Genomic DNA, 72,089 nt, shown 5'->3' with positions numbered 1-72,089 from the left:
GGGAACGTTCCGAGTTCAGCGGAGACCGAGGGAAGTCCCCTTAAAGCGTGCTTTGCCTCAATAGGGCTGTTATTGAGGGAAAGCATCCCGGCTCATTTTTGTGTTAATTTCAGTGTTATGGCCACCGGCAGGATTACAATGACAGGGAAGTCATTCAGTTTCTCCGCCTCCAGCGCGAGCTTCATATCTTCGATGATGCTTCGGCGTCTCGTTAGCATCGAGCGTGCACGCACGGAGGAAGCACGGTGGAGGGCAACAAGCACGTGCAGGAGGCCGAGCATCTGAAGGAGACGCCCTGCCGTTCTAATCCTGTCGGTGACTACGGTCGACTGCGCTATATCTTCTGGACTCTACATTGATAATATAAGTACGAGCGACGCCTAATCTATAAGCGCGAGCGCGCAGCGTTCCATCTTATGTGTACTGCACAATGCCGGGCAAGTGGCTGGAACGCTCTCAGCGGCGATCACTTATTTCTATCTCTAAAGTTGAAACAAGATGCAGACAGTCATTTCTTTTATTTTAAGATCGTCAACATACTTACCGGTGAGTGTTTATTGATTTCAATTTTTTTTTTTTTTTTGTTCGAAGACGCAGCGTTTTAGATATACTTCACAAATGTCGATACTTTCCTGTGTTTTACTTAAACCGTCGTACGTTTGTTCTACAGCATTGCGTGCTCGTTAATATTTCAAAAAAGGCGCTATGACTGTGGACCTCAAGCAGAAACAGAATCCTCTTGTTTATGTGCTTACTGAGCACACAACAACCCACGTTCATGTTTGGTTCGAAGCGTCGTGGTTGACAAAAAACGCACGGCAGGAACGAATCATGGTGTTAGATGTTTTGACGTGCTCGCAGTGACAATGTTGTGTTCAGCGCAATGTTACCAGGGAAACCAGGGCGAAGGGGGGACTTTCCCAAACTGCTACGGGTATATGAGCATTCGGGTAAAGAAAAAATACTACTTTCTGATGCCATACCTTCGCGCCCGTTCCCTTCAAAACGCTAAACTGAACTTCTAAAATTGAGCGGTGATGCTAATCAGTGGTCTGAGTCTCACGCTACGCTTTATTGATGATATGGTAATAAATATGCTAATTTAAGCTTTACTCGATATGTATTCGTTCCTAAGCGCAGCGTTTATTATAAGCGTTGTAAATAAAAGGGATACGGAATCCACCGAAGCATTGCCCTTGCTAAAACGCAACCAAACTCGCAAGACTTTGTTTGGTCATGCCAACTAGCAGCGACACCCCAACTTGTATGGCTTGCGTTGGCAGCCGATAGCCATTCATTTGCGCGGAACAGTTGAGTGCATTTCTTCTCTTTATTTTACTGTCTAAAAACAACTTTAACCGGTCGAAAACTATTTGGTTAGACTCAATTGCCGTCTTTCGAATACTGACTCCGACAAAAAGATGCTTGCACTTTTTTTTCTTTTTTTTTTTTTTTGCTAGCAAAACTTGGCCGTGAAAGCTGCCGTTTCTGTCCAGCTTCCCAACGTTGCTTTTTTAAAGCAATTTGGTTTTACAAAAAACTTACTTCCATGAGTTGCTTAAATAATTAATTGTGTTCAATATTTGGCAGCGTATATGAAACAATATATTCTTTTACTAATATTTAGAAGGGAAAACAAATTTTGAATAAACAAACTATCTTAGTTTTAGGATCTCAGTCAAACTAACCAAAAAGCAAAAAGTTCGAAACAAAAAACGCACCAAGAAATTTAGTAACCAACCTGAAAACACACACTTTTACGCGTTCATGCATTCTTCGTGGTCTCGACTGATGTTCATGTTGCAAGAAATCCGGACTAAATAAATTGTTCAGGTTCTCACTATTTCTTTTTCTGATGTGAATGGGGTGACGTTTCACTTTTCCGTTAATTCGTCCTGATATTAACTCTGTTTTTAACGTCGCTTGTCATTGCATATTATTCGCAAGATGTCAAGATATAAACGCATATCAATATTTGAAGGCCATCATTCCCTGTTTTTAATATATATCGTTAATATTAGTTTTGCGGGACCGAAAGAAATGGCGAATTAATTAAACGACCATTTATTTTATGTGGCGGATAAACATATGAAGTACAATAAAAAAGTTAACAAAAACACTTAGTTCATTTCTAAAAATGAAAGTAACTAAGTAAATGCTGAAATCGCAAACAGAAAGCCGTCAAAAATGTCGATCTTTTATAACTTGAACAATTTGAGTTAAAATAATTTTCTTTTCGTTTTCTGGTGTCTGGCTGCACCAGACGTGAATAAAACTGAAGGTGCACGCCAAGTGTCTCAAACACGTGGCTTGCGGGCTTCATACGGCCTTCAACTCGCTGATACACGGCCCTCGAACGCCAAGCGTCTGCGAAGAACCGTTTCCATGACACGAGTGCTATATTTGTCAAACATAGTGGTCTCATGTTGACGGTTCATTTAAGCTCAAGACGTAGCTTCGCTCTGATAACATGCTAACTTTTTTTTTTTTCTTGTATTCTGTTTTTTTTTTTAACGAAGTTTTGTTTTCAGTTAATTTCTAACTGTCAGCCTTCTCGCGGAACTCGGCTGTACGACAATTCCAGTACTATGCTACAAGCGCGAGCTTTTTAGAACGCGCCTCGGTTTCACGAACCCTTGCTCAGCAGGAAAAACTTTCACAAATAAATCTATGAACTCGGTCTTCAAGTAGTCGAAAAACCCCATTCATACATTAAAACTGCTATAGAAATTGGATACATGGTTTTGAGCAAAAGAGAGGGACGCAAGAGAGAGAAACAAACACTAGCGCAAAATCATGTATCCAAACGTTCACCAACTCGCCCAACAACAAACTATTTTAAAGTGCTATAGAAATGTTTAGGAAAACAATAACTGCCGGATACAGTGTTTTTTTTTTTCCCCGAGAGAAATAAGAATAGCGGTGTCGACATTGTGCTTGTGCTCTTTTCATTAAAGCAAGCACTTCAGGGGCGCGGTGTCATTTTAAATACTGTTATCACATCAGGGATGTCCCAAGTGGTCACTGATATTTCAAAGCTAAGGATGTCTTCACTAAAAATGACGAGTTTACGAAAAGCAAAGAGCATGATGTCTTTCTCTAGGAAACCTCAAATGCGTTCTGGGAGATTTCTCTTCCTTGCAACGTAAAAAATACTCCTCTTTCCTTGTTCTATTTTTTTTTTTAAACGTATTTCCCCCTTACTGTCCCTGCTATGGCCCTCGATCTCTCGGCAGTGGGCTGCCTGACCCCCATACTCGATAGATATTATATTGAACCCCCTGGTATAGGCAGATAGATACGTAGTTTATTTGGTGCATGCCAACAGTACATTTTTCATCTCCATGGTGACTTGAATGGGAGGCCGTTCAGAAGATACTATATGACAGGGGCACAATAGAGTCAATATAACCATACAAAATAGAGTCCATGTAACATGTAACGCTGTCATTGGCACGGGCACACTAATAAACAAAAATCAATCGAAAATGTCAACTTGCAAAAACATCGAATTGTGCGTGTGTATTGTAATCGTGTCATTGGACTCCTTGAATGAATATCTGTATAAAATGTGGGAAGACATTTACAAGTTTTCCCAGATGGAACACGGAAGCACAGCAGGCCAACAGCACACAACAGTCAATGGTATCGTGCAAAACTTTGCGTAAAACTATCATATCACCTGCAAGCCTTCTGCCGTGAATAAACTGAAGGCTTAGGTCTACCAATATAAAACTATAGCTATAAAAACGGCGCCGACCAAGGTTTCTATCGTATGTGATAAGAATAAACTTCCGCAATACATTTTCAATTGCATTGCTATAGGTGAAAAAAACAGAGTTCCATATTACAGTTGCAAACTTTAAACGCAGCCGGACACAAGAGCAATAAAGAAAGCAAGCGCATTGGGGACTTTGAAAAAAAAAGTGTGTTGTTAGCCGTGTACCGCGCCACGACATCGCAATGCCTGATTAGCTACGTCCAGGGATGGGCAAAATACATGCAAATATGTATCGAAATACAAATACAAAATACTTCGTCAAAAATGTATTTAATTACAAATCTAATTGCATTTCCAAAAAAGTATTTAAATACAAGATACAAATACAACCAAATGTATTTGGTCTCCTCCAAATACTTTTCCAAATACATTCCTCAAAATTTACGTCAGCGACTTCAGGGCACCCGCAACAGGTTTCTGGGTATCTCATTTTAATTTCGCATTGCACACTCGGGAATTAGTGTCCGAGGCTCTAGTGACGTAACAGAAATATAATCACAAAAATATGCTATCAGCTTGGATGTAATAGGTGAAAAAAGCACAGAGCTTCAAGCAGCTTTTTTTGTCGATTACATCTTGGTATAGACTATAGACCAACAAAGAACCGAGACGACCAAGACGCGCAGCACTAGCCAGAGAATTTTTTATTGTTGCAACTCGCACCAGTTACAAAACTCTGGACGACCCGCGCATTTAGAATGTTCCAGGCAAAAATATGGAGGGAAATCAGGCTGGAAAGCATCACAAGTTGTCGCAGGCGCTTATTTAGCCAGTCTGCCTGTGAACGTCGATTTCGTCACTATTCTTGCCCTGGACTAGCACCGTAGTCACAAAGTCACTAAACGCTTGTGCTTGATTGAGAGACACTGCATTCTGTGCAGAACGTAGTTTTCTTCCTGCTCTGGACAGTGACAATAAATTTGAGGAATGCATTTTCGCCCCCAAAATTGTATTTAATTACAATTGTATTTGAAATATCCACGTTTTAGTATCTAAATACACACGTCAAATACATTACCCAATTTGTAATTAAATACAAATGCAAAATACACAAAGTATATAAAATACGTATTTCAAATACTTGTATTTGAAATACTGCCCATCCCTGGACGTCTAACATATGTTTGTGAAAATCTAGCTTCGAGTCCACTTGAACACCAAGATCCCGTCCAAAAAATACGCGCTGTATCTCCTCTTCGGAGAGGTTATAGTTGAACACTATGTTCTCGTGTTTTCTGGTGATTGACATGACCGCATTTTTCTTGTGTGTAATAAAAGGCAGTTCTGCACCTCATCAACCCTGCTTAACAAGTTCAAGTCATCGGCGTACCATAATGCTTTTGAGTTCTGCACCTGCGACGGGATGTCGTTAGTGAACGCCAAAAACAACAACTGCCCAAGTTCAGGGTCTTGGGGCACATCAGATAAGGATACGAACGGCCAAGACAAACAATCTGAAAACCGAGGTTGATTTTGGCGGTTTTTCAAGTGGCTTGCAAACCATGAACAGTAAGTACGGCGTAAGCCTTTTTTTTAAGTTAGAGGAAAGTATGTTGTGTGAGAAACTGTCAAAAGCCTTTCATATATCGAAAAACGATGGTGTAAACTTGTCTAAGGTTGCCTACCAAAAAAACGGTATATCCGAGGAAGACAATCATATTTGTCCGGATTGATCTACCTTTCAGAAAACCATTCTGCAATATATGTATGGCATAAAATAATGAATTTGAGAAACTACAACGTACAAAACATTGGGTTAAAAGAAATAACACACGAGAACACGCGAGCTCATCAGACCTTATAGCTAAAAAATTCGATATCCGCAGCTTTCTTACTGAAGTTAGGAAGGTTCTGTGACCTATTTTTGTGTACATTAATGACCACAGGCAAACTGAGCTAAATTTTTAAAAAAGCAGCGATGCAGAAACAATAGGTTCCCGCATTCATCCCAACATACGCCGGGTTTTATTTAAGGATTTGGTACACTTTAAAGAGTACCATAAAAATAAGTTTCTACGTAGCGATGCTTATGAAGGTAGCAGGGGTTTTTATGCAGCTCAAATTTAGGGGCATTAGAACGCTTCGAGTTCCGACCATGCAACTTTTTTCAACCCCTCCACCACAAATGCAAAGCACGCGGAGAATCAAACATTCATTTATTCAATAGACCGATTTCACCAGCCAGTTTGACTACGCCAACGTTGCCGCATTGCACTGAGGGGACTCTAGTCTTTCAGCAGGTGCGGCAACCTAGCTGGGGCTCTGCGCGTGTGGAGCACGAGACGTCACGAGCCCTCTCGTGCATCTCCACCCGCCTCATAGGAACTAAAGTCATGGCGGTGTCACGCATGCGTTGGACTTCGAGGTTGGAGTACATCTCAAAGGTCTCTGCACTCCGATGTACACCCGCCGGCCATATGAAGGTGAACACCTTACCTTGTTTCTTGCCTGTTTTACGGCTCCCTGAAGCCATATTAACTCTTAACGTCTCAAATGGTACGTGGCCAAGGGTCTAAACTTTGTGTTCTAGCCCTCTTCTGGAACAGAGCTTGTTCCAGAACTTTCAGGAGCGTCAAAAACAAGAAGGGGGCTGTTCACCATCATATTGCGCACGAATGTACATTGCTTGAACGAGAAATTAACTAGCTAAAACAATCAGATGAGTCTTAGAAATATAAAATTGGCAGTAACATTTATCTTCAAAGTCTTATTGGCGGCGATATATTTTGGTGGCGCCCTGCTATGGTTCCCTCTCGTGACCTCAGTACCTTCCGAACAACAAGTTCGATGGTGTTTGTAATTAGCATGGTGAAAACTTGAAATCATCGTGCTCTGATAGCAACGCTCCAAACACAGTCAAAATTAAAGTTCTTACATTACTCTTATTCCTGTCAATGAGGAATTCTTCGCTGACGTCACAGTCAGAATTCGGCCAATCGTGGCAACTGACCAAAGCGACGCTATCGAACGCTTACATTGCCAATACCGCATAAAATGCAATGTTTAACCATTTGCGTGCCGAGTTTTTCAGGGAGGGGGGAGGGGCGGAGGGGGGGATTCCCACATGAAAAGCGAAAAGTTTGGTCTCAGTAACACAGTTTCATGCTTTCTGAATAATAATTATTTAACCAAGACACACTGTTCGACGCGCAAATACATTAATTGATGTCTGCATTCTTCCGACCAGAGCTTTTTTTTTAGATTGTACTTCTCCAGACGCGGTATAGGGTATGCGGAAGCACCTCGATCTCGCATTTTGAGTTCACTCTTCTGAGTCGCCTTACTTGGCCTTTTATCATTCAGAACTGCCACTTCTTTGTGTCCACCTTTGGCGAAAATACAGAGTTTATGAAAAGTTCCTATATCTCAGCGTTCGCCGTAAAGCGCGAGGTTGAACGATCTAAACTGAAACCACACGGGAGCCCGCCCAAGTATATTTGGGCGTGGTACTCAAAGGATTAGGGACCGATACTTAAAATTGGTTCATTAAACAGTCGTTATTGGGAGTGAAAAACCCGTATTTTATTCATTTTTCCGCGACATCTAGTGGGGAAACTGGTTTGGTAGTAGGTCACAGGACGTCAATTTCCCCGCTAAATTTATCGGAGAAACTAAGGTGTTTTATAGGTCACGTGACCTCCGATTACATGACATTTTTTTCCCTGCTAAATGTAGCGGGGAAACTGAATTAGTGTATAGGTCAGGAGAGAACAATTTTGCGGCTATATTTAGTAAGTAAATTGATTTAGTACATAAGTATCGTTCTAAAAAGGGGGACGGGGAAAGGGGTGTCCTTGTAGTGTACAAAGGTTGACGACGCCGCAGCTGGCGTGATGTGTAGTGTCGTGCCGGTACCACAGCGGGTTAACGTTGCAGTGACGAACTGCCCGACATCGCGAGCGGCACGGACTCGTGAGAGCAAAAGATGGCCGAAATGAAAGTGAGAAGACAAGAGTTCTCAGGCTGCATAACATAAGCCGTAGGCAGAAGCTGGAGCCTAACCCGAGTCAGACAAAAAAATTTTTTTTTTTTTTTAATATAAGCCTCAGTTTGGTTTTAGTTCGACAGATTATATACATGGGCCCGAAAAAGTTTGCAGGCCTTAACATAAAAACGGTTTAATCATAAAGGGAGCATATTTGATTTAATTTCTTTTAAGCTTGGAACGAGCTTTTTTGACAAGTTAAATATCAAACTTAGATGATGCAATTTCGAGTATATGGGCTAAATATGCAATTCACAGGTAATTTTAAAGAAAAAATTGACCAATATTTTATTTATGCATTTCTTGAAAAGATATTGGACTTTTTTTTTTTTTTTTTGTTCAATTCGTTTCGCGGATAGCTTTCCTCCCTACATGTTTTTGTGAAGAAATTATCACAATCACACTAGTGCATCTTCAAAGAACTGTATAAGCATAAAATTATCTACATTTAGCTCATTTTTGGCGGCATAGTAAGGCTCCCTACAGAAAGTGCAAAGTCAAGCTCACGTTTTTTCTTCTTTTTTTTTTTTTTTTGAAAAGCAGAGGAAAAAGAGACCCATGTTGTACCCTGCGACTGGAGTGCCCTCGTTTTAATGGCCGCACTTTCCCACTATGCTAGTGGAATCCATACGTTTCCTTTTATCCAGGTGAAGGCTTTCCAAATCCAAGACGTCTTTTGTTTTTTAGCGGCGCCGTAGTTATTTTGTATTTCACTTGTTCGCTTTCATTGAACGTAAAAGACCAATTAGCACACACTTTTTGTTATCAACAATTCTGAATTGGCGGCACACGACTGCCCCGCCGCGGTCCAAGCCGGCCCGAAAAACACTCTGTTCCAGCCCGAGCACGGCCCGGCTTCGAAAAATTGTGTGCTACCCGGCCCGAGCCCGGCCCGCAGGCCGGGCCGCGCTCGGGCCTTCGGGCTGTCCCGAGTCCGTGTAGTGTTCTAATAGGGACAAAGAGAGCCACTCCGAGTAAGTGTTCTTACTCGCGCATACGTTTACAATGCCGAGTGGCGCGCGACTGAGGCTGTGCGAAGGCCCCTGAACCGACAGTGCCCCCTGCCGGGAGATGGGTGATGCTCGAGCAAACGTTTGCCGCCTTGGCTAACCTTGTTCACACACTTGCTCTACAGCGGCCGTGACTCCACCGGGTGACCAAACGCGGAACAATCAAGTTACACTCGTTCTAACATCAAGGAAAAAAAATGACATTTCGCGCATTATTCTTGCGATTCACATCTTAAATGATTTGGTCGTAAAGGAGCAAACTATGCTTTTGGCGTCTGAAACGTTTACGTCTTGATAAAATAACGCCAAGCTAATCTATAATTGACCAGAATATGTCTTCATTCACTGTATAAATAAGTAAATCAGTAACGCTCCCCAAAAAGTTGGGGAGCGTTGGGGAGCGCTCCCACCTCAAAGTTGGGGAGCGCTCCCACCCCAAAAACTACTGTTTTTGGGGTGGGAGCGCGTACAGGTGGATCTCGCTTCTTAGTGGATCCTGTTTATTCGAGGATACACTAGAAGCAACGTCTCTCCGTTATTTTTTTCTACAGAACAAAAAGAGCCGATCATGACGAACAGCATATATTCGTATTTTAAGCATTGTCATTCGCTGAAATCGTTTCATTGATCGCCGTGATTGGCCGTCTTTGTGTTATCTCATTAAAATTGACTGAGAGACTTTTTTGTGTGTGGTCTCGTGGGAGTTTCGCGCGTGTACACGCTGTTTGGGCACTAATAAAATCACCCGTCAAGAGTTGTGCGCACAAAAGCAGGGACACATTCCTGTTGGTGTTCCGTCACTCGCTGCAGAAGAATTGTATTTTATGAACAGGTCGTCCATTACCATTTTAGGCACGAATAACGAACGACGGTCCTCACATATAAAATAATAAAAAAATATTTTCGAGGCAATTAATTTGACGAAGGTAAGGTAGGAAATTCGCCACAAATTCGCCTTCCCGCTCCAAACCTCGAACCAGGTTAACTCCCATCCCGGAAGTCTAGAAATAGTCAGCGAAATACCTTCGGAGGCCAGCAGGTCACGGATAGAAAGGAGATGGCGGCGAGCACTTTGGATTATTCCACGGTCTTCGGGGACACGACCAGAGTTTACAAAAAAAGGAAAACGTTTAGGGACGGATGCGGGAGACGAGCCCTAAGGAGAAAAAGCGGTGGGCAAAGCGCGTTGCTAAGGAAACGCGGAATTTACTTCTCGATCTGGGGCACGGCCCGAACACACGACTTCGACATCGCCTTTGTCTCGGCCTCGGAAACTATCGGTGCGCTCTCCGTACTGCCAACAGGTGGTTGAGAACAGCGCGGCGGAGTCCGCGCAAGGCGCCCTAATTGGAACGGCAGAAGCCAGATTGCAGGGGTATACGTAACAGACTGCCGTCGTAGGTCGATTTCACGCAAGGAATAAAGTTGGCACGCAGCGGCTAATTCGGGAAACGTTAAGACCGGCTGTTTTTGAATGGATGGGATGATGGACGCCGCAAGCAAGTTTGATATGAGACGCGATTGCGTAGTGACAGGCAGCCAGTTTTCTAACATCTAGAATGGAATAGAACTACCTCTGGTTTCTCACAGCTTCAGAAAGGCCGAGCACGGCGAGTCTGGAGAGTCTTAGTATCGCCCCTCATTCATTGTATCATTACGCGGTATGAACGCGCAAGATCAAATCCTGAGGTAAAAAGCGTAAAGATGCTAAGCCCTGTTTCTTAAGCTAGCAGTCACTATAAAATCCTGCGCACGTGTGCATGCGTGTGGGTGGATAGCGAAATAAGACATAGATTGAAAATGAAATTTTCTAATTTAAAATGTAAAATTTCGTGTTCTCAAAATGTCACCAAAAAGAGAGCACTAATGAAAAGAGTGGATCTAGATACTCAGCAACAGTAACATAGCCAGTAAAACAACAACAAAAACAAAGCGGATGAAAAGTATTAATGGACGAAGATCATGTTGGTTCGGGCCAAGGTTGAAGAAAGAATAATCATGTAACACGAAGACGAAGTGCACCTTAATTGTTTCTATATAACAGGGTTTTCAATCCAATGGAAAGATACCTAAAAAAGAAAAAGGAGTGTGAGTTACACGGGTGTCATCTTTAGCAATGAAAGATGTATTTGTGTCGTCTTCGTCTTACATGTTTAATCTTTCTTCAATCTTAAAAAAGTATATCCTTTTCTTTTAAGGTATGTAGCGTTTTTCTGAACTTTCCACCCGATGTCTTACAAAACCAAGGAATAAAATAGATTGCTTAAAATATGCGCTACAAAAACCTAACAGGTCCACTGTCATATTGATCAAATTTGTGATGTATCATATCAAAGGGCTGGTCAAATAAATCGTTGTTAAAAGTACGGTTTTAATATTACTGTTATTATATTTATTAAAGTTTTAGTAATTTTCAGGCCAGTGGGTTTCCTTAAAAGGCTAACCAAAAAAATGCAGTTGAAGTACATTAAATATACAGGCACTTGAAGCATCAGGCTCATGAAAAGCACCAATGTATTGCAATTCCTTTCGATAAAGACTTCATTCTGTTGCTCCAAAACAAAATCTTCTTGAAATGAAAATTAAGCCGCATTGTAAGTAACCATTTGGCACAACTCGCGCTAACAATTCCACAGTAGAGGAAGGCAAACTTTTTTTTTTTATTTTCGTTGGGGCAGAAAGAAATGCACTTTGATTGTTTTTATATACAGGGTTTTCAATCTAATTAAAATAGATTTTTAAAAAATGACTGACAGTTACACTGGTGCTGTCTTTAACAAGTATTTATCAGGCTTGGCGGTCCTTAAATAGAAAGGTAACCGTCATGATTATTACGGTAATTAACTACGATTCGGTAATTACCCTTTTTACCTATCGGTTTTATGGGTCATGTTGCAATTGTAGTATTGACCGCAATTGCTACTAGAGATCAGGTCAATTAAAAGCAATTTGAGATGAGGTAATGGTTACATAAGTATTCATTGATCACTTTTTGCATTTTTGTGGCTGTCTTAAAAAACTGTGTTTAAAGAGAGCACAAACCCTGCCCGCAATGACGCTTAAAAAATAGTGTAGTCGATTTAATCACGTTGTCAATTGTGTCGTTGGCACATCAACCAAGGACGAGCTTCGGATATACTGAAGATGTGATTGAAACAACTGTCTTTGAAGTATTCATTTTGATTAGGCCTAAGTAATACCCGTCTCTTGTAATATAGAGCTGATTTTGTAGTTTCTAAGTAGGAAAGTTATTCCACTCGACGGGATATCAAAATTGAATAATCTTAGTTTTGAGATATTTTCGCTCTGAAATACAATCAAAAATGTATTGATACATAAATTAAAACGAAAAGACGTCAAATATCAGCCTTGTGACCGCTAAAATTTTCACTACACTAGTAGCTTTAAAACCTTTCATCTGGAAATTAAAATGTTCGTTTGTGTTAGTTGGTTCATGAGAAAAGGTTTAAAGCGTAAAAAAGACGATTTTAGATTACCATTATGGACCAACTAACCCAAAACCAAAGTTTTAATTCAACGGCGCCTGTCCACGTCACTCGTGTTTTCTACTTCTCTTTTCTTTTGCACTTTTTTAGCCTTTTACCATCTAGGGTTACCCTTGAAGCTGATACTCCTTTGGTATAAAATATAATAGCCCCTGAATCCTATCCACAGTTTGGTACAAACCTTTTCGTGCCTTATGCTGTCAATGGCTTTTAAAACATCTAAGAACAACGCATAAGGGAAGAGAATAGTGCTGAATTCCGGACTATATAAGCAATTGTCAAAGTTTTTAAATGAATCATGCGCTCCTTGTTCGCCAAAACGAATCATCAAACAACATCAAACCTTCTGAAAAAAACTATTCATAGATTTCAACGTACTCCGGGCGTCGAAGCAGGTGAAACAGGATTAACGAGCATGCGGTATGGGGCCCAAAAAAAGCAATGTAATCCATCGACAAGCGTTCCTGTAAACTAATTAAACACTAAACTGTTTCGGAACTTTCTATGAATGCTTTAGAGGCAGCCATAATAGTCTGGTAACACCTAGTTGCCACGCTTTTAAATTAACAGTGTAAGTATTGGTGGACATATTGGAGGCTTGTATGAACCAATCAAGCCAACGTGCTGCCCAAACCTTAGCGCGTAAACAAACATCTCACGACGTGTGAGGGAGTGACTTGAACGAAAAATCAGGCCGATGAACTCGGAGAGTCAGTTTAAAATAGCAAAACTATTGAGTCACCATATTGTAAACCTTCGACAGCTTGTTTTCTTATTTTACTCTTTTGCTTTTCAGTTTATTGATATCTGGACAGAAACTAAAAGTGTAAAGATTGATGAGGTCAGCTGAGATTCGGTGCGTAACATTGAGCAAGAAAGAAGAGACCGACATGTATTACCACGTTAAATTTATTGGGTTGTTACAGTTATGCCTACTGATGCGTTCAACTTTATTTCAGCTAGAGCTTGCGACGTACAGAATGTGACACTCTTATGTCAATTGTTTTATGTACAGTATGTGACAATAAACCGGAACCTTGGCGTGATATTTTAATATTCCGAGTTATGAAACTCACGCATTCAAAGTACGAATTTCCGTGTGGCGGGTTCGAATCCCGGCCGAGGTGCCCGCAATCTGACGGAGGCTTTTTGCGGAGGAGGCACCGTGTAACCGAGCTTTTAGTTGGACGTCAAAAGATCCCCAGGTGGTCCAAATTAATCCTCAGTCCCTCGCTTGGGCGCGCCAGATGCCGGTCATTGGTTTGGCATATAAAACTCCCCAAATTTGATTTTACCACGCATTCAAAACTTTACTTTGATCCTCTAAACTACAATACGTGTTCAGTATTAAAATAAGTACATATTACCACCCAGTGGAAAACTTTAACGACTCATTCTATTCCCGTTTACCTTTGTGCCACCAAGTTTGGAGAGCTATAAATCCTTTAATTTACGCAAATTATCTCGCTGAAAAAAATGCAATTCGCATCGTAGACAATGCAACACAGTACTCGCGTACTTAGCCGCTTTTTATATAAAATAAGTCATTAAAATAAAACAAATATTACAGGTATACGCTTGCAGTAATGTATACAGCATCTCCTAAATGAGGTAATAATTTATTCCAAAACATTGCTAGACATAATTATACGGGAAAAAAAGCTCAGGGCGCCTTTTTCAGATCCCCAGCCTCTAACGCACACTTGTCGCTTTCCGTTGAGCTTGGGCTGAGCGCTCGAAGCTCGGGAGATGCCGAAATGTTATCGAAAAGGGGAAGGTCGCGCTAGAGGCAAGACCGCTGAACGATCATTCTACCGTTCTTATTGTCTCAGTGACTACGACTGGTGAAATATTTTATATGGGGAAGATAGCGCAGGATTTTAGAGAGTGTCACGTTTTGAACCACGAACCGAAGACACACTACCGCAGTGTTTTTTTTTTTTTTTTTTTTTTTACGCTTTAGGTGTTTGTATTGAAGTGGCAAACACAAAGAAGGTATTGTACGGCTTTCTTTCTTCTTACTAATTTTTTTGTTTATTGTTTGACTGTTCATAATTTTTTTCTGTTTACCTACCTGCCAAATGTAGGGGCTTTGTCAACCTCCATCAGTGCTGTTTGGCTAAACCGCTGGCGAATGCTGGGATTTTGTCACTGCTGTGCTTTTCATGCGGCACTGATGTAACTTTTTTTGTGTGCCGAACCCCTATTATTATCACGGGAGCAAATAATTCAAATTCAGTTGAACCTTGACTGCCTAAGTGGGCTCTGTAAACGAACATCTTATATCGGAATATAAAAAATTAAAAAAACACATAAATTCCGTAATTACAGTGAGAGCGCAGGCGAGCTGGTATCCTCTTAGCACCTATTTTCTTATGTACCTGTCTTTGGGCGTTTTACTTCAATAATGTACATCCAACTTGCACACCTTACCGTCTTAATATAGTACATTTAGCATTTTGTTGAGCCTTCAACCTCCTGCCACCTTTTTCTTTCTCTTCCACGGTTTGATATTGCCTAGGTTTTTCGCCCCAGTCTCGGGTAAGGCAACAATATGAGAAATCCCGTGCTGAACTGGCCCAACAACGTCGCTTTTTGCCCACAAGCAAGCTTGCCAATCGCTCAGACATTGCATAATGTAAATTTATACCGTGAAAAACCTCAAAATTTCTGATTAAATAAAACTAGAAGCATTTTTGTTAGTATAGAGCAATCTTAGCTTCACACTTTAAACATTGTTGTTCATTATTCGAACAAGAGGCGTGATCAACAAATACTATAGCAATCTATCAAGCTACAGGAACCGGTCGCTTGTCATTCACGTAACGTGGAGTCGCTGTCACGCGTGTTGACATTAGAGGTGTGGCAATAGAAGTTCATTCGGGCAACGCGGCATTCTCCATAGCCTCCACACCGCATCGTCTCGGCTACTGTCGCAATTTGAAAAAAAGGAGTAACGTAGCGGTATTATATTTGAACCCCAAGTGGCGCACCCCTCGTTGACATCATCCTAGAAACCTTTAAACGGGACAAAATTACATGTCTTACTACCAACAGCTTGCGAGAAAAATCGCGAAACTTGAGGGTATCAATGCAAAGAAGTCACCTTCTCAAAGGTGACCACGCACGCACACATTTCTTTTCATGTCTATCCCTCATCTTATACCTTCATTCCTCTTCTTTATTTCTTAAAGGATTTCTTTTTTCTAAACCGAATTCAAAGATATTGAAGCCATGTAAAGAGTTCTTTCGTCCAACGGTAACGACTAATCCAACCAGGTTTTGCGGGGTCATATTAGTGTTCTCCGAGGAAAAAAACACGTTTCCTATGGATCCGAAAAAAACGGAGAAATGAGTTCCGAAGAACCTGATAAGTTTATCTTGAGTAGCGAGCCGGCTTACCCGAGCAGTGTCGTGTTCACCGAGCGTCGTCCCACGCGGCTAGGCAGGGTTCGATACCGTCCTGAAGTTCTCGTGTGCCGTGTCTTCGCGACGTCGTAACGCTGGTGCGAGACTCGAACCGCGTTCCTTCCTTTATAGGCCCCCTGAAAGGGAGAGGGTAGCCTCAACCTCCCGAGTCGGGAGGCGCGGGCGCGAGGGCGTCTCCGGCGAATGCGATTGGTTCGTGCACCTCGCGCATGCGCGGTTGTAATCCACGTGGGGGGAGGGGAGGGGTGCAACGTTGTGGCGTCGGGTTCACGCGACGCGGCGACGCTTACGTTAACGCGAACCAAGTCGCTTCGACGCGACATTCGCGACGGTCTAGTCGATTCAGATCAGCGCGCCAAGAGCAAGTGAAGCAACCCACTGTCGTCGACGCCGCGCGATAGCTTCCTTAGCAATCGGAGTCGTTTAATTTTACTATGCGCTTCGTTATCGATTTTTTTGGTTAAATTTTTCCGCGTCGCGGAAATTTGTCGTTTCCTCTTTTTAATCGCGGTCTAGTGATAACTCGTCATGACGGCTCGGTCTTTCTTTGCTGCACCTGCGACTGTCATTATTAAGCGCGCGCTTTCGGGGCATGAAACTTATTCGTCGGTGAAGAAAAAAAAAATAGAAACTTGGACGTAGAGACGCGGCGGTAATGTAGAAAGAAAGAGTTAATGCGTTAATATACAGGTGGAATCATCTTAAAAATAAACGTCACGTGTTTGGTTCTTCCTATATTCACATACTAAGCCACAAAAAAAAGTTGGCATTACAAAATTACGAGACATCCGAATAACAAATAAGCCAGAGCGCAATAAAATTAAAAAAAAGGAAAAGGAAATATGAAAAAAGGCTAGTCTTAGTGTCATATTTTATGCGCTTTAAATATGCTTAGGACTAACACCAGAAATGACTGAGAAAGATCACGTTGTTGTGGAGGTCACTCAAAATATGTAATAATAATAAAAAGAAATGTTTAATAGGCATGCTTATGTCGTTTTTCATGGAACAATAGCAGGAATGGGACATGTAAGCACCCATACAACCCATATTTTATGATACCTTAAAAGGAACCATATCACCCGTTATATGTATATTTTTCAATGAAGAACACGCAGGTCGATTTCATGTTTGGCAATGTTTGACTACCATACTCTCCCTGCCAGATTTTGCGCAAATGGCATTGTTTCCTTACCCTTCTCTTTAGTGATTTGTTTCCTTCAATTGGTGCAAGTTTATTTGTGTAGATAGCACTTAAGTGACGTGTTTTAAGCGAATAATACGTGAAAAACGTAAGAGAGATTGTCTCCAAGCACCTAAAATTGTAAAGTCCGTTGATAAGCTGCCTAATTTCGAGATGTTTCTTCGTATGGATCTTTTGTGTGGTATTCTGTATATGGAGCGCATGTGTGCATATCTTTCCGTAGAGGTGAATAGCAAATAATAGTGAGGGAATGTTCGTTAAACCATAGATGTATTTGTTTCTTTTTATCTCTGTGCACTTTTGTTTCAACATTCTTTTAATGTAGTGCTTTAATATCATCACGTGTATTAATTTAACTATTACAAATGAAAATAAAAATTATATCCCAGAAAGTGACCTTTATTCTTACTTCTCCTTACTGAGTAAACAAAATCGCTACATCAAAAGCAGCATCCAAGAGGTCCATACATTTTGAAATGATCATACAGGTGAGGAGAGATCACGTACATGCTGCGATTGAGACACCGAGATTTATACTTTACAGCGCTGTTGTATACGAACACAACGTCGCGGTCTTTCTTCGGTTTTATTCGTAGGTGTTATAACGGCGAACATAAAAGTGCACCACCTAAACATTGATGCGCAACATCAAAATATTTCGCTATACTTGTATATCATGAATCTCGAAATTTTAGCCCTTATACACAAAACTAAAACCACACTGACAATCGGTTGTCCGTGAAAACTGTGCCCCGCTTGAGCGACGCGGTTAGCTCTAAAAGAAGGCGTATTAGAAGGTAAGTTTCACTTTTCAAAGTCGGCTCTTAGTGGATTTTGAAGCAGTTTGTCACAAAAATGCAGTAGGATGGTGCATTTATTTTTCGTTAAATTACTAAAATATTTTTCGCCAGAGTAAAGAAAGGACAGGGAGATATGTTTCCATGTGCGCTTTGAAAAACTCTCGTAAAACAATCAATTGACATGGCGGAGCAGTGTTACGTTTATTTTGGCATCTTGTAAAACCATCGATTGATATGATGTGAGGGTGTTACGTTTCTTTTCGCAAAAAACGAAAATAAAATTAAAGCCGACCTTACTTCCTTTTGAATTCACCCGACTTTCTGCCGTTATCAGCGGCGCAATAACCTACAATGCCATTTGATGCTTTCGCTACAACGGCGAAGTCTAAATGCGTTGGCGCAAGGCAGCTCGGAGCCCATCGAGCCAAATCTCGCTTAGCAGGACCCAGGAATCCGAGGCCCTGCCCCTGCCTCTGCCCCTGCATCTGCCCCTTTTGATCTGGATGAGTATTTTACAGGCGTTTGGTTCTGATTCACATTTTCGTGATGCACGTTCAACGTCTCAGGCTAACAGTCGTACTGCACTAAATTTCTCATCAACAGCGTGTAACATTGCCGTCCCGCCTCTCGCATAGGCAGGTGCCGAGACAAGCCCGGAGAGCTCTGGGAAACCGTACTGGCGGCAGAGACCAAAAGGTGGGCAACCAGAGTGCAGACCAAACCTTCCCTTAGACTGCACCTCACAGGCAAGAAGGCCATAAAGAAGAAGGCAACTCGATGGGTAGTGGGCTTCTCCCGGAGGCCCGCATTGGAAGCATACGAACTCGGGTCTTGAGTTCCAAGTTCACGAAGGGACAAGAGAGAGCCTGCTCCATTTGCGAACTGATGGAGAAGACCATGGGGCATTTGGTACTACGACGCCAGCGTGTCGCGCCAGAGTCGACGACCTCAACGATCACCCTGGGTTTCCGGAGTGGCGGCGAAGAACAAGAAACAACCGAGGGACTGGATGAACAAGGGGAGGGACCGGAGCGGCAACGAGAGGACGTTCGCTTGCCTGTGCAAGTGGCGAAGAGGCGACTGGAGGTGTGGTGGCAGGAGACACAATGACGGCGGGAAAACACCATGAGCGTGCATAAATCACCCAACTACAAACGCAGACGGAAGAGACTGCGGATCAAGAAGTGGAAGAGAGGACCACTGGCTAGATTCAGAATCCAAAGCTCTGTGATCAGCTGTTACAAAGGTAAAGTCAAAGAATCCAATCTAATCCAAACTAAACTCACGCTGTCTGAATGAAAACGGATGAAACCCAGCTACCACGCCTCATTTTCACCCTAGATTTGCTTCTAGCAAGCGGAAAGGCACGAGCCTAGGAACTTGGGCTGGCCACTATCGCGATACAAATGTATCATGTTCGCATCTTATGGTGCGTTTGCACTCGCGAATTCGCGAGAAGATCCACGCAGGCGGAAAGGGAATTTCGGATCTGGGTGGTGAAATCGACCGGACTGATCCAAGTCTTTCGTTAGCGACGAGTCAATTTCGTCACTCGGTTCTAAAATCCGCTTTCCGCCTGCGCGGATCCGCCCGCGAATCCGCAAGTGGAAACACGCCGTTAGAGATAATTTTGGATGTCCTTATCTCTGTATCGAGATACATTTAAAAAGCGTATCTGTATCTCAGTAGTTAAATACATTTACCATGTGCCAGCGGCATCGCAATAGTCTTCCACGCTTATGTATGTCCTTACATTGGCTGTAAAATATTAACTGTCGGGTTTTCACAATATACTGAAAAACCACCTTTTTGGTGAACCGGCCGCATAACACCCTCTACAACGAACATTTTCTCAAAGTTACAAACACCAGTATCTTTTAACGCCATTTCTAAATGATTAAGAAGAAATGGTGCAGACCGAAGCACTTCGGAATCAGTTATATAAAAGTAGTCTCGTATACATATCTATGTGAAAAAAATGCACTATCATGGGAAACCACACCAAGGGCTGAAAATTGTATACCCGATCGGAAATAATGTTTTCATAAGACCATATCTGTAGCAAGTAAATATGCTTGCGGTTTTCCATCCACTCGATTACCCCTGATTTCGCAATAATGCACATTTTCAGGAAAATGAGTAATGAGACTTCACTGAGACAAAAGGGCGGAACGACAGAAATGAACGCCTAAAACGGTACGACCAAAACAGGACGTCTGGTCATTCTAACCATTATGGCAGAAGTGTATTTTTGTATCTTTCTGTGTCTGTATTCCCGAAAAAAAAATTTTGCCGTTTTCACGGAAATATCTCGAGGATATTCCGTCACCATAAAAAGCAACTGTATCTCAGTATTTATATCCCGGGATACGTTTCTGTAGTATCTCTACCCAGCCCTCTTGGGAACAAACAAGTGAGCACGCCAAATGTTCATGGACAGATGTAGGAAGCCCGAGACATTAAAATTGCCTAGCATAGTGCATGAAACACGTCTTCAACCGTTGCGCTTCAACCCGGCCATAGATCTGAGACGCGTAGAACTGGCAACAAAATACGTCACAGGAGTTTCCAGTTAAAGCTACCGGTCGTCGCGATCCTAGCGGTTGGTTCCTGCAGTCCCAGTGAAGAAGAAAACCGGGTGGAGGAGTCACCCTCGTCGAGGTATTTTAACCTGTGGCTTAACTCAGTATCGAATCAAGCTCCGTGATGGAAGTAAGATTGATCGTATTAATGGATTTGAGAAATAGAAATGCTCGAATTTGTGTAGCCTTTGTCATTAATAAGTTGTACTGTCACAATTAAGCTGTTTATGTATAGGTTTTTACGGCATACTTAAAATTCCATCTGTTTCTCGTAGAATTGCAAGAAATCACGGAAAGAAATTAACTTATTACTAATATACAGTTCCCTGATCCTATGCAAATTGTAAGAAAGTGAAAAGTGTGAGATACGTGTTACTCGCATATAAAAAGTTTCTTATAAACAGTTGCATATAAAAGCTCATTTGAATATGAGCCAGTGCACATCAGGAAGGAAGCAGCGTGGTACTTTAAAATCCCCCCTCTAAAAAAATGTTTGAGCAGTAGCCGTATAGAAAATAACGGCCCAAGCAGAACAGAGTTGGCCAGTCATCGGCCAATGGCTGGCAACGATCCTTGCCCAAGTCGCCAGACAGTGGCCAGAGACTGGCCGGTGACTGGCCGTTATCTGGCCATTGGCCAATGGCCACTGGCTATCAGCCATCGGCCAAGCATTGGCCAATAAATGGCCACTCTTCGGCCACTGGCCAAAATACCATCGCCAGACATTGGACATTGCTTGGCCAAAATCCGTGCTGCTTGGGGGCCAGCATAAATATTTTTGGCAGGGAAAACTATCGAATTTACTACTGAATTTTGACAAGTCGACTCATAGTTTCTTGAATACAAGTTGTCAAAGAAACACTTCCTTTCAATAAAAAAATATTAAGCTTATCATCAGACAGACTTTACAAACAACATCGACGTCAAGTCAGTAACAATAGTACTTCACTGATTATTCATGACGACCACATTGTCACAGATGACAAGTGATGAGGCGGCGAATAACTGAAGAAACTAAACGCATAATGGGGCGAACTTGTGCCCCAAAAAAAAAAGAAATATAACAACAGAGCGTAGCGGGCGTCGAAGGCGGCGAAGCAGCAGGATCGAACGCTGATACGAAACTGACTCCAGCTGGCCACCGGAGCCCCTTTTGTACACACGTGGGCTTCTGGAACAATCGGCGTAGAAGGTTCGGCGTATAGAACATTCTAACCTCGAATCAGCCAGACACGGTTCTCGAATTTACCAGAAGATTACACTAGAGTCAACAAAATGCGTACACGCGGCCAGGAATCGAACCCTGACTTTCTGCGTTGAAGGCACGCGCGATAACCGTTAGGCCGGGCTGTCTACTTAGGCAGCTGCGCTCGCGGCATTATTCCCCCATTTAAAAAAAGTGCATCGTCCCGATGCAGCACAAAACGAAAATAGGAATACACAACAAAAGGATAGCAAACTCGCACAGTTCCACAGTTCAAGGTTCACCCTCGGAGAGTCCAAAGTTTTATCATTCGTAATACGGCTTGAGCCGGACGACGTGCACCACCTCGTGTCGTGGCTGGCGACTTGCAGATGGGCGCGTTCCGTCGGGTAGAACTTCGTAATTCAAATTGCCGAGGCGTCGGATGATTTTGTAGGATCCGAAATAGAGTTTGAGAAGCTTCTCGCTGAGACCGCGGCGCCGTATCGGTGTCCAAACCCATACCCGGTCTCCGGGTTGAAAGTGGACATCCCGGCGATGAAGGTTATAGCGGCGTCCGTCGACTTGCTTTTGGTCATGAATCTTGGTTCTTGCCAGTTGGCAAGCTTCTTCCGCGCGTTGCGAGATCAGTTGAGTAACGTCGTTGCCATCGTCGGCCGGCACGTGAGGCAGCATGGCGTCGAGCATTGTGGTAACCGTCCGGCCGTGTACCAGCTGGAACGGTGGCATTCCCGTGGTTTCTTGAACCGCTATGTTGTACGCAAACGTGACGTACGGCAACACCTCGTCCCATGTCTTGTGCTCTACGTCGACGCACATGGAAATCGTGTCGGCGATCGTCTTGTTGAGCCGCTCCGTTAGCCCGTTGGTCTGCGGATGATAAGCGGTTGTTCGTCGATGGCTGGTATGACTGAGCCGAAGAACTTCTTGAGTCAGCTGTATCATGAAGGATGACCCACGATCTGTGATCAGCACTTCAGGTGCGGAAGGAAAATGGACTCGACGAAAAACTTGGCGACTTCCACCACTGTTCTCGATGGCAGGGCTTTCGTCTCGGCGTATCACGTAAGATAATCGGTCGCGACGATAATCCTCCGAATTCCTTGCGTCGATGTTGGGAACGGCCCAAGTAAATCCATTCCGACCTGCTAGAAGGGCGTAGTCGGGGCAGGTATCGGCTGCAGGAGTCCTGCTGGCTTCGTCGAAGGCCTTTTACGCCGTTGGCACTCATGGCACGACCGTGTGTACAGCTGGACTGTTTTCGCGAGTCTCGGCCAGTAGTACTTGTCACGAATCCGGGCGAGCGTCCTGTTGTAGCCAAGGTGCCCAGCCGTCGGGTAGTCATGGCATGCTTGAAATATTTCTTCTCGTAGGCTGGCCGGAACAACCAGCAGCCAGGCAGGGTTGCTCGTTCCGAAGTTTTTGAAGACCACGCCTCCCCGCAAAACGAAGCTTGGCAAGTTTCGGGTCAAGACTCGCGGAACTGAGCTTCCTTGACCTTCGAGGTAGTTGATCACGGCGCGAAGTTCCGGGTCGTCTCGTTGAAGTGCTCCCATTTCGGTATCTGTAACTGCGCCGAGAAAACGGGCGTCATCCTCGTCGTCAGTGCTGTTAGGAGGAGATTCGACTGGGGCCCTAGACAAACAGTCGGCGTCTTTATCCTTGCGGCCAAACTTACGCACAACGGTAACGTCGAATTCTTGCAGTCGAAGACTCCAGCGAGCGAGGCGTCCTGACAGGTCCTTGAGGTTGGCGAGCCAACAGAGAGCGTGGTGGTTCGTGACAACGCGGAACGGGATCCCGTACAGGTACGGGCGAAACTTGGTTAACGCCCAGATGACAGCGAGACATTCCTTGTCAGTCGATGAGTAATTTTTCTCAGCCTTGGACAGTGCCCGACTTGCGTAAGATCACCCCCTCTGCTCCGTCTTGTCTTTGGACGAGTACCGCGCCGAGTCTGGCGTTGATGGCGTCCGTGTGAACCTCCGTTTCCGCTGATGGATCGAAGTGTCCGAGAATAGGGAGCGACTGGAGTCTTTCCTTGAGTTCGTTGAACGCTTGTTCTTGCTCCTCCCCCCACTGAAAATTCACGTCGTCCTTCGTCAGATGCGTGAGCGGTGCAGAAATCTTGGCGAAATCGCGAACGAGACGTCTGTAGTAAGCGCACAGTCCGAGAAATCTCCTTACGGCTTTCTTGCCTGGTGGTTTGGGAAACTCGGCAACAGCGAATGTCTTTGCAGGATCAGGCTTACACCGTGAACGCTCACGACATGGCCCAGGAATTTGAGCTCGCCGTAAGGGAACCGGCATTTTGACGGCTTTAGTGTCAGTCCAGCATTCTGGATAGCCTGTAGCACGGCTCGCAAACGTCTCAGGTGCTCGTCGAAGTCGCTTACGAATACTACGACGTCGTCGAGATAGACGAAGCAGCTTTGCCATTTCAAGCCGGAAAGAACGATGTCCATTACGCGCTGGAATGTCACCGGTGCTGTGCACAGTCCGAACGGCATCACTTTATACTCGTGCAGTCCGTCCGGCGTGACGAAAACAGTCTTCTCACGATCTCGTTCGTCAACCTTGATCTGTCAGTACCCACTTTTTGGGTCTATTGACGAAAAGTATCGGGCATGGCGCAGCCGGTCCAGAGTGTCGTCGATGCTTGGCAGCGGGTAGACGTACTTTTTCGTTACGGCGTTTAGTCGGCTATAGTCCACGCAGAACCGAAGAGTCCCGTCTTTCTTTTTCACCAGGACTACCGGTGAAGCCCACGGACTCTTTGAGGGCTGGACGATGTCGTCTTCGAGCATTTCTTGAACCTGCCTCTGGATGACTTCTCTCTCTTCCACAGAAACACGATACAGCGACCGATGAACAGGACGCGCGTCGTCTTCAGTAACAACTCGGTGTTTCGCAACCGTCGTTTGGCGCACCTTTGACGACGTGGAGAATCACTCATTGAACTCGGCTACAAGGTCACTGAGTTGTCGTCGTTGTCGGGTAGGCAGGGATTGGGTCAATGTCGAACTGCGAAAGCGGCGTTGTCTTGGATGGCAACGAAGAGTGGTCTTCTAATATTCCGGCGATCGCGGCTGAGTTCGGGAGTTCTTCGGCGTGACCCACGGCGGTGCCTTTCGCAAGGTGCTGAGCCTCTTGTCGGAAGTCTGTTACGAGTGCAACAGTGTGTCCGTCTTGGAGCTCCGCGATGCCTCTTGCGACGCCGATCCCTCTTTCTAGAAGCAACTGGAGGCGTCCCTCGAGCAGAACGTCGCCGCAGAAAGCCTCATCGATCCGAACGGGTACGAAAACACTCGACCGCGGCGGTAAGTTCACGTGGTTTGCGAGGACTGATACCACGGATGACGTCTCTTTGGGTTCCTTCGGTAGTGGAGCAGGTTTTCGTAGCGTCAGCCGGTTTGCTCCGAGGTCGATGACGGCGCCATACTCGCAGAGAAAGTTCATTCCGAGGATAACGTCCCTCGCACAGTCTTACAGAACGACGAACTTGACAGGGCACGTCTCACCGTGGATCTCGACGCGAGCAGTCCACATCCCGACTGGTGTGATGACATGTCCGCCGGCGGTTATTATCTGCGGTCCGTCCCACGACGTCATAACTTTCCGAAGGCGACAAGAGTGTCCCACTCAAAACGGAGTAGTCTGCTCCGGTGTCGACAAGCGCCGTCGCGTCGTGGCCGTCGATGATAACGTTCAGGTTTTTCGACACTGTTGCAGAAACGTCGTTTCGGGCCGTTGCGGCGTTAGAGTGGGAGAGCTTCGACGATCTTGGAAGATCTTGGCATCGTTCGTCTTCGGCAACACCACCTCCCGGCATTGCCGCACCTAGTTTTCCCGACGGGTAGTGATGGGTGACAGGCTGTCTCGACGAGACCGGCGGAAGGGCGATGGCGAGCGGCGCGGAGACGGTAAACGGAATCCTCAGCGGGGAGACGACTCAGGAGATGACGAGCGGCGGAGGTAGTCCTCGATGTCCCAAGGTCGCTCTCCAAGACGTGGTCGAGGGTCGTTGGGCGCAAACCCTCGTAGGCCAAGTTGGCGGTAAGGACATCGACGGTAGATGTGGTCCGCTTCACCGCAGTGGTAGCACAGCGGGCGTCAATCGGCCGTGCGCCACACATTCGTCTCCTTAGGCGCCGGTTGTTCAGTACGGCCGTGCTGGGGCTGCCCTTCCCGACATCTGAAGGTCTGCTGCCCTGGCTCACGTCGCGGCGGCGTGGGATACTGCCGGGCAGCTGGCGCCGGTCTCCAGGCTACTGCCGCGTAGGTCAGGGAGGGCTCCTCGGGTGCCGCTACGCAGGTAGGGGCCTCCGGCTGAATTGCCCGCTGAACTTCTTCGCGTACCACTTCGGCTATCGACAGCGAAGCCGGCTGGTTGGCAGCGGACAGCAGCTTCCTGAGCTCTTCCCGAACGACGTCTTCAATTACCTCGCGAATGTCTGGGATACTGGAGACGAGGTCGCAGCTAGACGGCGCGAGGGCAGCGAGGCCGGGTGGTCGATGGTAGTGACTGGCTCGGACTTGCAGGGCACGCTCGATGTTCGTCGCCTCGGTGACAAAATCTTCGACAGTTGTCAGAGGGCTGCTAACAAGGCCGCCGAACCTGTTGTCTTTCACGCCCCACATGAGGATTCTAACCTTCTTCTCTTCTGTTGCCAGAGGGTCGGCGCGGGCGCTCAAGCGCAGAACGTCTTCCACGAAACCGGCGATGCTCTCGTTGGGGCCTTGAGTCCTGGTACGAAGTAAGTCTTCGGCTCTCTCTCGGCAGTGCTGGTTCAGAAATATCGCCTTCAGCTGGCTCTTGTCCCACGATGTTAAAGAAAACTCGTGATTTTCGTACCAGTACCTGGCAGACCCATCGAGTGAGAAATACACGTTTTGCAGCCGGTGCTCATGGCTTCGAATTGGTCGATCCGCGTTCGAATTGGTCGATCCGATCCTCGACGTCTTCGTGAAGTTCGCCGTGGAACGGAGCAGCCGTCCGTGGTGCGGCGGGCAGTTAGATGACAGCAGAAGCGGCCTGCGTCTGCGACTGGTTGGCCATCATCGGCTTCGCTGGCTGCTTGGTCCTGGGTGGCAGAAGTCCGTATTCCGGGTGTAGACCTTGGGTGCGGCGACTTGATCGAGTCTCAATCTGATCTTCGTTGGGTCCTCGGGAGCTTGGGTTCGGACTTGTACTGCGGGAACTCTGAGGGCTGCGCTGCACGGACATGCGGTACACAGCACCTCCACCAAAATGTCACGAATGGCAAGCGATGAGGCGGCGAGTGACTGCGTAAACTGAACGTTTAATGGGGCGAACTAGTGCACAAAAAAAAAAAAAGGAAAACGATAATAAGAGAGCGTCGCGGGCGTCGAAAGCGGCGAAGCAGCAGGATCGAACGCTGAGGCGAAACTGACTCCTGCTGGCCACGCGGAGCCCCTTTTGTACACGCGTGGGCTTCTGGAACAATCGGCGTAGAAGGTTCGGCGTGTAGGACATTCTAACCTCGAATCAGCCCAACACGGTTCTTGAATTTACCAGAACATTACATTAGAGTCAACAAAATGAGTACACGCGGCCAGGAATCGAGCCCTGACTTTCTGCGTTGAATACACGCGCGAAAACCGTTAGGCCACGAGCGCGCTGCCTGCTTAGCCAGCTGCGCTCACGGCAATACTAAAAACAGTAAATACAGATACGACATCAAGATTGATATCAGCCCTTTGCAAGCGTTTAATCCTTCCAATTCGCGCTGCAGAACCCAGGGATCCTGAGTTCTATCCCCACCCCTGCCCGTTTCAATCTGGATAAGCATCATTCCGGCATGCAGTCGTGTATCCCTTCTGCGTGATGCACGTTAAGGACCCCAGGGTAGCGGTTGTACTGCACTGGCTAAATTGCTCATCTACAGTGAGTGACTCGTCGCAACTTTGAAATGGCTCATCATCTACACGCTAGCTAAATATCTACACAACACCCATTTTGCCAATTCTTGCAACAAATAAATTTATTTAACATCGTCGATTGTTGAGAGATTCTTTCTTGTTCAGAAATCTCAGGAAACGTTATGCGTTGAAGTTTTCCCCAATATTTCTACAACTCCATAAAGGCTGCACTTTTGACGGATCAATCTATCAAGAAATTAGTCAGCGATAAATGCATCTTTCGATTATGCGAGAGACTAGTTGCATATTTTCGCAGCCGTATATACATACCATAAATAATAACATGATTTTTTTCTATACAGAAGAACTCTTATCTTCTGTTCCCGATTTCGCACAATCGTCCGTTCGCTTTTTCACATACTTGTTTCGTTTCTTTTTCTGTTTTTTTTTTTTTTTTTTTTACTGGCACGCATGTGCCTGATTTGTGTTAGTCCGGACTAGTGTTAGTCCTGATTCCTGCCAGTTGTGATTCGTGTCAGTGTTGATTAGTGCAAGTCCTGATTTGTGCCAGTCCTGATTCGTGCCAGTCTTGGTTTGTGCAAGTCCTGAATCGTGCCAGTTCTCTACCGTACCAGTCATGATTTGTGCCAGTTGTGATTTGTTCCAGTTTCGATTAGTGCCAGTCCTGATTTTTGCCAGTCCTGACTCGTGCCAGTCCTGATTTGTGCCAGCACTGACTTGCGCCAGTTCGAATTAGTGTCAGTCGTGATTCGTGCCAGTTTTGATTAGTGACTGTCCTGATTGCTTCCTGCATTGATTCGTGCTAATCCTGACTCGCACCACACCGGATTCGTGCCAGTTCCGATTAGTGACAGTCTTGAACCGCACCAATCCTGTCTCGTGCCAAACCTGATTTATGCCAGTCCTGAATCGCGCCAGTCCTGATTCGTGCCAGTTTTGATTCGGCCAGTCCTGATTAGTGGCAGACCCACGGTTACTGTCAGTCCTATGGTTAGTGTTAATCCTATGGTTAGTGCCACTCCTGATTTGTGCCAGTCCTAATTTGTGTTAATTACGATTCTGCAAGCGATAATCAACAGTTCCCTTTCTTGACTGGCCAATACCCAGACCGAATAATCCAACCCAAAAACTAATAATCTTAAATCTGGAAAACGTTTAAGTTCAGCGTTTTCAGTTGTCTCTATGATTCGTCACAAAGCGGAATCTCAATATTCGATAAAGTAATAAATGCATCCGAGCACAAGTTGAGCGGTGAGGCAGTAGTACTCATGACTAATCTTTGATCGACAGAAGTGCTCTGCTTGGACATCCTAGTTAAACTGACGTCTTTAGGTGAGTTCCACAGTAGCCCCTATAAAACTAAAAAAAAACTTCGAAGCTTTACATATTAAATTCGTTAAAAAGCATGCAACGCTCTTACGTTTCTTTAAGTGTACACGCCACAAACTTTTAACTCACTCCCTCTATGTGACACACTCTGTTTCACCTTAATATGAATATTTCACAAAGGCTAGAGCCACCATTGCGTAGCTTTAGCTTGTGCTCTCGCTGCACCAGTGATCACACAGCCAAAGAGCGATCACAAGCAAGAAGCTCACGCTTGTAACCTTCACCGCAGTCAATGTCGAAAAGAAACGAGTAGGATTCGGCTCATGTTGAACTTTATAAACTTTGTTTCGTAAAATTAGCCTAGTGAACCACCGGTGAACCGCGGAATGCGGATTCAAGCTAAGCGGACTGGTGATGGAAAGCGCAGTTTGTGAACGGAGCAGCAACCGATATGCTCCCCTCAATGCGCAAAAAGTTCCTTCTTTGTAAGCATCGCCAGGCTTTCCTGAAGTATAGCGGCCTGTGTCTCGGTCGCAGGAACAGAATCAAGCCACTGCAGTAACGAATGTTAATGGGACATCTTTCAGCACTAAAGGGGATTACAATAACGCACGCGAGTAGGACCGTCGAGAATATTTATCGAAGCCGGCAGAAGAAAGAGCGGAACTCAAAACATCGGAGTTCTGCAGCTTCGAATTCACTTTGGTACACGCCGTGGCGAGCTGCGTTACGATCTTAACGCACACTCGGTCGACACCTACACCAAAACCTGCGCAAAAAAGGATCATCAACCAGCTTTCCCTACGGCGACAAAACCCGATTAAGCTGCAACAAACTCTCCCGGCATCCCGGGACAACAACGACGGAAGCCTCGCGATAGATAAACCCCACCCGCGAGACACCGGCCATAATTACGGGCAGTTACGTTCTCTTCGAGGAGCTGCGATGGACCAAGAACGCGTCTCGTTTAACGCGATGGGCGTCCAAGCGTGCATCGGTGCTCAAGCGAGCGTGTACAAACTTCGCGCTTGTTTTCCCAGCATTACCAAGGTTGCCGAAAGATTACCGTTCCTCGTGCACATAACACCAGAGAGCTTAGATTTAAGAAAGGGAGCAACTCAAACCATGAAAAGTGTTTGCAGTTTCATAGCAGACACCATATACGCAAAGTGCTTGATCATGCGCATACGTGCGACGCCGGGTGGCGAGGCTGGGCAAAGCCCGAAAACGCTGGTACACGATCGACGCGTTAGGCTCCTCTTCGCAACTTGTATTGCACACGCGGCCAATGAACCACGTGTCTAAGACTCCGCAGCTGGAAGCACTCTCAAAATCTAGGCACACTACGTAATGCCCTTTGTCCAATTCCTCAGAATATCTCTCATTTCTGATCTAACCTCAAACAACCGGTTTTCTTTTTCTTTTTTTTTTTCCTTTTTTTTTTTTTTGAGAGAGAGGAGGGGGCAAGGAAGTCTTGCAACACTCTTTGAACACGAAAATGCAGAACGTCCTAGATGATAATTCAGAAATGTGGAGCAAGTGTGCTAGTGTTAGGAGCGTTAGATTACAACTACATAGAGGAGAAAGGGGGAGGGGAGTGGGGGAGGAGAAGTGGGTATTTTGCAAATGAAACTGTTAGCAAACTGTTAGTTCAAATCGTTTATCACCAAAAAGAATTATTAGAGCGCTGAGATTCTGAACGTTGTTACTAGAATCGAGCTTGGTCAAAGCCAAACGCTCTACAAAGTCAAGACGCTTCAGGATGCCCTATCATCAGCAGACGTCGCAATAAACGCTCTTAAAGAAAAAAATTACCGCACGGGAAGCGGATATGAATTTAATGAATGAGCGTTCTGACGAGGGCACAAGCAGTACTGAAGCTTCCTGCAAACTTCTTTCGGACATATAAAAAATAAACGCCAGGTGCGATGACGCCGAGAGCAGACTTCGGAGATCTACCTTTTTTTTTTTTGTTTTTCGGTCTTCCTAGCTCAAGAAATAAAGCTTGGAGCTAATCGGACGCTTCAGTTGGGAAATTTTGCGAGCGGCAGCTGGAAATTGGGGTACCTAAATAATATTATTCGGGCACACAGGCTCGGAAAGCTTTTACTTAACAACAAACGACCCATTGTTGTCAAATGCCTGCGTTTCAAAGTTTAAGATAAACGAAAAATTCTTTCGTGGGGCGTTAAATTGAAGGGCTTCGAGTTTGCCGTGCAGGAAGACTTATTGGACCCTGTCCGCTTTGCTCGAAATTGACTCTTTTTGTTCGCTTGATCACTGAATAAAACATCTAAAAATCGATTTGCTTCGTTATACATTATTAATAAAAGCTATAAATATAAGGTGCCATTCAACTTTGTTATATAATTATCGAGTTGGTAAAAGTTTCTAAAGCTGCCCCACCTCGCAAGACAGTAAAAAAGTTTGGAATTTACTCTTATTTTACCGAAATTCGCAGACTCATACCAAAGTGGGGTGAACTAAGTACATTAATTTGTGATAACATCTCTAGCATTGTGAGCTTGACAAAGACCTGGCCTAAACCTGAAATAGGTGATAGCGAAATTATTCCCCTTGAAATGCAGCTGGACATTTATTGATACGACAGGCTTCCTCAAGTGAGGACGAGTGCTTATCGCAATAAAAAAAAATATCCCTTTATTTTGTGTTCGAACCTGCCGTGACTTAGAAGCTGTGTTCATTTGCGTTAACCCAGCATTCAGGCAAACCATAATCGGGGCGGGCTATCGGGCACCGAATCGGGATTCCGATTATGGCAACATTTTCCACTTCGTTTCGCTTGATATTCAGGAACTTTACCCGAATGCACATTTTCTCATTTTTGGCGATTTTAATTTCCCGAACGTCGACTGAATTAAGTTTACCACAGGCGGGTCTAAGGATGCCAAAGTATTTTTTGATGACTGTGCGAGTTTAATTTTACCAAGTTGTTCATCATCATGGTAAAAGCATTCTCGACATTGCCCCTACTATCTATCCGCAACTAATGAAAAGTGTTGAATGCATTGATGGTCTAAGAGACCACAAATATCTTACTTATTGCCCTGTTTGTTTCTAGCCACACCCGAAATATGGCTGTTAAAACTATCCGCGTCCAAAACAAAGCTAATTACGATGCAATAAATCAACACTCGTTGGTGTTCTACCAATCTTTCGCCCAAAAATGTTTCTTGAAGTCGATTGAAGTAAACTGGTTACTATCTAAGAAAAAATTCAAAAATCTTACAGAGAATTTTTTACCCACTGTCATCGTACACTGTGACGGGAACAACCCCGTATATTAAAACCTTGCACTCATTGAAGTGCAAAACGAACTTATTATACATAAGAGCGAAAAACATGAATGATGGCTTGGTCTGGAACGAATACTTCACGTGTCTTAACAATTAGGTAAAAAGTGTCAGATTCTCTGAACAAATATCCTTCTCTCTGAACCTATCCAGAATCCTACAAATTAATTCCCAGAAAGTTTAGGAAATATTGTCGCCCAGAAAACACTTATTTGATCTGACTTTAGATTGGAAACGGAGACGCTATTTCTGAGTTAAAATGTGCCACCGTATTAAATACATATTTTTCTTTTTTTTCACCTGTGAAAGCAATGATCATATTGAGAGTCCGCCACTGTCTTACTTTGTTCCCATGGCCCCATTGACCTTTCCGCTGCTAGTATACTTACATCATAGAAGGGTCAAAAATTGCCTCATGTTGCGTTAATTCCTGGTAATATTAACCCCAAACTTTTCGGCAACACCAAAGTTACATCTGATGAGAGTCTCAAATTAATATTTTCTCAACCATTGCAACAATGTTGTTTACCGATGGACAGTAATATGGGAAAGGTCATTCCGGTTATCTCATTAACTTGCATTGCGTCCAATCTTTTTTAAACCTGTAATATTTTCTGACGTCATTTCACATTTAGAAGACAACTTTTCTCACGGTCATCAGCATGGTTTCCGGGTCCGATGTTCATGCGATACTCAACTTTTAGTAATAACTCATGAGCTTTTTACTCATTTTGAAAATCAATCGCATACTGATGCTGTGTTCTCAGAATTTTCTAAGGCTTTTGACAAAGTTCCTCACCTTCGCCTAATGACTAAACTTCCTCGCATCGACCTTGACTCTCTTGTTGTCTCATAAATATGAGCATTTTTTTTTTTTTGCACCCAATTTAGTGTGGCCAACAACAGGTCAAATTCTACTAAAGTCATCTCTGGGGTTTCACAGGAATCCGTACTTGGTTCGTTACTAGTTTTCATATTTATTAATGATCTGCCTAGATCAGTTATGACCAGCATTCGCCTCTTCGTAGATGACTGTGTGTTGTCACGGAAAATAGCTTACTTTAATGACCATTTCCAACTCCAAAGGGAACTCCAAATATTTAATTCGTGGTTCTCCAAATGGCTCGTGCCATTAAATATGTAAATATGTAAACTAGTTCGGCTTCACTCAAAAAACACAGCATCCAATGTTTCGTATTCTATTGACTTTGAACAAATATGCTCCGTTCTTTCCTATAAGTTCAGCACCTCGGCGCTACGCTGACAAATGATCTAGTCTGGGACGACCAGATTGAAAGTGTAACGGCAGAAGCTTCACGCACTCATGGTAATATCAAAAGAAATTTAAAGAGCAACGCCCTCTCACCTATGTAAACTAGCCTATGAAACGTATGTTTGGTCGAAATTGAAATAAAGGAAGATCCATTGGTGGATCCTTAGGGAATTCGTTAGCATGACCCTCTGGAGACGACCACTGGCATCAGCTGCCTGACGATGCTTTCGCTGTTCACCGATTTCAAAAGCCAGCTCCTTCGTTCACAATCCGTCTTCCTTTGCCGCCTACTTGAACCAGTGCTGGTACTTGGTTCACACTCCATTTTGTAGCAGAAACCAAGGCATACGACCTCCGCACACCTGCACGTTCAAACTTTCCCCAGCACTTGCGTGCGGATTGGCTTCCGCCCCATGACGTCACTTCCCTCTTGCCTTTGTCCTTCACAACTCTCCACCTCTCTACGCGGCGCATTTCCCTGTCCACTGTTTTGTCCACAAACGGACACCGTTAGCTTTTTCATGTGATGTGGGTACTAATTCGAACGGATTAATATGCCTCGGCAATTTGGAGTCCACATAATTTACCTCATTAACCATCTTGAATCTGTCCAGACCGAACAGCAAGGTTTATTCCTAACGATTAGCATAAAACAACCAGTGTCTCTTCTCTTAAACGCCAACTGGATATCCAAAATCTCAGTGTACGTCGGAAGATATCAGGTTTAAGTATTTTTCATCAAACTTTTTATGATCACCTAAGAACCCAACTCTTTGTTCTTCGGCACTGCTACCTCCTAGCAGAACACCATCACGACTCAATTATTCTTGCAATGTGTCGCCAATCAGCGGATGAACTAATTATCTTGATCGAGCTTTTTGTTTTTCTCTCCTATACTGTCATATAATGGAATGGCCTGGAATCTAAAACAGCTGTACTAGATGACCACACCTCGTTTTGTAATGATATTACTTCCTACTACAGCTAATAGGTCGCGTTATTAACTTGTTGGTTTTTCACTTACATCAACCTTTCCCCGCCAATGTTTTTGTGATTATCATTTCGTATTTTATTGTTGATTGTTGTTTCTTTTCTTAATATGGCAGCACTCTGAAAACCATCCTTTGGTTTTCGTTCTTAATGTTTCTTTTCTTAATGCTTCAGCACTGTTGGATGGAATCCTCCTACCAACATAGTATTTCTTGTAATTTCTTTTACTTGTATATTATCTCCCCCCCCCCCCCTTTATGAAATGGCTTCCAAAAAGGTGCTTTTAAAAGTACCATAAATTAATTAAGAGAGAGAATGAATTTCATTCATTATCTTTCCTCAAATTACTAGTGTGACACCAATGTCGAAATATGCTAGTAGGCTTAAAAGCAGTGCGCAAAGTAATTTTATTTTATTTTTGAAAATGACGGATATGCGCCGACTTCTAATTAAAATTACTACTTTCAGGGCTAGGGATGTTTATGTAATGTGATCACCAAAATTGTTGGTTTATTTTTTATCAAAAAACTTTCTGGCTATTATCAATCGCTAGCCTCTATCAAAAAAAAATGTGTACCAATTCTTCTGCTTTTTGGTGGGCATTTTTGAAGCTTGCATTTCGGAGCCAAACCTTTATGTAGAAAGGAAAGCAGAGCGACACTCATATCTTCCTCACAACCAAATGGGAGGCAGGGGCAAAAGGTCACAAAGCCTGATGAAGCCTCTGCCATTCGATAAAAGGTAATTACATTTTATCTATGGAAAACAGAGTACTTTACAAAAATATACTAGTAACAAATATACCGGGCGAAAAACATCAATCCGGGGGGGGGGGGGGGGGGGGGGGAAGTGGGTGAAAGACAATTATGGGGTAAATTTGTGTCGGCATGAAAAGTACCTATTTCGTATACGCGCGTGCTTAATTATAGGCTCTTGGTAAAGGTGCGACAATTTTTATATACACTCTGTGGCGATTCTCCTCGTAGGAAAAGCAAATAGCAGATGACGGTAAACGCGTAACATAGAAGCCGGCTGTTTTTTTTTTTTTTTTTTTTTTATAGCAACACATAAGATTATCACGGACAGGATGTTGAAATTGGATTACATTGTGAGCTCATACCTGCGGGCGACGGATTTTTGAAAGGTAGGCGAAGCACATGTCTCCAGAATAGCAAACATGACGGAAAATAAACCCAGTTGAAATTAAGGACCTCCTATCGAAGGGTGTGCTCGCCATTGCAGGGGCAACACTAGAACGAATTCTTTTTTTGTTTTTGTTATTATCAATAGCTCAAACATGAGTCTGCGAGGATGTGAAAAACGAATTAGAACATTTTCTTTTCTCTTTTTTCAGGTGATACCAAAGGCCCAAAATAAATATAGAAACATAACATTGGTATCCGTTTCTTCTTTTCATCTCAACACAAACGAGATGCGCAATTCTACGCGTGTTCGTCCAAAACAGATCTGTGCAACGCATAGGCTTGTGCCTATGCGCTGCACAGATTTTTTCCTCTGCCATCTTTCTCTTCGTCCCCACGCTAAGACTTTCTCGTCACGGCATCTTCAATGCATCCAAATCTACAAATCCGATCCATACTTGAGGAAGTGGGTGAGGAGGGGGGGGGGTAGTCACAAGTAGTTTTTAACTCCTACTAAAGGGTTCGTGGAGCCGAATGAAACCTCTGGAACTTCGCGATAAGGTCTGAATGGGCGTTTCAGGTTAAACCGAGGAACACACCGGACGAACATTTTATAGCGTTTTGGAACCAGTGGGGGTGCATGAAGTAGAGAGCATTTCAGCTCTCTGCGTAAGAGGGGAGCGAGTTTTCGTACATTACTTCGGTACAAATAGTCGCGAGTGCTACGCGAAAAGCGCTAAATAAACGGGGACAAGGAAGTAGACAAGACGAAGTGCACTTTTAAATGAAGGCTTATTAAAACTAACACACACTATTTTACGATAACGAAAGAGGGACGGTGGAAGGCAGAGACAACACAACCTTTCGACTTGCAACAAAACGTTTACTGGTTTCGCTTTGCTTACCGAAGCTCGACGGGGGAGCATCGGGGAGCAAGGAAGGAAAGGTGGTGGGTGGGGGAAGCGGCAGTCATGTCGCCCTGCCAGCAGCTATGCGTACACGATGGAAGGTGGGGGTCTGTTGTGTGTCATTCGAGTGACTCGACACGTCACCGTTACATGAAGCGAAGCCCTGAGTACCGGCGCTTCCTCCTTGGGAAGGAAGAAAAGAGTGAGGAGGGGAGGACGCGGAGAAAAGAGAAAGGAGAAGATGCGGGAATTGTCTTTTTTCCGTCTTTGGAGGAACCCTCTCGCCTCGAAGGAACCGAATTTCCCGATCCGAAAGAGATAGGCAAGGGCTGGACAGGTTGGAGACAGAAGATTGAATGTGTAGGGACTCAAGGATTTCCCTGGTGAATCGAGATTTGTGCCCCCCCGAGGATTTTGGTTTCCAAGCACTCAGGGGCGCACGAGGTGCAGTTTTTGGCGTGAGCACCGACTGGATGGAAGGAGTCTGGAAGGAGACGAGTACTCCTTGGCGTGCTCACGGAGACGGTCATCCACGCAGCGCCCCATCTGACCGATGTACTCGGCTCCGCGCGCAAGAGGAATACTGTACACCTTCTCCCACACGCTGGGCCAGAAGCACTGCGCGTGTTTTTTTATGCATGTGGGGGGTTCTCGGTTGGTGACTCGCTCGCACGTGCCTCCCAATTTAAATTTACATGTGAAGAGATCTCTGGTGCCGAATCGAGGTACGAGCGCGCGGAATCGGTGTGCCCCCCCCCCCCCCCCCCTTTTCTTTTTTGTCTTCTTTCCCCAATGGGGCAGCGCTGGCACTCAGGGCTCCATGCAACGGTAACGTGTCGAATGACACACATCAGACCCCCACTTTCCGTCGTGTAGGCACAGCTGCTGCCAGGGCGACACGACTCCCGCTTCCCTCACCTACCACCCTCCCACCCTTCCTCCCTAACGCTCCCCCCTAAAACTTCGGGAGGCAAAGTGAAATGAGTAAACGTTTTTTTCGCAACTCGAAAGCCTCTGTTGTCTGTTTGTCTTCCGTGCCCCTCTTTCGTTATCGTAAATTAGACACCGACAGGCTCAACCATTTACACAACATACTATTAATACCATTTTTCTGGCTATTCGTTTAAAAAATAAAACTCTGTATTTGTCAGGTGCATCTACGGGTCATGCACCTCTAACGCACTTGCTTTCTGGCACAGAATGCGTCGTAAAATTCTGAGGTTTTATCCGCGTACCTCCGGAGAACTTTTCTTTGCGCTAATACAGGGTAACCCGGCCACCTATCCCAGTGCACTGCCAGATTGCCGCCAGGCGTGGACCGTTTTACTGCCCATGCATGTTATCATACTGCCATGCATGACCAGGCATGTTATCTCGCTGGCCTGTAATCTTGTTTCCAGCTGCCCGTGGAGTGTTTTGGAGGAGTGCCGAAAACGGCCCGCGTCGATGTGGAGCGCGCTCGAGGGCGTGAAACCGCGAAGAGTCTCACTAACTACTGTCGCCGTAATATCGCTGCAAAAAAGCTTGCAGACATCACCTGAGGCTCTTTTATTTCTTGTATGGCCGTTCGTTGTTAATACAAACACTGCCTGCAGACCTGTTCGAATGTATGAAACAAACATGCTTAGAACATGCATGCTTTGTATAATGTATAAGCAGCGCTCATACCTAATACCGGGAGACACGGTTTTCGCAGCAGACATGATATTATCTGCCGTCTGAATCATGTTCAAAGTATGTTTATTTCGTACATGCCACGTCTGCAGACAGTTTCTTTTTTTTTTTTTTTTAGAAACAAGATGACTGGACGACCATGCGAGGGAGGCCTCGACAGTCTCCGCATACTGACGTTTGTACTAGAGCACTACATAGCTCCTTCGGAGCAGAGTAGCGCAATCTAGAACGCCATCTCTTGGCGACTAGCTGCGAACGCCCGGGGGTTCCAAATCCGCCACCCGCTCCCCCCCCCCCCCCCCCCCCCCCCGGCTCTCGTGGCCCGCCGAGACACCCCCTCAGCGCTGCACCCGGCACTGTCTTTCCTTGCAGCCTGAATACATCCAGCATTCTTTGGAGCTGTACACCATGCATACCTGCACTTTTTGCACTACTCTTAAAACATAACAGCGTGGGTAGCACGTGTACTACCCAGAATGAGGAACACAGCAGCGCGCCTAGGAAGCTTTTCACCGTGAATACATCATTCCCATGTTTACAACTTGTCAGCCCAGCGTGTGATCTTCTCAGGCCAGCACGAGCATGTTCGTCGCTTTCAAAATCGAGCAAATAACGCGCCGTATGCACGAACACTCAAAATGGAATCGGCCAGGAATCGTAGCGGCGAGATGTTTTGGTGGCGCCCTCGTATGGTTCCCTTAGAGCCACTAAATGAGCTGCGCTTTGAGTATCGGCACTTTGCTCCCCGACATTGTTGTGGGCGCTGCCATTTTGGTGCTTGTGCAGGGCGGACGAAATTCCCGATCGTCATAATTAAAAAATGCGACCTTCTCAGCATTATATTCGGTGTTTGGAAAGTGAGGGACCGAGACACAGAGCTCTTTTCGAAGGTAATTATTTTTTAACTGCGTGTCTTTGAAACCATGGTCACGCATGTCGAATAGAAAGCGATGAGGTCGTACCCAATCAATTAGTCGCTCAAAGTCTATAACTCTGGCTAAACTGGCCGACCGTCTGCTTGGAGGGCGGCTATTTTCCTTCCTGTTCTTTCACCACCGAATGAAAAACAACAACGGAATCACCATGCTCGAACTGTTCCGCAGCAGCCAGCATGGTACAAGGAGCGTGAGAACGCTTACACTGCGCTGCTGCAGTGCTAACCGAGCACTGCTGAGGCGCTAACCGAGCACCTGCTGAAGCGCTAACCGAGCGTCTGCTGGAGCGCTGCTAAAGCGCTAACCAAGCGTTACGTTACGCACAAGTCAGTGCCCCATGAGCGCTGCTTCCAGTGCTCATGAAGCGCTAACTTAGCGCTTCTCTGTATGTGTGAACCGGCCTTTACACGGTGGTTCCAATCAATTCCTCGGCGTATAATTAGGTTTGGCTCCCGTCCAATTGCTTTGGTAGAATAAAAAGCTGAACTAAAATCCCCGGAGCGCAGTACGTGCCCGGTACATTGAGCACCCCAGCGCGTGGCTACGATAAACATTTGAAGGTACAGTGGATTGGCGACTCCAGCGAAATCGGGTGCACATAGCGACTAGCGCAGAAAGCTGTGACGGCAGGTTTGCACGCCCGCCTTCTCAAACCTATCAGGTATTCGCAGCGCTTGACGGTCCAAGGACGAAGCCGTGAAAGTAAGTTTGAAAACACGCGATAAAAATCGCCAATAGGCGGCCCACAATCGGGGTCAGACGACGTGATCACTTGTCCTCGCTGCGCGCTGAGGCGTGTTCGTTTGTGGCGCTTGTGGCGGCGTCACGTGACCTAACGTCACGTGACATCAGATCACATAACTTACGGCGTGATGTCATGGAGTCATCTGACGTCAGGTTGTCAACAACGTTATTGGATCTAGTAACGTTGGCTGTAAAATTAATGTGAAACCTGATGTCTCGTCAAAGCTGACGTCTCGTCACTTGATAATGTGCCACGTGACGTCACATGACACTTTGCCACTTGACGTGACGTCATGTGACGTTGATCTGTCGCTGTTCATCTCGCGTTACACGTGATGTTGTCTGATTAACCAGACTGTGCCAATATGAAAACGCCGTAAACACCCACCGTGTCTCATGCATGCAATTCTACATGCGACGGTTTGATACATAATCTAAATACGTCTGCCCATTTTTTTACTCAAATGTAACTCTACTTTTATACCAACATGACTGCTAGAGTTCTAGTGCATCGAGAGGCAAACTCCGGCTAGTTTTATTGACCTTTTCCACCAGGGCGCCGCCATCTTGAATGTCGTCACTTGTGGTATGGGCGAAAACATTGTTTTGGCCGTCGCCCCGCCAATAGAGTACGTTATGATATAAGCGTAACCGTCAGCCAGACTCGTTCTGCCTCCCCTGTATTTTTTACTATTTGCAGGTTGAAATGTTTTAATATTTTTCTCGTCGCCCATACCGGTTATGCCTACCAGGTGGCTTGGACGGAAACGAGAAAAGGTATATAAGCCATTCGTTTGAATGTCAGGTCTGCATTCTGTGCAAAATTTAGAGGATTTCGAGAAGCTCGAATAATCGAATCGTGCGCCTCTTCAGGTGGTTGGTGCGTTTAGTTTGAGGCAGTAGTTACACCTACGAGGCTACACGGTCGTGTGATCGTAACAGGATGACGAAGGCAGTTTAGGGCCAACACGTGCTCGCACCGCGAAAACAAACGTGCTCTCGCGACGAATATTTTACGAAGACCAGATTGTTCAGTACTCATACGCCGGCAAAAGAACTGCGGGCGACAAAAAAATTAGAAACCCGAAATTTTGTCAGAGCACAGAAACCAAATATTAGATCATTCCTAACAAAATTGACGCCAGAACAAAGACCGCCAGAAAAGGACGAAACGCTTGCAGCTAAAATAAGAACAAGAAAAAAATTAGTCCCGAACGAAGATCTTAGGAAAGGAAGGCATCCAACGATAATTTCGTAACTGTATAAAGCAATAAGGCTAAAACAAAAAGGCCGTTACATTCTAGCATTCGTGCATAATTTCGTACACTGAATATCAAACAAAACAAAATAGAAAGAATAGGGGAACGGAGGTTCTTCTCTTTTTTCCGCTCTTCTCTCCCTGGAGCCTTCCCACAGTACGTTCTTCTAACATAAGTCAATCAGCCAGCGGCGCCGGCCAGTCACACAAGCGGCTCTTGACAACGTGTCGTTGTGCGAGTTCTATGTTTATAAAACTTGGCGCATGTAATGAGAAAGCCGTTGGGGTTAGAGAGGAGACATAGTCACCGAGACATAGTGCGAGACCTTCAATAACTCTTCAGCATCTCATGAGCCTCGAGCCTGCATGCTCAGCCAGAGCATGCAGGCCAGAGCATGTTTTAAAACTAATGTATAGGGTGGTTCAAGCCACCAGGCTCGATCTAAAATGGACCGTAAAAACCGACGCCTGTACGTAGCAATCTAAACTTTTCGTCAAAGGTGTACTTCACACGTCAGTTTTTTTCAGTAAAATTACAGAGCGTAGCTCCCTTTCTGTAAAAATTAAGGCCAAGAAACTTGCCAGGGTCTACGGCGGGTAGCGACGCAGACGAAAGGGGTTCAGTAGCGGGGTGTGTTTGGCGTTCGTATTTATAAATGGCGCTACCTCCTTATCGCGACTGCTCGCGACCACCGTGGTTTATTAAAATGAACATAACTTTTTTGAAATGCATCTTTGGTTAAAAAACTAAATGCGGACAATAAAAGCAAAACTTAAAGTAAAAAAACGGGTCTGCAGAACCGCGGCGCTTTTGCTGCCAGCGCATTTCGTCTGCGTGTCGTCTGCTTTCTTTCGCTGGACGGCTGCACCACTGATCTCTATGACAATTGCAATGAGGCTACCGTTCACGCCGCTTTTCAAGAATCTGCTTCGTCAAACAAGCACGAAATATCACCCACGGTACAGTGTACTACATCCACGGCTATTTTATGGCAGCCTGCCGCCATTGCGCTGTCCGCCATGTTACTATGATGGCTAGAGATAATATAACTCTACCAAAAAGGTGGCCGACCGTGGCAGCATTCCCGTCCATAGGCGGAGCCGGCCAAACGCGATCCAGCAAATAGACATAGAGATCAGTGGGCTGCACCCACTGATCTCTATGACAATTGCTGGATCGCGTTTGCCCGCTCTGTGAATGCGGCCACTGACGGCCATCTTTTCTTACCTCTCGCCAAAGCACAGTTCCTGCAGTCACTATCATCCATCCATAACAGACAGCGTTTTGGCAGGTGTGGTGGCAGGCTGCCATCAAAATAGGGTGGGTGATATTTCGTGCTTCATTGAAATTGTTTGACGAAACATGTTCTTGAAACCCGGCGTGAACGGTAGCCCGATCTTTGAGGACCCGGTGAAAGCTTCACGAAATCGCAGCACCGGGGAAAAGCAGCACAGCACGCATCAAAAGTCGCATCGAAAGAAGCATCGAAAGCAGACGCCGATACTGAGTCTGCTTTCGATGCGAGCTGCGCTGCTTTCCCCCAGTGCTGCGCTTCCGTAGAACTTTCGCCGGCTCCTCAAAGATGAGGCTACCGTTCACGCCGGGTTTCAAGAATCTGCTTCGTCGAACAACTTCAATCAAGCACGAAATGTCACCGACGGTACAGTGTACTAGATCCACAGCTATTTTATGCCAGCCTGTCGCCATTGCGCTGTCCGCCATATTACTATGATGGCTAGAGATAATATAACTCTACCAAAAAGATGGCCGACCGTGGCCGCATTCCCGTCCATTAAAAGCTGGTCAAACGCGATCCAGCAAATAGACATAGAGATCATTGGCTGCACCTTCGGACGCTGCTCCCGACGCCATCTATCAAAACGAACGCCAAACACACCCCGCCACTGAACCCCTGTCGTCTGCGTCGCTGCCCGCCGTAGACCCTGGCAAGTTTCTTGGCCTTATTTTCTACAGAAAAAGAACTACGCTTTGTAATTTCACAAGAAAAAACCGACGTGTGAAACGCACCTTTTCATTTCATTTCATTTATTAGTACCCTCAGGGTCCGAAGGCATTACAGAGGGGGTGGGATTATTACGTACAAGTTAATAGAACACTCAAATCACAAATCAAGTTCTAGTAGTATGGATACAGCATTTTTAAAATCAACAGGATTAACAATTGTGGCGATGGATGTGGAAAGGTGATTTCAGTCAGCAGATGCACGAGGTATGAATGATCTGTAGTAGGTAGTGTGGCACTGTGGAATTTCGAGTTTATGTATGTGATCATTGCGTGATGATATGTAGGATAGCTCCAGTAAGAGTCCGGTCTCAAGGATTGGGTTGTGAAAAAATATTTTTTGAACTAAGCTTAATCGATAAAACTTTCGGCGAGAAAGAGTTGGCAAGGATAGGCATTTTTTCATAGAGATTACGCTTGATGTACGAGGGTAATCAGAAAAAATGAAACGCACAGATCTATTCTGGACAGCCTCCAAGGCGCCGACAAGGCTCTCAGTGTTAAGATCCCAAACAGCAGAGGTGTACTCAAGTTTTGGCCGGACTAGTGTTTTATAGAAAAAGAGTTTCAAAGTCGAAGGAGTCTGGAAAAAATTACGTTTTAGATAGCCAAGCATTCGGTTGGCATTCGAAATGACATGGTGAACATGCGATTCCCATGAGAGGTTAGATGTGATGTGAACGCCCAGATATTTGTAAGTGTCAACCCGCTCTAAAGTCATGTTATTAAGAATATAGGAAGGAGGATCGTTAACTCGCCTGGAAATTATCATGTGTTTACACTTGTCAACATTTAATGACATGTGCCAAGTGTCACACCAACTTCAAATGGAATCGAGATCATTTTGAAGAAGTAAGATGTCAGAACTGTTAACAATTTCGCGGTAACACAATCATTTGCGAATACACAAATAGAAAATGTTACATTCAATGGTAAGTCATTAATGTAAATGAGAAAGAGAAGAGGGCCATGCACAGATCCCTGTGGTACTCTGGACATTACTGAAACTTTGGACGAGTCGGTATTATTACAATTTGCAAACTGTGAACGATTAGTCAGAAATGAGCGAATCCACGAAAGTAAATGCTGTTTAATGTTAAGTTTGTGAAGCTTAAGAAGAAGAAGGCTATGAGAGACCCTGTCAAACGCCTTGGAGAAGTCAAGAAAAACACTGTCAATTCGTGAACCACAATCTAGAACCCGATGGAAATCACTTGTTAGTCTTACAAGTTGTGTCTCGCATGAAAAAGATTTCCTAAAACCGTGTTGGTTAACGTTGAAGAATGAATTAGATTCAAGAAAATTAACCAGATTATAATAAATTATATGTTCCATCGTTTTACAACAAATAATTGTGAATGAAATGGGTCTAAAGTTAGAAGGGGAATGTTTGTCTCCAGTCTTGTGTAGTGGAATCACCCTTCCAGTTTTCCAGTCGTCTGGAAGCTGACCTAGTGAAAGAGATTGCTCAAATAGTTTAGACAAAATGATTGATGTGTATTGTTTTGTATTTTTTGGAAACTTTGAATTTGTCAACACCAGATGACGATGATTGTTTAGTTGACTCTATAATTTTTAAAATGCCATTCTCATCAATGACAATTGGATTTATGGGGAAAAAAGTCATATGAAGGATATGATGGAGAAAATTAATCAGTAACATTATTAAATACACTAGTAAACATGTCATTGAGAATAGTCGAACACAGTGGATTGGAAATCATTTCACCGGACTCATTTTTAAGTGAAAGGGAACGCTCAACACTGAGATTCATTACACTCTAAAATTGTTTAGGATTATTGATTAGCATAGATGGTAGGCACTCATTAAAAAAGTATTATTTAGCCTCCCCGACTGCTTTTTTGTATTCATTCGCTGCGAGATTATAACGTTGCCAGTATTCCTCCGAGTCGATGCGCTTTGTGTTTCTGAACAAACGTTTCTTTTTATTTGATAGCCTTCGGAGTTGAGAAGTGAACCGTGGAGACTGAGTGTTTGTTATAATTGAGCGTGATGGAATGTGCTCATTAAATAAGGAAATGGCTTGGTTCTTATATAAATCCCAATTGGTCTCAACGGAACGCTCGCAAAACTCTGGCAAAAAGTCCTCCAAAAAACAGCACAGACCTCTATTAATCGCTGCGTAGTTGGCCCTCTTGTAATCCCGAATTTGTTTGATCTGTTTTTTAGTACGGCACACGGGAGTTAAAAAAGAAAAATTAAGCAACGAGTGATCACTGATACCAGGAAGGTACAAAATATCAAATTAAATCAAGTGTATCAGTCAGTATCAGGTCGAGCACGTTCGCCGAAGAGTGTGTTGTTCTTGTTGGAAATCTTACAATTTGCGAAAGACTAAAGTCAGAACATAGATCTAAAAACTGGTTACATTCAGTTGAGGGGTTTTTCGATGGAGAGCTTAAATGAGACCAGATGATGCCGGGATAATTAAAGTCGCCCATAAGAAAAATGGATAAGTTTGGAAAGCGAGCACGGACAAGGTTAATTGCATCATGAAGTTGCTCAACAAAAGTATTTGATCCTGTTGGAGGACGATAGCAACAGCCTAATACTATCTTTTTGTGTCCAATGGAAAGACCTACCCATATTATTTCAAGATCAGATTTTATGTTTATCAAAAAAGATTTAAGTTCAGGCACAGCTGCTATCAAAACTCCCCCTCTAGAACGTTCCTTGCGGTCATTGCGGTAAACATCAAAACTTTTACTAGGATGAAATATTTCAGAATCCTTAACTTGAGAGGAAAGCCAAGTTTCAGTTAGCACAACTAAACCAGCATCACATGAGTCAATCATTGAGCATAAGTCATCGCGTTTTTTAATCAGACTTCGAATGTTAGAAAAAACAACTGGCACATTAACTGGTGCCCCGCCCCTCTCGGACCACTAGGCGGAGCCAGACGGCTGAAAAAGGGGAGCTGAAATTAGTAGAAGCAAGCTAACATTTATTTCAGAGCGTTGGAATGAGGTTGACACACATATTCGGTTTTCTTGGGGGTTGTACGTATAGCAGTTATTTTGATAAAGCTTGTTGAAACGCAGTTTGAAAGTACACTCTCCGGCAATACGAAAGACCCACTGCGAGCGCGTGGCCGAGGCGGTGGCTGGCGGGGGCGCTGCGAGCGCTCCGGGCAATTCCATTCTGCTTCGAGGAAAGGACGCTCACTCGGGCTCAGCTAAAGCGAAACGCGCTTATCAGTTTGTGCTGAGCCCCGAGTGAGCGCCCTCCCCTCGAAGCAGAATGGAATTGCCCGGAGCGCTCGCAGCGCCCCCGCCAGCCACCACCTCGGCCACGCGCTCCCAGTGGGTCTTTCATATTGCCGGAGACTGTACTTGCTTGGGATTTGCCAAATTCTATTAGTTTTCTCCTAGCCAGGCGAGTAGCAAAAGAAAAATTTTCACTGACAGTCACGTCTACCGTTTTTAGTTGCATCTTGTAAGATAAGATAAGATCCCTTGTTTTGAAGGAAGAAAACTGTACGATGATGGGGCGACATTTGTTCGCAGCAAATGCCCCTAGCCTATGTGAGCGCTCTATACCAAATGTTCCGCTTATGGAAGGCAAGGAGCATTCGGAAAGCAGGCTTATTATCTTTCGTTCAGCGTCACCCCACGTTTCTGAAGCAAGATCAGGAATACCGTAAAAGATAACGTTGTTTCGACGAGACCGGTCCTCCATATAATCAAGACGCTCCCGCAGAGCGATGTTTTCATTCCGTAAGCCAGTGGTTCTCAAATGGGGGTCCGCGGACCCTCCGGGGTCCGCGAAGGCATTCTAGGGGTCCGCGTTCATCACTCAAGCCCTGCAGTAAAAGTTTTTTTTTCCAGGTTGAGAAGAAATGTTTCAGTCTTTGGGCGAGTTCCCTCGTGTGCATGTCAATAAGAAATGTCTACTTTACACTAGAACTTACTGAAGTCCATTTATTCAATTATTATTATATTTATCCTATACCTTCCCCCTCCCCTCACCTCGAACCGGGTCCTCCATCATCTCTGCCGATCCACAAGGGGTCCGCGAAACATTTGACGGTTGAGTACCACTGTCGTAAGATATCAGCTGCTTGACCGGCGACACCGTATTCTTGTTTTGTTTCAAGAAGGATTGTTTAAGCCTCAACGACATGCAACCTTTTGTTAATGTCAGCCCCCTCTTCTTGCATAAGTTTCTGGTTTTCCTTTATCTCATTTACACCGGTAAGCAGCCTTGCCTGTCCCTGTTCAAACTGAAGCGAGCGAGCATCCAAGCTCTGTAAAAGATCATACATTTGGCTAAACTGCTTAGCCTGAACATCGCTCATGGGACCCGGATTGGCCTCAACGTCACCACAACACAGCAAAGACTGAACAGTGTTTCTGACGCACTCAAAAAAATGCAAATATTGGTGTGGGCAAGACACCAGCAGTAAAAAACGATTATCGGATCGGTAACAATGATCATTCCTTCTTCCACATACCTGGACAAAAAAGAAGACTCGTTTAAGCATGGTGAACGAGCTGCTGCCGTCCTGCCCACTGGCGTCGAAGCCTTGTCCGAAGATTTTTATGTTGTCGATGTGCGCCGTAGTCATCCCGGTGGGCATCGCAGAGTAGCCCGTGAACACGTGACCGCGGTTGTCGTTGTCACACAGAACAGTCTCGGGTATCGGGGAAGATTGTGCGTCAGCACAATTCACGGTACTCGTCACGTCGCTTGAAATCACCACGATCCGATCTTGAAACTGTTCGTCCGAAGCTGCAGAAATCACGTCAAGGTTCCCGAAAGGCAGCAGCAAAATCTGGACAAAAAAAGAAGACTCGTTTAAGCATGGTGAACGAGCTGCTGCCATCCTGCCCACTCGGAACATTTAAATTGCTACGTGCAGGCGTCGATTTTTACGGTCTATTTTAAATCGAGCCTGGCAACTTGGACCACCCTATATAACAAATTATTTGCCTTCCGATAGTGCGCACTTTAAACAAATTAAATTGCAATAAAAGTGATGTCGTACAGTAGAAAGCAGTGATATTTCACCACTGCGTTGTACGGATAGAACGTACAAATAGGGCGTGATTTCTTTAGATTGTCACATTTATGTTGTATTATAGTTGGCTTGCTTGGTAGCCACATAAACCGCTGTCAATATTTATTTTTGCAGATTTTCTTGTTGCGTCACTTTTTGTTATGTTCAATGAGCATGCAACATTGTTTTTGTTGGTGTCATTTTCTTCATTTTTTTGTACCACTCCCCCTTCTTGGACACTGAAGGTCGGCAACGCGAAATAAATTAATAAATACGCACCTTTTTTGCTGTTCTAAGGTACCAGTAAAAGTGTTTCAGTTTGTTTAGAGCAAAACAGGGACAAACATTTAGGCCTCTATCTTTGGATTTCCGTTGTCCATCCATCGATTGAATGGGGTCACACTGCTTATACTTCATACAAAATACAGTCTGCATACAGTCTTGAACACGAGTCACCGCGAGATCCGTGCTTCTAATGCCGCAGGGCAATGAGTTCAAGGAGAAACTTGGCACGCGGCATTCGAGCCACGCATATTGCAATAATGTGCTCAGATGGGCCAGTAGGTACATTGCAAAGCGCCCTGTTTCTTTGTTTTCTTCCTGTCTCGGTCCGTGTTTTTTCGGCGCTTTATATTTTTGCACGGATATTGCGGTCACTCGTGTTGGCAGACAGTCTTTTGTATGATGTATGAGCAGTGTGACCCCGACTTAAAAAGAAGGCTGAAAAACACCTTGTTTTGACAAAATGCGCCGCAAGACAGGGACAGAGTAAGGGAGACAACCATAGGGCACTCTATGGTTTGAAGACCCGTGACTTCGCTGCGTCTCCATAAAAGTTAAGCCTTTTTCTTTTTTTACTTTTTTTTCAGGTAAGCTCGCTCTTTGCGAATTTTATAAAAAAAAACTGCACCAGCTGTGGCCAACGCTGTAAAAAATCGGAACGTAATAGGTAAAGAAACCAAATTTTGCGGTCGATTTAAAGAGCCTGGCCGCTCCTTGAATCACCCGGTATTGTCCGCCATGATTGGCTGTCTCCGTCTTCTTGCAAAAAATAGAAGGGACCATGAAATGAATTTTCGGCTAATATATATGAAATCAGATTCACTCCTATTCACAGCTGAAAGGTCTCATTACTAGTAAATTTGTCTCTAAAAGCGTCAAAATTCGTCCACAAAGGGGCGAAAATTACTCTCTCATTACTATAAAATTCATCTCTAAAATGGTCAACATTGATCCTCAAAGGGACGAAATATACTCCCTAATTGCTGTAAAATTCACCCCTAAGAGGGTCAAAATGATCCACAAATGAACGAAACTTACTCCCCGTCACTATAAATATCATCCCCTTAAGTGGAAAAATTAATCCCCGAAGGGACGAAATTTAGTCCCCAAACAAAAAACCATATAGTCCCCAATCACCACTGTTGATCCCCAAAGAGATCAAAGTTACTCCCGCAATTATAAACCCGACGGCGCTCAAGGGACCATAATTAATCCCTTAAAGAGTTAAACGTAGTCCTGATGCCCTGCTGTAGGGATCGAAAACACTCCTTTTAACGCATTGGACACGAAGACTGCGTCACTCGGAGGTATGCGCTTGTCAACAATCAATCCTACGACCAAGATTTGGACTCGTGTTTGTGGCCAATGAGTGTCATAGAGCACAAGAGCGAAAAAGAGACGGACAAGTAGAAGAACAGGACAGGACAAAGCGCTACTATCAACTCGCGCCTTTAATGTGAAAAAGGAAAACGAACCTGTCCTGTCCTGTTCTTCTATTTGTCCGTGTCTTTTGCTCTCTTGTCCTCTATAATGCTTTACCAACGAGCCCAGCAGTTAATTCTGAGCCAATGAGTGTCATGAGTGCGCTTTTCACTCGCGAATGGCACGTTTCATGGTGTGTTTAAAAAGCACGATGGAAGCTCGGAGTCACGCATCCGGTGCTCCAGCACGTCACGACCACGTAAAGTATCTCACTTCGCTTTTCGATTGAAGAGGAAAGATAAGGAAAAAGAAAGTTAAATAATAATGTCATGGTCTTGGAGTTAGTGACGAAGAGCTTAATCAGTTGACGTTTATTGACCCTTCAGTTGAAGAAAGTGCAATCAACGTAGAAAACAAGTTAAGATATTGTAAGCAGTGATAGAGTGCAGGCGAGCAGGCGAACAATATCTTGTAGACCCTGCGGTGCCGGGGAACAATAAAACAAACGGACAAAAACAAAAAAAAAATCTCAAAAGAGATTTTGTGATAAAAAGTTTTGTTGTCCTTGTCCGGTTTTTTTTTTTTTTATTTTGTTTTACGGTTTACAAGATGTTGTGATATTGGCGGCTGGCGGGATATTGGCGATTTACAAATGGCGGTACATTACACTCATTTTTAGATTATGTTATACTGCTGGAAAGCGACTCGAGCCGCAATCCATGTTCTGCATGCATACTCGAACGATGTTGTCTCCATCCGCCAGAGGTTTCTTCTCTAAACATCACAGGCAAAAAAATAAATAAATCAATAAAAAAAAAGCTGCTTTAGGCAGCTTGTGGCCCTCAAAATTTCATGCGCTATATTAGATTTCTCTGAGACTTTGCGTTGCAGTCAGTTCCGTTCCAAGATGGCGACTTCCTCACTTTTCGAAACGAAGAAGTTCACGGAACGCACGCAAAGAAATAAAACTAGATATACCCTAAACACTCCGCATGAGACGAGCGTTGGCAGACCATGAATTTTGAGGGCAGACCACGAATTCTGAACGTTCGAAAATGTTTTGATAGCACATAAAGGCCTCCACATATATTATAAATATTTTACAATCGCGACGTTTTCTTTTTTTGTGTATGTGTGTGTTTGTTTTTTTTTTTTTTCCACGTTTGAGAATGTTGTTGTAGAAAAAAACATATATACTTGGAAGCGGGGGAATATATAGATCAACTAAAAAGTGTCATCCATGCCGGTTCTAAGTCTGGTGAGAAAAAAAAAATAAAGTGCTTGCCAATCGCGGGAGTTTTTATAATTCTCAATTATGAAGAAAATTTATGCACTGAGAAACTGAGGGAGATGTGAAGGCGAGAGCTTGCGGTGACGTCAGAAAGCGGAGCTCGGGTTGGAATCATTAGTGGGTAGACTTAAAGCTAACTGCCTATGTCGTGACTGCCATACCCCCCCCCCCCCCCCCCCCTACAAAGCCTGGCAGTTCGACGACGGAGATATAGAGTGCCAGGTCGCAAATTTGGTGCGCGAGGATCTGGTAGCACAGAGCATCAAAGAGACATATCTCGGGGAACCTGGACGTCAGCGCACAGCTTTTGCAGCGTCGAGGACCCGAAACACACTTGTTCGCTCGGCAGAAGTCTGTTTCGGCGTCTCGTCGCAGCGGGGTGCCAGTCACGTGGCTCTCCTCTCATCCGTTGTCCACCGCACCACCCTTCCCATTTCGGGGGCCGCTTCTCGTCGTAATCTGGATGGATGGATGGATGAATACGGCTGAGCCCTTTGTATCGGGCGGTAGCTTACGCCACGTAGCCATTTTGTTTTACCATTTAAGCTTAGAATATTTAAATGTGAAATCTATATTCACTCCGCAGTGCAAAGAAAGTGAGGCTATGAAACCCCCTTGCCATCAATGAATAAGAAAATACCTAGTTTTCTCTCGATTTGTGCCACCATTCACTTAATCTTTGCTTGGTAATCTCTACAGTCTTGAAATCGGTTCTCCCTTCGCTGTCTTTAAAACCCAATGACTTTATTAAATCTATGTTGTCTTCAGTAGGCATAGGGTGAAGCCCTTTACAGTAGAGTATCAAGTGCTCAGCCGTCTCGTCCTCCTCTCCACAAGCAGTGCACACTGTATCCATTTCCTGGTACTTCACTCTGTATGTTCTGGTTCGCAGAACACCCGTCCTCGCCTCAAACAGCAATGAGCAATCTGCCAGGCTTTGCGGACGCCACCAAGCGAGAAAACCGCGAACCAGCCGGACCAGGTCGCTCCGCGACCCTCCGCGTCTCTGGTGGCTTTCGCGGACACGTTGTCGGCGCGGTAGCGAACAATGTAATTTGACGAAGGTCCGAAAATTTCTTAAGTTTGCCTGAGTGTTCATTAGTGTGGTGAAGCCTCAGTAGATTGTCTCCTTCCATCGCGTGTTTGAAAGCCCGTTTACTCCACAACACACGGTCGCGTGCTTTCGACTTCTTGGATGGGAGGGAATCACGGAAAAACGTTTTGATTCCTTGTCTCTCTCGAATCACATTCAAAGTGACGACTACTTGGTAACTGATAAGTGTTTTCTTTTTTTATATAAGGATGTAGAACAGTGGACTCAGGACGACAGACGAGGTGTTTCACTGGAGGGAACACCAATGTTGCACTCAAGTGAATGGGAAGGTTCGATAGCTGCTTCTCTTGAGTTTGGTTGTGTTCGATTAGCTTCAAGTTTGAGCCACCCACGCCGGTCGGTGAGTTCGCTATTCATCTTGGCTGCTTTTCGCCGAAAAAGCCTCTGGACCGCACTGAAGGAGTTGGGCTGATTTTTTGCAATTACTTGATTCCGGAAAACCTGCTCACTGCATTCGATTGATGAGGGAAATTGTCTGCCTTCAAAAGGTGGGGGACGCGTCTCGCAAAGTTAGAAGCTGCCACGGCATTATGATTTATCGCGCCTCCAGTATTTATATTATACCCCCGTCGAATCCAGCAGCAATATACGTCTACACTGCTCAGGCTGACCGGCAACAAAAAATACTCCTTTTCTTCGTTCAGGATTCGAAGTCAAGTGCAATGCAGAGAAGTTCTGCGTGAATCTCCGTTGAAGACTCTCTTCAGTTTGTCCGCAATCGTCTCCGTGCTACTGGTTAGAACCATTTGGCTAAGTTTAAGTAGTAGCTCTCTGTCTGTCAAATATCCTTTTATTCAGCAGTTCACCTAATAGCGAGTCAACTAAGCTCATATTTCAACCCAACGAATATACTAATATCGTTTTTAAGTGGGACCCATGGTACGTAATATAATACATAACCCGCTCGTCAAAATGACTTCTCGTTTGCTACTAAAACTTGAATTGAAATACGAGTATCAGTTGCTTAGTGGGGCGCCCGCGGGTTGACATGCTCCTTGGCTCAAGAAGCGCTTGCTTAATTTTTGTAATTTTCCTGCAGCCCGTGTTGTTGACCGAGCAGACGACTGAAAAACGCGGATACGCACAAAAGCTCGATTTCGCGGACAGATAAGTCGCATGGTCGAGGCATGCGAGTTAGCTGAAAATTACTCTCGGTGGAACAGTTCTGTAGTCATCGCCGCTTTCCTTAGATGATCAAAACTGATTAGAGTCTATTACCGTCTCTCCAGAGCCGATAGTTTCGGTTTTGAACGAAATCTCCGAAACGAAAGTTTGACATAAGAAGAACAAAAAAACACCGGGAAAACAATGTGCACCGGCTGTATTTAACCGTCTCAGTTCAAATACCTACAAAATTGGGCATTAAACAAAAGAAAATCTGTTGAGTTGAATGCGCCACCCGTTCAGGCGGCCCGGCCGAGCCGACGCAACCCGGACTCAGCCGCCATGTTTGTTTGGTGGTGGCGCCCCCTATAGGTCACTGGAGTCGCGACAACGCGCTCGTCGAAGGCATTCGAATGCCAGAGCCAAACGGCGGACGCTGGCGTGCCGCGTTCTAACGTGTTCGACGAGTGCAGTAAAGACAACGTCTACTAGATTGACGTCTGCCTACTCATTATTCCAACCAGAGCTCAGCGTTCTGACGTGGCCGCAAGCTCTCGCCTCCTCCTCCTCCTCCTTAATTTTTCTGCGCATATGTTATAACTCCATCTTCAAAGCGACAGAAATATTGTGAAACAGAAAACGCGGTTTGGCTGACAAGTATTACATTTTGAAGTTGGGTTGAAAAGCGATCCGCGGGACCTTTTAATAGGGAGTTTTAGAATAGCGCACGCTAAAGCTTTGCGCACGCAAAGAATAGCGTCGTCGCCACTGCACATGCGCCGAACGCAAACCAGGTTTCGCGCTTTGCGGGCGCAATTTTAGCGTGCGCTATTTCTCGGAAATATCGTGCGTACGCAAAGAGTCTTGAACTCATCTTTAGCCTAACTTATTTGCAATTGATTATGAACGCTTTAGGGAAAAACCTGGTACTTTGCGTGCGTTATAACGTACGCTATTTTTTTTTTTTTTTGCCATTTGTGTTAAGAGTAGAGTTTTGTCCCTTCCGCGCTTCTTTTCTTTCATGAAATTAAGGTATTCATGGGGAGGGAAGGTTTATATTTCGCTTGGTTTGTTATTTTCTGTTTTGCGGTGTACTTGCATTGATATATCTTACGTTTCCCCGCCCGTAATGCCCACCAAGAAATCTAGTTCTGTAAAACCCAAATACAGTGCCTCTCGACTATGTTGTTTATAAACGAACTATAATGCTTGAGTAAATGCATTGTACACTCTAAGAAAAAGTGACTACCCTGGCTGGTCAAATGGCGCTTTGGAGGCTTTGACTACCCCAAAAGGCGAGTTACGACCCCAAACCGCTGTGGAATGACCGCCTTTCTGCAGGTGACGACAGGGTGTAGTCACTTTCGAATCCGATATTCACGTGCAGGCAGTCGTAAATGATATTAGTAACTTGGATAACTACTGGAAGACTATAAATGATATGCTCCCTTAGCTTTCGTGATCTTTTAAGATCCGCCAAGATCACATATGTTGTGCAATTCGCGTAAATTGGTGGAATAAACATTTTGTCAGTGCGCGCAGCAACACTGGTCTCGACAGCCGTGGACCGTGGTGGGGTGTAGCGTGTAGCTGTGGCACCATAACAACAATAAGCGGCGTGGGTGTTTGCTGAACTGAGGTGATGATATCTTTCTGAACTATTTTATTGCAAAGAATATTTAAGAAAAATGATTAGTTGTATATCTGATCGTGTTGAACCATTCAACACAGGGACCGAGGATCGGCAGGGTAAACGTGCTCAGAGGTATGTGACTGTGTCGCCCGTACTGTTTTCATCAATCTCGGACTGGTTGAATGTCTGAGCTGCACCCGTCGTGGTTGCATCTCCTGGCTGTACGTACGTAGTGCGCGAACTTTCCAATTCAGTAGCAGGTTGAGATTCAGTGGCAGCGTAGTAATTGGCTTTTACTAGATTGTTGTGTCGTCACGAGCGCTATTTGTGCTTTTACAAGCGCCAGCGCGAGCCCGAACTTGCGCCTCTTTCACCGTTTGCGTTCTTCTGGTTTGATGTTCTGCTCTATGATTTATTAAACCTAAATCTAAAGGTCAATCGCCTCTGCCTCGTCACCCATCAGGACACCCCATAGGACCGAAGCGCTCAAGTTTCGCCGCCGACTACAGCGCCATTCCAGCCCCTGGCGGGAAGCCCGAGTCCGAGTGGCTCGTTGTTTTTCGCCTCGCTTCTCCGTCGTAGGCGGTCGGATATAACATTCATTGCGATAGAGACGATATAAAAGCCCGGCTAGCACGAATATTTCGTCGTTGATCGCAGCAACCATCTCCGATGCTGTTGTAGTCGATCCTTAAAATTCTACCGCTTCCCTGAAAAGCCGTGCGAGACTCGAACGGCGCCAAGCCTGGACCACGCCGGTGCTCCGACAAAAGTAAGTTTCTCGTTCGTTGGAAGATCAGTTTTGCTAAATACGCGGGAAAAACTAAATAGAATTGGTGTCAGAATAGAAGCAGAATCACTACCGAACGCGGGAAAGTCAGTTGGCAGTGCCTGCGTGACGGAATATCTGATTTTTGTGCGCGTCTGTCGCTTCCCTCGAGGTGTTTGACGGGGCTTCGGTCGCGATGTTGGATCCCTTTGGCACGAATATTTCAACTACAATCACTGGCAGGGTGAGAACGGCAGGGAGAAGCTTCAGTTCCTCCAGCACTAGCTTCGAACCGTCGACAGGGTTTCTATCTCGCGACCGTCGCGCGTTCACGTGCAGCCACATCGCAACGAAGGGCAACGAAGACGTGCTGGAGATCGGCCGTTCACAAGAGACGCCCTGCCTGCCGTTCTGACTTTGTCAGAACACTTCTAGCTAGGGGAGGGGCTTTTGGGGGTTGCGATTGCAGCTTTCTTCTGCCGTGTGTGTTTCTTAATCGCTGTTCCCGTTTTTTTTTAGCTGTTTATGGCCATCATGTACGACGCTATAATATACACGTGCATCCCCCCCCCCCCTCCCAAACAACACACACAAGGAATGCACTTCCAAACAGCCTCAACCAGCCAGCCCCCCCCCCCCCTTTCCTTTTTAAAATAAAAAGAAAGCCTGATTATGTTTACATAATCGTAATCATAATAATTTACAATAACAGTTTCTATTATTTCGTGTCGATTTTCTGCTGATCACACCAGAGATCTTATATTATTGACTTATTTTTCAGTGGGGGCGGTTCAGTTTTGATTCCGCCAACGTCAGCGAGGATCTGCAGCGTGCACTTCGTGAACACCTGCAAGGACAACGATGAGGCTCATCCTGCAACAAGTCACTAGACGAGATGCCAGCTGAGGTGTTTAATAAAGACTAATTGCAGGAAACCTACCAACCCTGTAATTGCTCGTGAAAGATTCTTATTTAATTTAAATTAATTTTCACTCCCTCGCTCGAAGATGCAGGTGACCTTTCCTCATCTATGTTGCATTCTCTATGTGTGCCCGGTTCTTAGCCAGTTAAAAGTATTGTTAGTTCATTGGCAACTTCTGTAGTCTCTTTCGTCTTCGAGTTGCACGTTTTGGTTTAGTCTGTACCCCAAGATTCAATATAGCTTGGCTAAAGATGGATAAGCTTAGGTGACTACTGCTTTCTCACGAACTGGGAGACATCTTTCGTGAGATCTGGAATATCTTGAACAGCTGATCTGCCGTGCAAGATCTCTGAAATAGTCGGGGTTCTCGGCCCTACAATTTCTTGGACAGTCCTTGCTTCTCGAGATGTGTACATCATCTGCAAGTGTCCTGCCAGCCATACTTCGAGTCTGCGCCAATGTCACCGTGTTGAGAGCACGAGAAGAATTTTTATATTGTCACAAGGTTGTGTGTTTACCTACTCGTGGTTGTGACAAAACTCAATAAAAATCGTTTTCACTGTCAACAAAACATTTCTGAAAGTGATGCATTATGCTGCCGTACCATATTTTCCAGACTATAGTCCACAGGGGCAAATTTGGGGTAAAAAATAGATTTTGCTTACATTGTACGCATACAGTGCATCGTCTGCACCTGGTGCTTAGTTGTCACGAATATCCTCTCATAGACAGCACACCTTGAGAAATGTCTGCTTTCTTAACGCAAAAAGAAGCTGGTATTTTACATAAATTATCATTAACATACCCTTTCATTCACAAAATCCGTCTCGTCATAATCAACGATATTGAAAAACAAAAATCCCGCATAGTCCGCACAGCCTAAAATTTTCATTTTTAAAAGCATAGCCCGGAAAATACGGTACATTCCTGGAAACGCTTGAAAACATGCCAACATGCCACAAAAGAAACTTTATTTAGTGAAGCAGCAATGAAACACTGACAGGCATGGATTATTTTTCCAGAAAATAAAAATTGTTCTACTAATGACAACCTATCATGTGTCACTGGTGTTTTCTTTGCTACACAACATTTTCCTCCTAAAATGTCCCACACAGTAAAGTATGAATCAAGCCCCCACCCAATATTTGAAAATCTTGCATGTGGACTGGACAACTTGAACCTGAAAGAGAAATAAAGTTTTTTTTTATAAATCCATCCAACTGAACATTGTCATGAAAATTCGACTAAAATTATGTGCAGTCATATGCATAGCAGACATTTATGCTGGAGATTTAGTCTAGGCTAGCCTCTTTTCGTTTTCAACTGTTTTGCCCCCCTCTCTAACAGAATCTCGCGGCACATTATTGTTCAAACTCGCAGAAAAAGTACCATTAATCAGCAGGAGCAGGTCCCCAGTAACTGCAACCTACTGCCTCAGTGAAGTGGGACAAGAAAACCTGGTAATAAATCTACGAGGCCTTTATTCAGGTCGTGCCCTGGCGTTTTAGTTCCCTACTGCTGAGGCAGGCTGATGAGGACGCGTGTTCAACAATACTAATAAAATTACGAGCGTCGGCACAATGCTCGCACCGGTCCGCGACTCCAGCCCAGCGAGGACCTGCAGTCTCAACTGTACGCGGGGGACTTATCTCTTCCCGGAATTATCACCCTATGCCCGCACGATCCCCGACACGTTAATATTTCTTCGACGTGGGCGAGCCCGAAAAGCTATCCCACTCGTAGCCTCTAGTGCGAGAACGTAGTCTGCCGGTGGTTCAGCGACCGAAAAATAGTATCCCGACGTCGTCTAACAGGACTCACGAGAACAGTGGTTCATTGTGATCAGTAATCTTTAAGGCACAATGTTATTACAGCGCAAAATTTAAACAAGTGCCGCTCACCTGTAAAGTTATCTCGTAGACGCCGCACGGCCGGCACGGCCGTACTTGCGATGCGGACCCGACTCGTTGGCGGGGAAATCAACCGCTTTCTCGGTGGAAGATGCGTGTTATTGAAGCTTTTCTATCGTTTCTTGACTCACCATGAGAAATATTTCTCGCACGCTTTCTATCCTTCTCGAAATCTTCACCGTACGCTCGAAATACCTGCGACGCCAAAGCAACGCTACGAGCACGACCGGCGCGACACGACCATGTGTTGTACTGCGGTGGCGCTACCGTCGCAATTTCGAAGCGCCCCCTGGTTGGGCGAATCGATTCTATAGCGCTACCGCTCTACCGGCCCTTCCTGGATGTCTCCTGCTGCCAAGTAACAGCCGTATCGTCGAACCTCCATCATCGTCGCCTCTCCCCCAGAGGATCACTACATTTTGGTGCGTCAGCTACCACTATATTTCGGCGCGTCAGCTACCGCTATATTTTGGTGCGTTGGCCGAGCCTGTCGGCCCGTCCCGTTTTTTCGACTGTTTAACTCTTTTCTGGGCACAAAAAGAGCCCCCGCGGTTTTTCACAACGTTCTTGCGCTCGTGCTCGTTCAGCTTTTTTTTTTTTTTTTTTTTTTTTTTTTTTTAAGGGCAATATATTAGCCGAGGTTCTTTGCAGTATTCCAACACTTGTGTTCCTTCTGTTCTTTTAGGACAGTAAATAAGCCCCTGATGTTCTTCACAGTGTTCCAACGCCCGTGATTGTTCAGTTTACCAGTCTGCCTTGCAAGACGGGGCCTTTCAAACCTTCTGATCTTTTCCCCTTGGCCGGTTGCTCTGCTGTACCCGGTTTTGGACTTTACGAAATTTCATTGCATTGAGACACGCTGCCCTATACTCCGTTCACCCTTAAGCTGAGACAGACCCATATATGTAGAAAGTTTGGCCATTCGTTGGGAAGTATAGGAGACAAATGAGGAAGTGCCATTGGCCGAAAGCAGGCTGGGCACGTTCCAGGGCGTCTTCACAAATTCGAATGTGGCCAATCAGAAGCCGGAAATAATACCCTGGCGGTGGTTGCGAGAAACAAAATTCATAAGTGCGTCGGAGTAACTCTCGGTGACTGAAAATGTGATACAAGTGATGTTTCGATCACGGTCATCCAAAATTATGGTGAAAGAGTGCGACTGGCGGAATGATCGACATAATCCGTGCGCCGAAGGCCGGCAATCTACCATCTGAGCGGTCACACTCTCCCCGAGCAAAACAGAGTTGAGCGGCACATTTGTTTCTTACATCTTTCTGCATGATCATGATTGTAACATCCTGTGCACCCTATTTTAAACCATGAAGGGTCACTACATTTCACACTTACGTGCTTATTAAAACCATACACCAACATATACCTATGGTTAAAACAGTTTCTCGCTACTAGCGCTAGGGATTCTTTTAGGCTTCTGGTTGGTCAAGAGAGAATGTCAAGCCTACTTTCTGCTTCTGGTGCATGTCCAGGCTCTGCCTGCGCCTAGCACTGACCAAACACTCTCTAAACACGGCTCTGAGCTGAGACTGCAGTGGGAACTGCTTGCCCGCCGAACTAATCAGCCGCCTCCCTTTCATCACCTGACCCAGTCCTCGGTCTATAGATATGAGCGGGAGCGTGATCACGTGGCGAAAGAGGGATGTATAACTGGTCCATTGAAGACGTAGTTTTCACCACAGTTTCTGCTTAGGGATGAATGGAATATAGTCAGCGCGCAGGATGGCCACCCAGCTCCGGCCTCCCAAGAAGTTGGTGTTTACAATACGGCCGCTGTCTTCATTGGCCTCTTCGCTCTAAACCATATGCTGAAGAACGAGCGTGCACCAGCCTGCGACACGAAGCTTTATCGATGGCTGCCCGTGCGCGGACGAGCTAGCATCTCCTCCGTTCTAGACGGGCGCTTTCGGTGAATCGCGGTGCTGTGAAATTAATTGTTTCTCTTTCGATTTTTCTTCTAAGAAAACGTTTTTATCATAAATGCCTGTGACCACAACAGCCGCCATTAAGTCAACATTTTTCTCTGATTGCGACTATCTCAATTATGACAAACTTTCCTCGGATATGAAGTTTTTCCAATATCATTTCTCATTGATCACTTGTCTGTATTAGAAGATAATTGTTGTGTTCTTGTATTTTTATTATTGTAGTCTTCCTATAGCTACTGTTAAAAAAAATATTAAGAATGGGAGAGCAGTAGTTTTTCGTTCTGCTTTAATGAGGTACGGAAGCAACATTTTAGCGACTTCTTTGTGTAGACATGGTCTGCTTCATGACAGCAGCTCACAAACAGCAGTCTTTCGTCTATAAATGCAAGAAAAGCAATTTTGAAACAAATAAAAAAATGTCCAAATACCACCTGGTAGTTGAGGTCTGAGCTTTGTTGGAATGTCTCACGTCACGGGCCCATCAGGAGCTACACCACGGTGTGGCGTGTCCGATGGAGGCGTGCGGGAGCGAGCGACGCTTGGCGCACGTATCAGGTCTAGTACACCGTACCTCGGCCATTCCGACTTGTCAGAATTGTAACGCGCTGACGATAAAGCTTGCGCCACCTAGTGACGGCGATCGTAATTACTATACCCTTGGCCTCGTATGGGCCCGTGACGTTGCGAGCGTGACGTTACGGGTAAATATCCCGAGATTTGCGTGCCGACTCGATGGCTGTTTTTGAAGCGCTCGCCAGAATCTGTCGGTTGGAACAAAAAATATAGCCATCTGCTAAAAAAACAAGCGTGCCATTATCATTTACAGATATCGTGGATCATATTTCACTTATTTCGAAGTGTTCTGGAAATATTCCAAGTTTTGATTCTGTACCCCCTTAATGTGTTTCTTGGGGTTTTGTTTAAAACAAAATTAAGGAAAGGAGAATCTAATAATTGGCTTTTACTAGTTTGTTACATCGTCACAGACACTATTTGCACTATTACGAGTGCAATTTCGAGTCCGAGCTTGCACCTCTTTGCCATTCTTGTTCTTCAGTTCTGATGTTCTGCTCTATAATTAATGAAATCTAAACCTAAAAGTCAATCACCTCTGCTTTGTCATTGGCAGGGTTCGCGCTGACTGTGAACCCCGCCACTACTCGTCTCCCATCAGGGTACCCCATCACCTGGCCGCTCTACCAGCGCTTTTTGGATGTCTCCTGCTGCCAAGGAGCAGCCTGATGATTGAACCACCGAACCTCCAACATTGTTGCCTCTCCGTCAAAAAACTACTACAGGTAGGCTGGCCCACTTGTGGGGAAGCTGTGTCCAGAGCTGATCTGCCTGGTGTTGGTGCTGTCCTCTTGAGGTGCCTACTGTTGTCATTCGTATACCATCAAGTGAGCAGACAATTTCAGGAATCCACCATAGGCCTAAACTGCACGCCCACACAGTCAGTCCCACACCAAAAGGATGGTTGCCTCCCATGTGCGGGGACGAGTCCAAATACATATAGACAAAAATCAATCGGGGATCTGCTGTGGTAGCCAAATAACAGTTAAGAAGAATACAATTCCTATCTTTTGCTGAGGTTCTGCAGCAGTGGAACTTCAACAACAGCGGGGAAGTGCTTGCAAGCCTGGTTCCAAGACTGTGAGGTTGAACCTCATAAATTCCCCCTTGTCTCCACATATCGCATGCTCAGATAACCTGATGAACTGCGGGTGATACAAAGGGGTGGTGGGGTGATGTACATGACTGTTGTAAAACTGTTTGAAAACAGTACTATTAATCTGGGTTTGTTGTCGTCAAACACAAGTGTCCTTGGCTGTCCAAATCGATCAAAGATGTCGCACTGGGCTTCCACTGTGGTCTCGGCCGATGCTTCTATCTGCTTTGTGTCGATCAGTATCACGTAACTCTCCAGCTGTGCGGCATAATATAAGCCATGTTCATCGTTGCTTGGTATCCAATCAGCTGACCCTAACCTGCACCAGGGGCATTTAACAGGACTGGGCACATGTTTCGCACCTTCTTACATGGTCTTAAATGTCTTTGTCAAAACCGGGGTTCCAGAAGATGGTTTGTACCACGCTCTTCATGACTGACCTGCCTGGGGCCCTATGTCGCACTTTGTGGACTCCCACGGCGGCTAGAAACAAGGAAGTGACGTCAACAACGCAGCAAGCACAAATTAAGTGTTGATTGGTGAAAGTCGCTGATGACGAATTTCCGCAGAAGAAAACAAAGCTCACTTTTTCTTTGTTTTCTTCTGCGGAAATTCATCAGCAACTCTCACCAATCAACATCCAATCTGCGTTTGCTGCGTGTTTGACGTCACTTCCCTCTCCCTAGTCGCCGTGGGAGTCCGAAAAGCGCAACATAGGGCCCCAGGATAGGCGTCATGGAGCATAGCCTCCTGTATACTGATAATGCCTGCTCAATTGCCAGTTGCCAGCTATCACTACAAGGGTGTGTCGCCTTCCTATACAAGGCAGAAAATGTGAATGAAAATAAGCCTCTCGTGCGTTCTTGTATTCTTGGTGCTGTTTTTGGCATTTGTCGTGGTACCTGTGGGCAAGAACTTGCCGGGGCTGTCATTTCACGAGACCCCAAGCAACACTCGGGATCATGGAAAGTGACTAAAGCTTATTTTGAGGGAAGACTGCGTCCCAAATTCGACCTCCTATATACATAATAGTGTGTGGTAGGCACCTTTTTGTGACGTACATGAAGGAAGGCTTGTCTGGTCCTCCTTCGTGGATTCTGCTGAGGTTCCACTCAAAGCCCAGCTTGGCTCAGGCTTCTCTGATGTCAAAGCTGGATGAGCCCATGTACCCTTCCAGGTCCTGTTTTGGTGCTGCTTGACTGGCTGTTACTGTTTACCTACGCACATCTTTCTCGCACTGCTCGAAGTATATAGTGACGGGCGCCTGACAACAGGCACAGTGCGTCATTATGAAACGTGAGCCCTGGCACAGCTAACACCTTCCACAGTGCTTATGTGACTTCGTAGCGGTTGTAACCCCAGAGGACCCTGACTGTTGCAATTCCTCTTCACCTTCTGAACTTTAAAACAAAACCAATTATGCAGCAAAACCAAAGCATGCACTACCTTTCAGCATTTTAGCACCGCTTCTCGGCATCATTGTCGTTGTTGCAATGCTTTGTTTGTTTGTAGTTGAGATGGTGATATCACAACACCTTCCTTGTCACTCATGGTGCTTGCAGTAGCTTCGCAGAAGAACAAAAAAACGTTCAAACTGCATACACCTGACACTGCAGTGAAATTACCAAAATAGGAGGTTGCAATTTCTGCTTGCGTCGGCCAGCTCCCCACAATGCGACATCGGGACGTGTCATGTCACAGTGTCATAAGACGCCAGCTACGATTCATGTGGGAACCATCACACAATGCCTGTCTTTGTTGTGCACGTGTTTCACATCTATTTTGCCAACTGATGCAATGAAAAGAGTTTTTGTTGAAGGCTACTGAGTTGGCAGGTTACAACCGCCTGAGCATTCAGCTAATTGGTGATTTCACTTGGCTACTCGTTTCAGTGGAATGTGTGATCTTGATTCCGTTTGTCCATAATCTATTTATTGGCTGGTTTGTTCGAAAGTAACTCAGTCGGTCTATCTAAGGAAGCCTCAAGAAAAAGCTTTGCTAAGGCAGCACTAGCCTTGACAATTTTTTTTTTGTTGAGACCAAGATAAGGCCACCTGATTTTATTTTGAGCAAGCCAGCACACTGCAGAGGAGGAATGACCCAGATTTAGCATGGAGTTATAGGTTTCACATGAGCACATTCCATTTGTAGCTGAAAAAGAGATGTCACTTAATTAGAAAGACAAGTGAAATAAAAGCATTCTTAGGTATTTCGGTTAAGAAAGCTGTGCATACTTTAGCTCAGCTTTCAGTATTTTGGGTACATTTTGCTTTGTAGCTTTGAGTTTATCTATGATAACTATTAGTTCACTTAAAGCATGTAAAATACATTGGTTTTGACAGACAACTGCACTTGGGCATCTATCATATGTCTGAGCTGAGCCTTCTTTTTTTTTTCAGCTGTAGCTAGTGTATCTCTCGCTTGGCTTGATCAGTATCTACTTCATGTACTGAATGCCTTTTTACAGGATTGCGTTGCCACAGGAGACATGTGCGCTTGTGGGTGTTTGGTGAGTGGTGTCACCAATCACCATGAGCCCCGAGCCCAGCATGGGTTCAGACCCCCTGCAAGCCTGGCTGTGCTAGGTGTCCCCGTGTCTGATGAAACTGGGATCTTGGCAGTTGAGCCAAGCCCGGGCTAGGTTTCCTTCAAAGGCCACCCAGGTTAGGCAACACACCACCCCAGCCCACGCCCTGCACAAACAGGTGTCCTGCGTTAGCTCGCCTAGGACGATTCGGTCAGTCGCTTTGCTTCACCACTCCTTTCCTCTGACGTTCTTCTCCATCCCTGTTTTCAACCTCTCATCTCTCTGATGTAACAGAATTCTTTGAAAGTGAAGAGGAATTATATAACCCATGGGTGTTGAAAACCACCAGGGTGTGACATGACGACACCAGATACTTTACTATGAAAATATCTCACCCCATGAGAATCCAGTGGCCTGGACACAAAGAGGCTTTGCATGGTTGGAACGACTGGATGTGCAGCAGCCTCAGGGTTTTTGCCTTTGAATAGACCAATCTCACCAGCCAGTTTCATTAAGCCGCCGCTGCCACAATGCATCAGAGAAACTTAATCTGCATGTGGGAGAACCCCGCTGGAGCTTTGCACGTGACGAGACGACACGAGCTGTCTCATGCACTGCCTCCTGTGAACTAAAGTTATAGCGGCATCACGCATGCGTGGATTGCTTAGTGAGATCTGCCTATTGGGACAGTTGATGGCAACAATAGACGACTGTTCCCGTCTATGGTTGTGGACACCTGGAGCACTAGTCGAGACAGCTGCCTCTGCTGTCTCGGCAAACCCGGTATCTCGGCGTGCCCATGGCAGCCCTCTCCCTTGGTGCGGCATGACTGCTGTACAGTGTGGACGGTGTGATCCTCATGCATTCTCTCAGATGCGTGGTGTCTACACCGTTAGGAGAGCAACATTTGGCAGTGTGGGTGCGCCGGCGTAAATGAATGGAGACAAATGTATTTTTCCTGGTGAAGCATTTGGTGACACTGTCAACTGGCATGCTTGCAGCCAGGCTAGCAATGGCCGTGGTAAGGTGACTCGTATCCCAAATGTCCCAAGATATCTCTGTCACATTTCAATGACTGCATTAGATGTGCTTGCAAGAATGGGACATTCACAATAAAAATATAGCAATTCACTCAAGATAGATATTAAACATATTTTTTAATGAACCTGTATATGCTTGTAGTTTAATTTCATTATCACTGCAGGATCAGAAGGTTAATTGACAACAAAATTTGATTGCTTTATTTTTTTCTAGTTGTAATTTATGGTTCTATGTGCATCAGCAAAAGACATAGGCATAGTTGCAAGTCATCACTCCGAAAGTTTGGGTCTATGCAGCATGAACTAATTGTATTTTTGGATAGTGATCATACCAGAAATAGCATGTTGCTATTTCAGCGGTTGCTGCTCGTGAACTCAGGAGACTGGAATTGCAGCTATTGCTACTTCAAGATGTAACGAGATTTCAGCTGCTCGTCAGACCATGGCCAGGCGGTGGAATGGATCCTCAATCCTTTGGGGGGCGTGCTTGTTGGTTTAGATTGTGAAACTTCCAGAATTCTGTTCGCCTTGCAATGTCAAAATGTTGAAAAAGATTTTTCGTGTGAAGCCAGCCTAAAACAAATCTGTTTGCTACATTGTTACAGGTTTGTCACCCTGTTTTTTTTTTTTTTTTGTTTCTTTATAGTGATTTAGAACTGTAGTGGGAAACACCAGTGCCCACCGCCGAGCACAGCACCTCATGTGGCAAGCACCAGCAAAAAGATGCGAAAGAGGGTTAGCAGATAAGGCCCACCATGTGATAGATGCCACCAGCCCGACAACCCACAGGACCACGTATTGTATGCAATGAATCAGTTGTCGTCGTTAACCTGTCTCGACCACGACATGCCGGCAGCGGTGGGATCCAGTGTTGCCCATGAGAAGAACAAAGGCTATATCAAAATCATAGGAGACGAGTGAACATTGCAGTATGCGCTTCTGCTATTTGTATTGCAGCCAACAACTGCTTGTCAGCTACCCTTGAATAGACCCTTTTCAAAAGTGTGCACCAGCTATACTATGTTCACCCTGCCGGGCCAATCAGCCGCCTCCCTCTTATCACCCAGTGATGTGATTGCTGCGCCAATTGTGCCAAACTGTGCCTAAGTGCTTATTCTGCTACACTTGCTACATTTGATCAAAATGTGAGGAATTTGCACCAACATTGCACCAGAACTTAAGTTCAATTAAGTAATACTGAAAATATAACAGCTGCAGGCCTCGCTGCCGGGGCGAATCGTTAGTGTAGGCTCGTGCGGGTTTTTAGGACTTTCGATAATCGTCTCAAATAACATACTATTCGATTTGATTTCGCACCAAGCACTGACAGTGCTTAGAAGTTTCACAACAAGTTTCGTGTTCGTGGTCTGTTCTTGTGGGTTAGTTAGCTTTGTTGAGTGCGCTTCTCACCGCGTGGTGTAATGCAGTGAAGCAACAATTGCAAATTAGGCGTCGCTATGTTGCGTGTCTTGCTTCGCCGCAGCACACCTGCATACTAAGGGGAAAGGTACTCCTCCAGAGCAAGACGGGGTGCAAGAAGGTATATATGGACTCTTGTAGGTTTATTTTTTATGGGTTTTTTTTGTCTGAATTAAGAGTTGCAGTTTTGTTACAACCTCCCTTAGAACTTGAAGGACACATAAATCTAGGTGCTCAAAATGATTGTATTTTAACATTTTTTCAGTGGGATTTCGTTCCTAAAATCATCATCCACAGCCGTTTGCGCTGTTCTTCATCAGTCGTTGTCTTGTTGCCGTGTCTGGTGCTTCCACAAGCAACTAAACAGCTGGTGTTTGTTCTCCTAAAATTTGCCATCTCTCCTCACATTTGCAGTGATATAAATGAAAATGAAGTGTGCGGTTGTGCTCCAAGAGCTCTTTTTGCTTCTCCAAAATGAACTTTTGGCTGCTCAAACAGCTGCTCTAAAATGGCTATGACCAATCACATCACTGCTTTTATCACCTGACCCAACTCTTTGCGCGTGGGTATGGCCGGGAGCGTGATGATGTGGCAAAAGAGAGGCGTATGACCAATCTAACGAGGACGTAGCTTCCACCACAGTCTCAGCTTAGAGGTGAATGGAGTATGGTAGCTGCAGCACCAATTATCGAAGTCTGCCATTATTTGGGCACACACTGTGGCTGATGTTGCTTGATGTTACAGAGAAAATTGCCTCATCTAAATTAAGCTTATGCGAAATTGCTTGGTAGTCTGACAACACTGAGAGCGTCACTGTTTTAATGTTAGCAAGCGTTTTCTGTACTGAAGCACGGTGGAGGGCAGTGTGTGATGGCGCGGCAGCTGTGTTTTCCGCCTTCTGACCATGGAACGGGGACGAACAGTTTAAACAACCTACCGCAACTGTCTGATGAAACTTTCGGAGGCCTGTGCACACGCTGGCGACAACCCGCAGTGTGTAAGCTTGTACAGCAAAGGAGTAGGAGTAGCTCAGCTGCTTCGACGAGGTTGTTGACAGCGCGCACAGGCCTCCTAGAGCTTCATCAGACAGTTGCAGTAGGTTGTTTAAACTGTCCACATTTCATGATCAGAAGGCGGAAAGCAGCTGCTGCGCTATCGTACACTGCCCGTACGACTCTCTCTGATGCCTCCACTGTGCTTTGGTACCGACGACGCTTGCCAACATTAAAATGACGACACTCTCAGTGTTGTCAGATCACCAAACAATTTTTCATAAGCCTCTTTGACTGGTTGCCATCTTTTTTTTTAAACATGGCATATATTGAAAGCTTTTGGTGCAGTGATTCGTAACCTGAATGAATTTCTGAAAGGCGGGCTGTTTGTAGTACCAGCTTCCGCCGCTAGCAGCGCTTTGCAGCACCTCTTCCGAGCGAGTTTGCCGACTGGCATTGTCTGCTGCAAATATTTTTTCCAAGCACTTCAAAATCTTTTTTTTTTCAATGTCTCATATGAAAGAACAACATGGGGCTGTGAATTATTGCTTTAGGTAAAACTGTGCCAGAAACTCTTGTAATGCTTCAGAGAGCTTACAAGGAAGATGCTAATAAGAAATTGCAAGTGGTTTTCTCGCTTTAAGACTGGTGATTTTTTGATCGATGAGCAACCTCGTTCTGGGCGACCTTTAACCTCCTCAACTGAAGAAGAACACAAAAATATTTGGGCATTGATCACTCAGAGTTTGTTCCTCTTGGTGAATCTGTTAACCAGGTGTTTTACCGGAGAATTTTGCGACACTTGCGAAACTCAGTAAGGCAGAAATGCCCCGATAGGAGGGAAAGGGGGAATGATAGTTCCATCACAACAATGCCTCAGCAGACACTGTCCTGGCATGACACCGCTTTCAACCTCCCATATTCTCAGGACTTCGCCCCGTGTGACTTTTTTCTGTTCACCCGTATGAAAAGTCTTGAAAGGAAATCATTTCATGGATGTGGAAGGTCCTTCAAGTCAGACATTGCAAAAAACAAGGAATGATTTTGAAGCGCTCGGGGAAATTCACAACATGCCGCTAGATCCTTAGCAGACGCCGCCGGTCGGCAAACTAACTTGGGAAGGGTGCTGCAAGAGGTGGATGCTGGTACTACGAATGCCCGGCCTCCTGAAATTCATTCCGGTTATTTTTGGGTACCCACTCATACTTTCTTTTATTGTTGAAACTTTGGTTTCATGGTGCAGTATCTTGCTTGGTGTAAACCATATCCCTTTTTGTGTTATACATACTTTCAGGTATTCTTTTTTTAAAATGGTGAAGTGACTGTGATGTTGCATATTTTGATGACTTAATATGTTTGTAATGCATACATAACATTGTTTTTTGGTTAAACGTTCCCTGTTTCCATGTAAGTTTTCTGGTTTGTTTCATATTCAAAGAGTTGTTTCTGGCTTTTGAAAGTATCATTACTATAACTATTATAGTTCGATAGTCCGGTGCTGGAAAAAGACTCCTTTTCAGATATCCATTTCCACAATGTGTCAAAAGTACCTACAAGGTTGTTTTATGAGTTTTATTTATTTTTTAGAGGAAAATATTTTCAATATAAAATTGTATAATCAGGTTTGGAAAATAAAGGATACAAACAATTGCCACCTGAGCACTTTGTCTTCATTATAGCCACTTTATATATATATATATATATACACAGTATAGTTTTGGTTGTAATGTCCTAATGTTTTGAGCTTAATACACTGTTTATATCAAGTGTCCCCATACTTGAAAAGTGCCAACCTTTTGTTGTCAACAGAAAACTGAAAGATTTAAAATAATTTGATATCGGTGTACATGTTCCCCAAAAGCAGCACAAAAAAAAAAAGAAGAAACCTTGGCTATGCTAGTTGTTTTTGTTTCTTTTACAGGTACCCCAATCCTTTTTTTTTTTTTCACACGAGTATAATTTAGGGGATTCTAAAGTGGAGCGAGTAGAGCGGCTCATCGGTCACACGATCAACACGGGAAAGTGTGCCGCCAGCGTTTGCCCGCTACAATTGTCACCTATTCTCAAGCACTAAAATTAAGTGACGAAAATAATTCCTGGAGAAGGGGAACAAGAGGGACAAAGGACAAACACAAATCTCCAAACACAGCTAGGTGACTGGTGCGCGACCGAAAAGATCCGCCTGGTCCGGGTATCGAACCCGGGACCTCTCCATTACAGGTGGAGCTCTCTACCAATTGAGCTAACCAGGGGTTAGACATCAGTAGAGCAAACGGGTTTTATCAGCCACCACCAGTCTAACACCAACAAGGGTGAAGCTTGCAATTTTAAGGTTATGATTATAATGCAATTAAATGCAATTAAATTCGTCATTCTTGTCCAGCTCGCTTGCACATTTGCATTTAATTGCATTATAATCAAATTTAAGTGCTTGAGAAATTTAAGCCCAAACATATTTCTAGGCAAATTAAAATTGTAGAAACTTGTGTGCCTTTATTCATGGCTAAGGTAAGTACATTCATACAAAAAGAACAATGAAATTTCAAACCAGTAAAAAATTATTGAACATATCAAATATGCTACACTAGGCTTTTCTGCTACGTCCTTGCCAGCTGCAGTCTCGTGGCTTGTGGTATTCAAAGAAACAGTTGCGTCGCTTGCTCAGACTCGGAGCTACAATGCATTTCGCGCACACAACCGTGCTAAATGTGTTCACGCTGGGCACACAGTTCCTGCATCGAAGTCGGTTGCTTGCCATAGTTGGAAGATGCCCAACCCCGTCTTTTCTAACGTCATCTTGGGGATGACTTGGCGTGAACTTCCTCTTCTTCATCGGAGGCGAAGGCAGACTGACCGGCCGTCCTCTTGGCGCATTTCCAGTAGAGATTGGGCTTTCTGATAAACTGGCAATAAAGGTTCTCAGCTTGAGTGGCCGCTCCTTCAGCTGATGGCTTTGGCGCCTGTGAATATTCCAGGCATTTACGACACAGATGAAGGTAGCACGATATATGAGGTACGTGTACCAGCGCCTCGATCGAATGGTGTGTTTGTACAGCGACACCTGATAATTATGCTGGTCGATCCCCCCCCCCCCCCCCCCCTCAAAACTGTTGTACATACCAACAATTGCCGGGCGTGGGATGTCAATGTGGAGTTTGGTCTTCCGGTCATACCGTTTGACTTGCTGAATTGACTCAACAGAGACAAAGTTTGACACTAGGGTGACAGCTTTCCTGTCAAACCAGCGAACTACCACAATTCCTTTGTCATTGTCAACTCTGTAATCATGTGAGCCTTGGCCAACTTTTCTCAGAGTCTTCTCATCCTGGAGTTTGCAGTCTCTCAGCCGATTTTGCCTCAGAGTTCCAACGTACTGTATTCCTCTCGTTAGCCCTTCAACAAGGTTCAAAGAGCTAAAAAAATTGTCAGCTGCAACCTTGAAGTCTTCATTTGAACGTATTTCAGAGCAGATGCTCAGGACAGTATCACCCCAAGTCCAAAAATGTAGTTTTCTTTAGAGTGGCCTTGGTATACCTCGAACTGGTAAAGGACACCGGTTGTGCCTGCCCGTCCCCAAAGCGTGAAACCCCACGGCGTCGGTTTGTTTGGGATGTACTGTTTTAGCGAGCTCCTTCCTGTAAATAACACCATTATCACATCCACCGCATTGAACTCTTCTTGTTCAATGCTCTAGACGTTGTGCTGGAATAATAAAATCCAAGGACGAATCTTCCACAACTTGTCCTCCTTCGCTTCTTTGGTGGTTTCCATGTTGTTTACAACATGCATGCATTGAATCAGCTTCAAGAAACGATTTCTCGACCTCTTGTCAGCGATAGGAGAATACCTTGTCCCATTCTCGCAGTAGCATATGACGTTCGGCATTTTGTAAGCCCCATTTTCAGGTATATTCTAATATACTGCTCCAGCTTTTGTAGAGTTGTGTCACGGAGCTGCCGTATTTCTGCGTACTGTACACATTTGTTTGCTCCACTAGTGAGCATATCAGTCTTTAGAAACTGGCGGAAAAGGAACAATG

This window comes from Ixodes scapularis, unplaced genomic scaffold (genome assembly GCF_016920785.2).
Source record: "Ixodes scapularis isolate PalLabHiFi unplaced genomic scaffold, ASM1692078v2 PGA_scaffold7__128_contigs__length_106722199, whole genome shotgun sequence".
NCBI lineage: Eukaryota > Metazoa > Arthropoda > Arachnida > Ixodida > Ixodidae > Ixodes > Ixodes scapularis.
This window is presented reverse-complemented; position numbering follows the sequence as displayed.